Source organism: Lemur catta, chromosome 1 (assembly GCF_020740605.2).
Source record: "Lemur catta isolate mLemCat1 chromosome 1, mLemCat1.pri, whole genome shotgun sequence".
Classification (NCBI taxonomy): domain Eukaryota; kingdom Metazoa; phylum Chordata; class Mammalia; order Primates; family Lemuridae; genus Lemur; species Lemur catta.
In genome coordinates, this window is record NC_059128.1 from 75,021,432 (window position 1) to 75,086,350 (window position 64,919).

The window sequence follows — 64,919 nt, forward strand, 5'->3', positions numbered from 1 at the left end:
TTCTTAACATGGATTCCTAGAAGTACATTTGCTGGATAAAGTGTATGCACATTTTGAAATTTTGATCAAGACTGTAAAATTACTCTCCAAGTAGGTTGTACCAATTCACTCATACCTGCCATGTTTTTCCCCCTATGATGGTATATCCCTTGCATTTCCTGGATCATTAGAGAGATAGAGTAAAAGTGGATTATTTATAACTACTAAGTTTACTCATAAAATATATTGAGATACAGAAAGAAGAAAAATACAGAGTTCCTTTCCAAAAGGAACTGATAACCTAGTAGTTAAAATATTGGATCAGGCACGATGGATCATACATGTAATCCTAACACTCGGGGAGGCCGAGGTGGGAGGATTGCTTGAGGCCAGGAGTTCGCCAGGAGTTCGAGACCATCCTGAGCAAGAGTGAGACCTCATCTCCACAAAAAAAAAAAAAAAAAGAAAAAATTAGCTGGGCATAATGGTGTGCACCCGTAGTCCCAGCTACTTGGGAGGCTGAGGCAAGAGACTTGCTTGAGCCTAGGAGTTTAAGGTTCCAGTGAGCTATGATGACACCACTGCACTCTAGCCCTGGTGACAGAGTGAGATCTTGTTTCAAAAAAAAAGAAAAGAAAAATATTTCATATTGAGCACTAATTGAAGTTTTTATGTTTAATACCATGATATCCAATACTATGCAGTTCAATCAAAATGTCTATGTATGCAGCTTGAGACCTTTGCACACGAGGTGACTGGGTCATGGTTTTTGGAAGATGAACTCACCACCAGTTGATGGGTAGAAAAAAATGAGCAACAAATAACAGTCATGCCAGCAGAGAAGAAAATTAATGTTTACTGAGCTCACAATGAGCAGTCCCTGTGGCCATGGGCTTTATTCGCTTAATTCCCACCCACAACTGGGGAGGCAGGTGAAATCATTCCCGTTTTATGGATGAGGTGCAGTTGGTTAAAAACATGCCGAAGGTCACTCAACTGATGCTCGCTGGAGCTGGGATGTGAAAACTCAGAGCCTAGGTTTTTAACCAAACACTACATAGCTTTCACTATGGAAGAAATTTAAGAAGGAGCAGAAAGAGTTTTCAAAAATAATATATAGAGCCTCGTGCCATGTTGGATGTAAGGGGCTGGGGGTGGGGGGAGTCAAGAACTCCCAGGTTTCCCTCTGGCTGTCAGCAGCGGCGGCCCTGGGAGCGGAGCTGGCCCTAAGGGGGCACCTGCACTGGGGCAGACACCAAGTGCGTTCTGGAGCGAGCCCTGGCCTGGTTGGTCAAAGCCAAAGGGAAGGGGTGTTTCAACAGGAGCAGGAGGCCAAGACTCGGGTGCCCAAGACCCACAGTCGGACGCTGGGAGAAGAAAAGGAGCCAGTGAAGGAGCCGCAAGGCTAGAGACGGGGCGGGCAGTGCGAAGGCAGGTGGGCACCCCGCTCAAGCTGCCCCACCACGAGTGCCTGTCTCTGACCAGGGGCCTGCGGAGTGACTGGCTTCCGGTCGCTGCCAACCCAGGAAGCCAGCACCCACCCTGCCGCGCACCCGTGTGCCACCCTCCGCCCTTCACAGCAGAGCCAGCTGCAGCGGCGGAAGCGGGGGTCGGCCCCGCTGGGTCTGAACCCGCAGCTCCGGGACCTGGGGGGCGGGGGAGCCAGGTCCGGCTTCCCGGCGAGGTTAGGGCGGAGCGCAGGGAGGGAGGCTCGCCCCGAGCCCGGCAGGCAGCCCTTCTCCCTCCGCCTCGGCAAAGAAAGGCAGAGGAAAACGTGTTTTTATAAATAGCTCCAGCCCCAGCTGATTTGTAAATTCAGTGGGTTTTTTGTGTCAATGACATCACCCTCCTCCCCATGGCAACCCCCGACGATATCAAAATTGCCAAGCAACGTTGGAGCAGCTCGGCGCCCCAAACGAGCAGGTCGCTGCCTGAGGATTTAATGGCGAGATCCCGAAGTGAGCCGGGGCGCGCGGTGGAGGAGGGGCGCGCGGCCGCCGGGCCCTGATCGCCGAGCGGCGGGAGTGGCCGCCGCCTGCCGGGCAGCGGGGCGCGGGCTCCGCGGCCGCGCTCCTTCGGGCAGCCACAGCGCTCCGCGGCAGGGGGCAGGGCGCTGCTCCTGTCCTGCTGTGCCGGGAGCCGCCAGCAGCCATCCAGGTGACTAAGCCGGCCCACTGGCACTGAGTCACCGCCCGCCCAGAGCTTTTCTTCTTCCCCTTTGCATTTGATTATTTTGGGAGCTGGAAACTTGGAGCTGCACCTGAGTCCCGCCCCTTCTAGCTCTCCCCTCCCTACCTTGGGCTCCAGGAAGATGGGACTTGCTGTGAGTCCGCCGGCACCCCCTAAGGACATGGAAGGCACCGTGGGGGCCAGCAGTGCCTGGGGGGCCACGGCAGCAGGCAGAGTGCCACAGCAGATATGGTGATCAGGCTGCCCATGTGTCCTCTGGGGCCGACTGGAGTCCTCCCGGGCTGGCTTTGAACTCACCTCCCAGGGGATGTTTCTGTAAAGGAGTGGCTTCTAGGGTCGGAGCAGCATTCGGAAAGCAAGGCTGGATTGGCTTAGGCTGGCCTGGGCAGGTAGGTGGCCCTGTGCTGGGCGTGGACCCACGTGTGTGTGTGTGAGTGTGAGAGCATGTGAGGTGGTGTGTGCTGTCCCCCAGCTGGGTCCAGCAGAGCGCTGGGTGGGGACTTGACAGCAGTTCGTCCCAATTGATGCTGGGTGGGCCTGGCCTGAGATGGGTGCTGGGGAGAGGGGATGCCAGGCATGTGGCCTGAGCAGGGTGAGGAGCAGCTGCCAGTCCGGGCAGGGCCAGGCCCTCTCTGGATTCACAGGACAGAGACATGGTAAGATGCCAAGGTCTAGAGTGGTCCAGAGGGCTGGCCGAGGGTGGGAAGCACCTGCCCGGGGCTGGACAGTGCCTCAGCCACCCCCTCTTCCTGGTAGGCCTGGACACCAAGGAAACAGCTTCCTACCAAGAATCCTGCTCTACTAGGGCCTGTCAGCATCCATGTGTGTCCTCTGCTGAGCTCACGGGCACGTTCAGTGAGAAGGGTGCTGGCCGGGGTGCAGCTTCCCCATAGTCAGCGCCCCCCCCAGCACCTTGGCCCCGGTGTGTGCCAGGCGGAGAGGGGCGGTGGTCCCCTGCCTCCCCCACACAGCTGGCAGCCTTGCTGGCACACCGGTGAGTAAGCTGTGGGGGGGAGGAGGCCATGTGCCCACAGAGGCAGGACGACACCAACCAGGAGCCTCCAGGAGAAGAGGCTGGGTGGGAAAAGCACTAAGGTTTTCTTTTTCTTTTCCTTTTTTTATTTTTTGCCTGAAGGGCGCGCCGCTTCCTGGGCTAGAGACAAGCACCAGCCTGCAGTGGAAGAGCGTGAGGCCCAGCTGCCTGGAAGGAGTGGCCAAGGTAAGGTCCCCACTGCCGCTGTAGGCTCTGGCTTCCCAGGGATGCCAAGGTGCTGAGGCCACCCCTTACCTGGGACAGGGAGGCCAATTCCATGCTCAATCACAGCTGTGGGTTCCTGGGCTAAGGAACCCCACGCCCTGCGCCACCTGCCACCCCCTTTCCAAATTGAGCTGGCCTCTGGCTCCCTACCTGGAGGGAGAGATGCTTGTTTCTGCTGTTCCTGCATTTACTTCCTGCTCCTGCTGGGCCAAGCCAGTGCCACCAGAACACCCATACATAAGGCTCCTCTCACCTCTGGGACATTCCTCTCATGTAGTCATTCCACAAATATTTATGGAGCACTGCTGGATCCCAGGCTCTAGGTCACACCCTTTTGCTGAGTTTGGCCTGGCACAGATTCTGACTCTGAAACTCAGCACCAGGCCGGTTTCAGGGGGCTGCTTGGCTGAGCACAGTCACTCCTCACAGGCCCAGGCTGCCCGCCTCTGCTGCAGAGTGGATGACCTGGTCAGCTCCAGGGACATCAAGCCCAGTGAGCTCAGGTTCACATGGTACCAGGCCCCACTGAGAAGCAAGGTAAATGCAGTGTAATCTCCCAGTTGCTCTCTCCCTGGCACCATACGCCAAGGGCAGAGGTTTCTGCATTGCTGCTTGGGGCCCTTCCTTAAGCTGACTGTGGTGGGAACCAAGATCCAGGAGTAGAGGATGAGTCAGGGCTGTGTGGCCCCAGGGCTGGTGGGCCTGAGACTCAGCCCCATGGGAGCACATCTAGCTGGGATTGAGGCCTTTTGGCCAAGCCAGGAGTCCCCTCTGCAGGCAGGCTTCCCTGGCAGTGGCCTGGTGCCAGGCTCAGGAGTGGCACCTGGGAACCCTAGTGACAAGGGTGCCTGGGCAGGAGAGGGTTGGCACCAGGAGCAAGCCCTTCTAGGAGCACCTGATTTGGGTGCAAGCTTCATGACCCTGGGAGTGGGCATGAAGGTGGGAGTGTGGGGACTGCACAGTGCCCCAGGACAGACTGATTCTTCATGAGCTCTCCCGGATGTGCCAGGCACAGGGAGGGTGTGTGTGGGGGGGTCTCTGGCCAAGGCAAAAAGCCCACTCTGTGCACCATTCCTAAGGATGACTCCCTGTCCTGAAGGAACATATGAGATCACAGTCAGGAGCCCATAAGTGTCTCTCATTCAAATTAATTCCCACACCTGGCTCCAGGATGAGGAAAATGACCCAGCTGTAGGGGTATTTCCTGCTTCCTCTCAAAAGGTGACTAAGCCTGGGAGTCCTCAGTGTATGCAGAGCTGAGCAGGGGCTGGTGCCCGCCCGGGGGCAGAGTGGCAGAGTGGCAGAGGCTACTGAGCACCAGGCAAACAGCAGGCCAGCAGGGAGCAGACAATAGAGGCCAGGGCAGAGTGGGCAGGAGAGGAAAAGGCTGCCTGGGGTTTTAAGAGGGCTCAGGGAAGACTCTGGAAGGTTGGCTTTCTTAGGCCCGCCCACCTCTGTGGGAGCGCCCCTGTGTCCCAGGTGCTGGGTAGGGCCGGGCAGAGAAGAGGCTAAGATGCTGAAAGACTGCATTCCTCATCCAGATAGCCCAGAGACGCCCCCAACACACTGTGTCCTGGGTGCAGAGGCAGGAAGGACTCCTGGGAGGCTGTCCTGTGGCCTCAAGCCCCCGCGCCATGAGTGGGAGGCCTAGAAATCAGGAGCAATTGCTAAGATTTGAGCAGTAGGAAGGACGCCAGCAAACCTCATAGGCAGGCATTTTGCAGCCTGCCCCTAGGGGCCTTCAAGAAGAGAGCGTATTTCTGTGAGCCTACTTGGTAGAAAGGAGTGAGCTAGCCAATAGGTTGCGGTAGGGCACAGAAAATGGAAGCTTCTGAGGCAGAAAGAGCTCTCAACTTCTGGAAGCCAAGGCTGGCCCTCCTGCCCAGGGAAGCAGCTCCTGGGAAGCTGCCCCCTTCTGAGGAGACGCCCTCCACCCCACACAGCTCAGCCCCAGGGCCCCGGTGTGGGGTGTGAGATAAAGGGGATCTTGCCTCTTCCTGGCAGGCTGTGCAGGCAGTACCTTGTTCTGCCTCATTGGCTTCCAAGCAGGTGACAGCGATTGCCTGACTACTAAGTACAAACCCCTGGTGGCCCAAAGAGGGTAAGGGAAAGTGCTGAGCTAGGGGCCAACCCCACCAGGAACGAGCGGAGCCACAGAGCCGCCATCAGCAGTCAGGTAGCTTCGTCCTTTTGGCCACTCTGGGCCCCAGACTCATCACTGAAATTGTCAGCCGTGACCCATCCAGTCCACATAATTTATAAATTTAAACCAATTCTGGCGGGTGGTTCTTAACATAGAATGTTATGAAGATGGATTAAAAAAAGATTAGTCGAGAATGAAAACAAAGGAAGAAGCAGCTTCTATCTTCAGTTACAGGCAGAAGGTGCGTGTTGCGGGAGATATGTAAGTGCAGGAAGAGTGGATGGAGGCTGGTTAGCAGTGCGGAGTCGGCAGGGCGAGCCTCAGGCCCACTGCTGCCTCCTCCTGATGACTCGGGTTAGTTACTTCGTGTTGTTATGTCTCAGTTTGCTCTCCTGTCCAAGAGACACGACTATAGTACCTACGAGACAGGGTTGTCGAGAGGATTGAATAAGACAACATGTGAATGCTCTTAGCTGCACGTACGTGTTCAGCAAAAGATAACTGTGATCGTTGTGATTACTAGTGCTGGAGGAACAAAGCGCAGGAGGGAGAGACCACAGCTTGTTTAAGGGAATCAGGAAAGGCTTCATGGAGGAGGTGGCTTCTCAATGGTGGAAGAACCCTCTCTTGAAGAGAAACTAAAGCTCTCAGAATGTTGATAGATCCGTGGGAAGAAATGTGGTACCAGATCAATTTTTTCCCAAATAGCAAATTGTTTGCTGAGGTTCTTTAAGAAATTACTTGAGACTAAGCAAAGTTCCTTCGCCTTCTGGGATCTAGAGTCTAAGGTCTTGAGGACTTGATGTGGCTACACTAGTGAAGGAATCAAGAGGCCAGTGTGGCCCTGGCCCCATTCCTCTTTGGGCCTGGAATCTTTTGTCACATGGTGACCCTGATTCCTTGAGGGACTGTGTTCTAATGAGCCCCATCTAACGCACACACGTGGAGGTACTGCATGTGGAGGGGCCAGACTGGGGGCCACGGTGGGCTCCTTGACCACTCTGGCAAGTGACTTGGAAATGCCTGGTAACCATAAGGCTCGGTCTCAGAGATTTTTATTTTTCCTACCAAAGGGTTATCTGTTCTATGAATTTAGAAGAAGCAATCCCCAATTCTATTCACCTAAGAAAAACAAGGCACACCTAGGACGTGATAGGCTTTCACGTGCTGGATGAATTAGCATGTGAGAAAATGGGTTCCCTCATAACACGAGAGGCCAAATCCGCCTCGGCCCCAGCGAAGGAACACGGTGCTGGCTGGCATTGTCTGTAAAACTTCAGTATGACACATCAGGCAGTGCAGAGACCCTAGTATTCACAGAGGGACCACGATGACCTTTTTTGTACACCTGTGAGTTCTCTGTGGCAACCTGTTCCCCTGAAGTGCTGCTTCAGGAAGCAAATCCTGCCATCGCAGCCCAGGCACAGCCCGAGTGTGCCCTGGTTTGCCCACAGCCCTGCACACTCGGCCCCCCGGGCCTCTGGCTAAGCGGGTGGAAGCAGAGCTGTGTCCTTCATACACACTCAAGCTGTCCAGGACCTGGTGAGGGGTCCTCTACGTGCTCAGGGACGCAGGCCCAGAAAGCTCAGGTCAGCTGTCACATTGTTCTGGTCTCTGATCACAGTACAGCTGGACTGGCCCGTTCACCTCGGGGCAAATAACAACAAGTCACCCCACTCAAGGCCTCCTGCTGCCTGCTTGTGTGGCTGGTGACCGGGATGCCTGACGGTTGCAGCAGCCGCAGAGTTAAAACCAGGAGGACTGGTTCTGTAGTTAAGCTTCCTGGCCTGGAGCGTCTCCAGCCTCCATTTTCTTTGCTTCAGCTTCAAATGAGGTTCCAGATGGAACTGTGCAAGAAAGCACAGGATGGAGGGAGCCAGGGGGCCAGTTATACCACCTCCGGGCATGGCCAGAGCACAGGCCCATGTCAGCGGGGAGGAGCTCAGAGGAGGAAGAGGCTCCCCAGGAAAGAACCGGTCACCTTAGATTGCTGTGGCACATTCAAGCCCAAGGCAGTCCTCTAAGAATGTCTCATCTAACCCCTGTAATTTTATAGAGGGAAACAGAGGCCCAGAGAAGGAAAGTGAGTCCTGAGATCACACAGCTAACTAGTGGCAGAGAGAGTTTCCCGCCCAGGGGTCCCCGAGTCCCTGTCCAGTACTCTTTTGCCCCCAGGCTGCCCTTCTGTCAGCAACATCAGAGGGCCCGGTGCAGAGCAGACAGGAACCGCTGGGTAACCTGACGGCTGGACGGAGCGCCTGGCCTGACACATTGGGAGGCTGGACAGGTCCCCGTTGCTCCTGTGTGCCTCCTGCCCTAGCAGGCCTGGGCCCTGCCATCCCCCCTGCACCCTGCTCGACAGGGAGCCCCAGCCCAGCCCACACTTGTTAGCCAAGTGTCCCCCAAGGGCAAATTTTGCAAACTGCACCCAAGGCCACTCCTGGGAGGAGTCACTCTGGTAAACAGATCTAACTGATGTGGAAATGGGTTGGCTGACATTCCGTTTGTCTCAGGTAGCATCTTATAGTTTAACCTTAAAGCTGCTCACGTCTTAAGCCAAAGAAGGGAGTAATGATGAGCCTGTCCAGCGAGAGGGGGATTCTGAGGCAGAGGGGAGGCACACAGAGACCTTTACCTCAGGTGCTCTTTTCATCCATACGGACTTTTGACCCCAGGCAGACATTTACACGTCCAGTGGCCACCATCAGAGGTCAGTTCCAGGAGGAGTTCTATTAGCTGTCACCAGGCCCACGCTGGACAGGAAGACTTTTATGTTCCACTAGAGTGGATCCTGCTGGAAGCTGATGTGCCTGGGATGCAGAAAGCTGGAGAGAGGTGGAGGTCTCAGACCCTAGGTGGGGTGGAGCCAGGCCCAGGGGCACGGGGGCAAGGCCAGGAGTAAGCAGGAGCCGGGGGCTCCTGTGAAGGAGAGGACAGTTGGGACAGGAAGAGCTGCCTACACGTGGCCCATCATCCCAGCAGGGGCTGTGGTACCAGCCACCAGCACAGGTGTGGCAGTGGTGTGACCAGGATCTTGCTGTGTCAATGTTCACATGAACGTCCCAGCAGGCCAGCCACCCCTGCAGCAGTCAAGGGGCTCTGTCAGGTGTGTCCCAGAGAGCTCGGGAAGGAAGGACCCACAGAAGGGATGGTGGCATAGCACAGACCAGCTGAGTGGCAGTTAGGCAGGCCATGCCTTCGAACACTGACCCAGGGCAGGCACGGAAGTCTGCGTGCTCTAGGACTAGGAGGCCACACAGCCCAGAGCCTGCAACATTGTGCATTCAGAGCTAAAATGTTCTGCCTAAAATGTTTGGGATGGGACTTGAGCAACCAACATTATCCTTCCTCAGACTCATGGGCCCTTCCCTTGTGAGGCACAGTCCTCCAACTGCCCCCAAACTCACCTGTCCTTCCTGAAAGTCGGGCCCCAGGCTCTGTGGCAGGGTGCCACAGTGACAGCCTTGCCCCAGCCGTGGCCCTGGAGCAGATGCCGGCGGCTCAGAAGAGAGAAGAAAGGACAATGAGGGCTTTCCAGTCAAGGAGGCTTCCAGCTGTTAGTTCTGCCAGCAAAAATGCCAGCCAGAGAGCTAAACTGCCAGGGAAAGATATTTGGATGGAATTGTGGAGGCCATTAGGAGCAAGAGCTGCAAAGCAATTGTAGTGAGAAGATATTAGATGAATTCATCACGTCTCTAAAATGAGTGTCCTCAGTGCAGAGGTGGCTCTTTCTACTCCCCAGCCTTCCCTGGGGCAGCTCAGCACACCCCCACCATGTACCTGGGGAGAGTGCCACAGCCCGCAGTGGTCCCTGCACCTGAGTGGCTCATCCCAGGTCACCAGGCCCCTTTGGGGCTATCGGGCAAGTTTAGCTCCCAGTGGGAGTCTGTGTTTGGGGAGGACAGTCCTGTGTATTGCTGTTGGCATAGGAAGCGAAGTACAGGTACAGAACTTGAGGGAAAGGCAGACAGAGAGAGGCCTGAGGTTCCGGGCATGGTGGTTTCCCTCTGTTGAGGCCCAGGCCATCTGTCCGGCAGCCAGGCAGGGGACCTATGGCTTTTTCCCAAACACCTGACTGGGCCCCAGACAGTGCTACTACCTGGGGCTGGGCTTCTCTTTCGGGGATCTGGAGTGGAGGGACCTGTCATGTTGATTTAGTAGCAAGTTGTAGCCTTATCTTCTGGAAGAATCCTGGGATTCTGCTCTGAGGTACACCAAGCAGGCTTGGTCGCTCCCTGTGGCAGGTGTGTGCGTACACGGGGTGGGGCAGGGGAGCTTGCACCTTGGTCCCTTCAGCAGCTGTGAGGGCTTAGAATCAAGAACCGCTCATCCTGTTTGGGGGTGCTGCTCCTCAGAACCCCTGTACCCCAGTGCTCTAGACCTCATCGTTCTACCATCTTCCTGAGGGAGAGGGGCACTCTCTCCCCCATGATCCACACCGAGAAACTGAGGCTGGGGACATGCTGAAAGTATAGAGAGGCAAAAGGGCTCCAATCCTCAAGCATCCATGGCCTCTGCAGCTAGACTCTGTCTCCCTCCTCCTGCCTGAGGCCCCTGGGCCTGGCAGTATCAGCTCCCTCAACTCACACTTCCAGACCCTTGGAGGTCTGCACCTGCCTCTCGGTCCCAAAGGCAAGGAGAGATGGGTGGTCCCATGAGGACCACAGGAAGAAGCATGTGCTGGGCAGCCTGGTGGAGAGGAGGAGGATCTTCCCCAAAGAGAGCCCCTCTGCTAAGGCTGGGGCTCCAGGGTGTGTGGGCAGCTACCCTGCCTGAAGCCCCGGCTCCACGGGGCTCCTCCTGCCAAGCATCCAGCAGAAATGCCAGCTCCCACCTCCCTGCATGCGGGCCTGATACGGTCGGGCCTGCCATGGGTCTGTGAAGGACAGATGACTTGATGCAGGGACTTCAGGCAGGGTACTAGCTCATGACTAGGGAAACCCAGCACCTGGTTCCTATCAGGGGACTCAGTGACATAGTGGGGGAAACTGAGGACCCCTGTACCTCTCACACCGAGTGCCATGTGGGGGTCTTCCTGCCCTACTCAGAAATGGGGGCAGGATATCCCTCCCCACCATGTCTCACGTGACTCACCCTTCCTGGGCAGTGAATTATTTTCTTTTAATACAAATGCCTTACATGAAGGTCTGAGTTGGCCCACCCACTTCTCAGACAGTCCTTGGAGCCAGAGACCTCTGAGCAGCACCAAGCCAAGAGAACAGACTTTGGGGTCAGATACACTTAGGTTCAAATTATGGTTCCTCCACTCAATAACTGGCTTAGTCCATTTGGGCTGCTGTAAAAAAATACCATAGACTGGGTGGCTTATAAACAACAGAAGTTCATTTTTCACAGTTCTGGAATCTGAGAAGTCTAAGATCAAGACACCAGCAGATCTGATATCTGTGGAGGGCCTGCTTCCTGGTTCATGGATGGCTGTCTTTTCACTATAACCTCACACGGCAGAAGGGGCCAGGAACCTCTCTGGGGCCTCTTTTATGAGGGCCTCATTCCTTTCATGAGGTCTCTGCCTGTATGACCTAGTCACCTCCCAAAAGCCCTACCTCCTAATACCTCCACATTGGTGAGTAGAGTTCAACATATGGATTTTGAGGGGATACAAACATTCAATGTATAGCAGTAATCATGAGACCTTAAGCTACTTCCTTAATCACTCTGAGCCTCAGTTTCCTCATATATAAAAGGAGAATAATAAATTTACAGTACTTACACCCCAGGGTTGTGAAGACTGAGACACTATGTATAAATAGCTTAACGTGGGGCCTGGCCCATCGGAAGCACTCAATAATTGGCAGGTGTCATTATTACTATTATTAGAGGAGGGCAGAGTCATCCAGAGAAAGGCGCCCTGGAAGGAGTAAGTGAGCTTGTTAGTAGCATTCCTGATCCCCAGGAAGCTTTTCAAGTCACGGAGCAGAAAGGCACAGGGAAAGGATAATGTGTTTGTATTTCTAAACCACAAGCTGATCCGTATCTTTCCTCTTTGGCCCTAACCTGGGCTCTCAGCCCTGGCTGTTGGTGCTCAGATGTTACAACAGGTCTGGACAGCCACAGGCTGAGAGATAACTGGGAAGTGACTGCCCCGCCCCACGAACCTGCCTTGATGCCCTCCCAGACCATACTGGTCAGCCAATGCCTCAGAGCTGGCCGGGTTCCTAGAGCCATTTCCCGTGGTGAGATGTCTGTTCTCGGTGCCTTTGTGCAGAGCTCCCGCCCAGTTCGTAGAATGGCAGCGCCTGGGCCACTCCCTCCACCAGAAGGTCTGTGCCAGCAGCCAAGGCTCTTCAAAGGAAGGTGTGCCTGGTGCCCCCCTGTGCTCAGCAGGGCAACCTCAGAACAGGGCCAGAGGGACACTGGAGGTGACACTGGCCTGCAGACTGCTCCTGATACTTCTTATGCTGCCTTTCTGCCCTCTCCTCCTGCACAGAGCTAAGCTGGGCATGGATCAGAGGAGAACAGAGCAGGGGGAGAGTCACACACAGCAATTGATCACTCAGGACACACCCTGCATCCCCCAGCCCTCCCAACGTGTGGGAGGTCATCTACCCGGTGCAGCTGAACCATGTGTAGAAGGGACCGAAGTGCGGAAACCTGGCACTGTGGTGGGCCCGAGAGGTCCTGGTCTACCCTTGTACCCAGTATGGGAACTTTTCCTCTGGCCTATCTGACTGATAGTTATTTTTTAATACGTCAAGTGATAAGGGATTCAATACCTCCTTGTCAGTTTTATTTGGAGCCTCTGCGTCTCTCGAGGCCTGAAGGCCCACTGCGGCTCCCAAAGGTGGGAGGAACCCAGGGTTTTCTACACTGACTGCCTACAGGGTGAGGAGGGGACTTTGGCGAGTAGCCATTCTGGGATACCCAAGCCTGATTCAAAACAAATTAAATACCAGTTCGTTCCAGATAATATTCTAATATTCACACCTTATTGTAGTGCAGTTCAAAAGTACAGCTTGGAGTTGTGGTTTTGGTATATAAGGCATTTGCAGTAAAATAAAAAATTCAATGTGCATTTGTGAGTCAGTAAAAATAATTTAAGGTGTTGATTCTAGGTTCAACAACATCATGCATTTCATTCTAGCTTTGGGTCGTGGTGCATTTCAAATCCTCAGCAACCATTCCCCCCACCCCTGCCACATAGCACAATCCGCTTGCCAGCATTCAGCCAGCGCACCTATGTCCCTGGATAACCAATCTGTGGGGAAAGCCATACTTGTATTACTTCCCCCCTCTCCCCCACATGGCCCCTCATCCCAGGCTCAGCAGTCAGCTTCCTGGGTGGCCACAGGAGGTCAGGGTTTGTCTAGGAGGGTCAGAGGAAAGAGAAGGAATCCACTTGGGAAAGACACAGAGATGAGGAGGGGACTAAATGTAAGTATGGGGGTAAGGGGTAGCAGCAAGGAGCTGTGGTTAGCTGCCCCAGCTTCCATGACACTCTCCCATGGCACAGAGGGCCAGTGTCTCCACCTGGCACCTAGGGAAGCTAAGGGCATCGGCCTGTGGTGCAGCTAGACAGGGTGCAGACCTGTTTTGGGCTGGCGGGTTCCCACGGGTTGCCTTAGCTCTATTTGGTGGGAGCCCAAGAGTAAACTGAGCATAAGCAATAGAGCCCATAATGCAAACGATTTATCCGTAAATACCATTGATATGTCTAAAGAATTGGTGAACAAAATGATATATGGCAATAGTGACCTCAATTAATAACTGAAGTTTGAAGTGCCCAACAATGATTTTAAAAAATCCCTGCACTGTCCTGGGTCCCTATGCTGTGACACTGGCAGTCTCCCAGCCACCACTTGAAGGCAGCCATTTGGGGTCCAGATGTACTGAATTTCCAAGCCAAGAATCCGCTCAGCACTCAGTCAGCACACAGCCCTCTCTGGGGGCCCAAGGCAAGAACAGCAAGGGTCTTCTCACTTCCTTGTTTGGAGAAGAGACAGATAAGTGACCTCTGCCCCTCGTCTCAACATAGAAAACACCCTCTACCCGCAAAGGGCAGTCAGGAGTGAGCCACTCGGAATGGCCATCCTGATCTTAGGCCAGGGCACTGCTGGGGACAACCAAGGGATGCCAACTCTGGAACAAAATCGCAGGTAGCGATCTCCTGAATGGACCCCTTCCTCTCTTTGGGGCTGTGGCACTCCTGGAAACTTTCTCTCCGCCAGGGTCTCCTACCCTCGAACCCTGAAGCCAGAGGGTTCTCAGGACTGAGCAAGGTCTGACAAGGGAATTGGAATCCCATTAAATCCCGCTTTCCTGCCTGCACAAGGGGGCTAGCCCAGGACAGTCTTAGGGGCCTGTCCAGATGGGACAGAGAGGCCAAGGTGCCAAGTTTTAGGACTCCAGCTTGTGCTTTAGGACCCAGGCCCTGTGGGTGGGCGCACGCAGCACCTCTCGGGTCCGGGAGAGTCGGCGCCGCCCAGAGCGTGCACCTGCAAGCAAGTTAACGAGTTAATTACACACGGCCACGCTCAGCGGATAATCCAGGTCCAGTCTCTGCGCCGTGGCTGAGGGGCGGGGGGGCCTCTGGCCGCAGGCAGGTCGCCCCGGGTGCGCCAGGTCAGGGTCGGAAGGCGAAGGGCGGGCGGGAGCTGGAGCCAAGTGGCTGGAGGGAAAGAGGCAGGGTGGCCCCCCTCGGGCACAGAGGCTCCTCGCAGTGGCCCCTGCGCCCCTCGGCGACTTTTCCCGGGCTCTGGGTTCGCCATGCCCTACCCGAGGCCACACCCTGAAATCAGACTCGCGGCCAGGTGAAGCAGGCGCCGCACAAACATGTGAGCGCGGCCCCTCCTCGTCGTTGCCCGCGCCGAGGTCCCTCCCGCGGAGGGCGGGTCGCTCCCACGGCCTCTCCGAGCGTTCCCGGGCTTCCCGCTCGGCAGGTGGGTGCCCCGGCCGCCCTGGAGGCCGGAGAACCCTCCCCGGGCCGGGGCTGCGACGAGGGGCCAGGCCTCCCCGCGCGCCCGGCCTTCCGTACCCGCGTTTTCATTTCCCGAAGTTCGGGACATGCCGGCGCCAAGCGGAGGGGCCTTGAGCGCAGGCACGGAGAGAGCGGCGTCCCCGGAGCGCGGGGACTCGCACCCCCAGGGGGCGCCGCGCTCCGGCCTGCGAGCACGGGCCGGTGGCCGCGCTGGGTCGGGTGCGCCTGGGAGAGGGGCCGGCCCCGGAAGCGGCGCTGCGCTCAATGTCCCCTCCTCGCGGGGAACCCGCCGCCGCCTCTAGCACCTGAGACAGGTCGCTCTGTGCGGAGGCCGGCGTGGGGCGATTCCCAACGCCCGGGACTCCAGCCAGTCGCAAAATCCATGGGGACACTTGCTACATTTGTCACAATGTATTTCTGATATGTTTCTTCTCAGGCCTGCGGAGGACTGGCCCAGGAAGGTCCTTGGTCTTCCCTCTCCTCAGCGCCTAAGAAAGTCGCCCACTGAAGGGTGAGAAGTCCCAAAGAAGAAGAGGCGGAGGGAGGAAGGCGCCGGGAGGCGGTGAGTGAGGGCCCTCCAGCCCGAGAACCTTCTCCAGACTTCGTGAAGGACAGGCTAGGAGGAACACAGTGGGCAGGCAGGTGGTCCTTCTGGGCTGGCTCCTTCCTAGTACTGTTAGGCAGTGGCCGCGGTCCCTTCTAGGTGCCACCTCTCAATCCTCAGTGGGTACATGTTAAGTCACTTCTACCACCTCAGCACGGTGGTAAGCTGGTGGCCCCGCAGGGCTTCAGATGGCCCTCCCCGGCCCCGCCCTCTGATTGTCCTCAGGCCTGATGCCTGTCTGGGGCGCAGCCGTGTCACCAAGGCAGGGTACATTGAATTCTTGCTTGGGGAAAAGGCTCCCAAACAGGAAGGGTGGCAGCAGGGGCAGCGGCTGTGCTGAGCAAGGCGCAGGCAGCCACAACTGGCTCCTCCGGAGTTGGAGTTGCAGGCAGAGGTGCCTGCTCAGCACATCCCAGCCTGCCTGCCCATTCCCCAGACCTCCAGACCTGCTGAAGTCACTCCAGCTCCTCCTACACGGAGGGAGTGGCGTCCGATCTGCAATCTTTGGTGTAAGCGCTAGGAATACCACCAGCTAAGACAGAGAGAGTTCCCAGGGTGTAGGCTGCATTTCTGCATCTTGCCCTATTCTCCGTGTGTGTGTGTGTGTGTGTGTGTGTGTGTGTGTGTGTGTGTGTGTGTGTGTGTGTGTGTGTGTGTGTTTTCAGGCTTCTCCGATTTGTTTTTCTAGACATGTGGGGGGGGGTCAGGTCTGTGCTCATTTTTGTGGCTGGTGCAGCATATATTGCAATGCTGTGGATTCTCCTCCAGTCACAGTATACAGGACAGTGGCTGGGAACGCAACATTTGGAACCAGAAAGAGCTCGGTTCAAATCCTGACTTTGACTCCTTAGGCAAGCTGCTTTACTTGTCTGCAAATTTTCAATGTCCTCATCTGTAAAATGGTGATGAGAATGCCTTCCTCATGGCATCGTTGTGAGGAGTAAGTGTAATGATAAATGCCGAACTGCCCTGGCAGTTGGCCACCTCACCAGCCTCCAGTTGTTAGTATTGGAAAATACTAATCCTGAGCCCTTGTCTCCTGAAGAACTTGAGAATGGTCTGGCTATTTGGCAGGGTACTGTTGGAGGGTGTTAGAAATAAAGTAAAGGCAGAGAGTCCATGAAAGACGAGTAGCGGGAGATGCTAATTCAGTGACCTTGTTGTCACTTGGGGAAGGGGCCATTTTGGGAAGGGGATCTGGCTTGGGCAGCAGAAACAGGAGCACCCTCTGTGCTGTTATCATGGGTGCTGCCTGGGGCAGTGGGAGCCTCTGGCTTGAAGCTTCCAGTTCTGTCTCTGCTCTGCACAGCTGTGCGATCCAGGGCAGGTCATCTGACTTCCGTGGGTCCTGAGCATGGTGGGCGAGCTGAGAGTTTGGAGTTGGAGAGATCTGACTTTGAGTCCCAGCTTCACACTTACTATCTTGGACACTATCTTCTTTCTGAGCCTCAGTTTCTTCATCCGTAAAACAGAGCTCATAATATCTATCATTAGCCATGAGATGCACCAGTAAAAAGCACCCGGCACAGTATCAACATGTGTTAGGCCCTTTATATGTGTGTATTTCCTTTCCCTCCTTTCCTCTCCCCAGCTGCCTGCTGTCTTTAAAATGGGCCCAGTAAAACATGTTCAGCCCATCTCACAGTGGTATTCTGAGCATACAGTAAGGAGGTGAACAAAATAGAGACCTGGAAAGTTAAGGGCTATAAAAGCAAGGTGGTCTTGTGATTAGAGACTCCAGAGGTTCCTTCTGGTTGGGCATTGAGGACTCCATGCTGAGGACTCAGGCCTCCATGTGCAGAGGCTTTTGAAAATCTGGGGTAGTGAGAAGGTCCCTGGCCTGCAGCCCTCCCAGGATGGAGATAACCCCATGCCCAGGAAGGCTCTGTGCACTGGAGGGGGATGGGCAGAGGTTGGGGTTCTAGGTGCAGTAACAAAGGTCAGAGGGCTGGTCTGGCTTGGGCTGCTGCTGGGCCAGAGCACTGTCCGTGCAGCTGGAGCTGGGCCTGAGAGGAGGGCCTGAGTCAATATTGACCTTCCTCTGCCTGCCAGCCTGTCTCTGTGGCCTCTCATTCAGCTGGAGTGTTGACATAAGCGACTGAATGAGCTTTATCTTTGAATTCTTTTAAACAACAGCCCATTATCTTACCCCTGGGGTTCACTGGGGCCTGTGGTGTGGGAATGGTGACCAAGGCAGGGAGCCCAGACATTCTGGCTTGTTACATGCAGTGCCCTCTGCCCTGGCACATGCCATGTCTCTCTGGGTCCTTTGAGTGGAGCAGCAGAACCTCACAGTTCTGCTCAGCCTCCTCGGGACTCTCCACACTTCAGTACAGTGGCCCTGGGCAGGTCTTACAAAGCCTGCAAGCAATGGGGATGAGGACCTCAACCTTGGGTCTAGAACCTTCCTAGCCTAGAGGTGAAAACTGGGCAGAAAAGCAGATGAAATTTCCTTCCCCCAGTGTATTTTTGGGGGCCAGTACAGGGTGCTGGGGTGCTGCCTGTCTTGCCTCTCATGTCACATGAAGAAGAGCAGGTAGCAAGCCCAGTCCCCTGGTGGAGGTTGAGGTGAGACAGAGTTCAGCTCCACACAAAGGATGAACAGGGAGGGGCAGAGGGGCAGAAGGCAGGGGCCTTGAGGCTGGGCACGGTGGCTCGTGCCTATAATCCCAACACTTTGGGAGGCTGATGCAGGAGGATCACTTGAGCCCAGGAGTTCGAGGTTACAGCGAGCTATGATTGCACCACTGCACTCCAGCCTGGGCAGCAGAGCAAGAAAGAAAGAAAGAAAGCAGGGGCCTTGGGAGAGGGAGGAGCCCCCATGGCTTATACATGAGAGCAGAGTGCAGGCAGCCTCCTGTTGGGAATGCCGCAGAGGGACTGAAATTAGGGCAGGGGCAGAGGCAAGGTCAGATGCCATCAGGAGTGCCACAGAGCGTGCATCACCATCTCTTCTGGGGGGGCAGAAGGTTGGCTACAGCAGCGTCTATACATGCAGCTCTGTACTGAGCCCACCCCATATTCAGCTGCCTCCTCTCTCCCTAGTGAAGTGGAAATGGCAGGGAATCCCACCAGCCTCATTCCTAACAGAGGATTTTCCCACATCCCAGGACTTTGAAAGAAGCAAACTAAACTGCATAAGAGCTGGGGTTTTGTTTGGTTTACCCTGGTCCTCAGAGCCTGGATTAGAGTAGGTGCATGATAGATACTTTTTGAATAATGGAATGAATGATACAATTTTATATTTAAACAAACGCCAGAAAGTAAAGTTTGAGAAAAATCTTCCTGGCCAATGAGAATATTCCAATGAAAGGTCATCTGCTCACAGTAACTTTCAACCAGGGGGCCAGGAGAGGCCCATCACTCTGTGTAGAATGTGTGTGGGATGGCAGTGCCCAAAGGGGACAAAGAGCTCAAGCAACTCTGCAGATCTTACAGTGCCAGGGTCCTCTGTAGGCCCCTCTCAGACTGGATGGTGGGGTGCCAGGGGTACTTTTCAAAGTTCTGTAGAACTCAGGGTGCTTACCTCTTTCTTGGGGCTGTGCTTTAAGGATAAGCCCTTCTCCAGAGTATCTCTAATGGGCCTTAGAATGACACAGGGTGGGTGGTGGGAGCTGATGACCAACTGCAGCCAAGTTCATATCAGGGTCTGGGTCAGACTCGGGTCTGCCCCTTCTTTGCTGCTCAACTTGGGCAAATCACTTTGTATCTCTGAATATCGGTTTCATCTGCATAATGGAGACAGTACTAGTGCTACTCACAGGCTTGTGGTGAGGAGATCACATGTGAAGTGCTTAGCCCAGGGCCCCGTACTTACACTAGGCTCTCCCTGAGTGATGATTATTCAAAATACCCAAAACTCCTCCCTAAGCAAAACCAGTTGCTGTTCCTCCCCCTCACTGTGCCTGGAGAAGCTGGCAGAGGTGAATGAGTCCATTCCCTGTCACCAATGGAAATGCTGGGGCCTAGAGAAGGAAAATAAGCCAAGGTCACAAGCCAGGACTCAGGAACACTGAGCCCCAAAGTCCGCGCTGAGCCAGGGCACAGCCCTGTACCCTGGATGTGAGCTCTGATAAGTAGGCCTGAGTGTCCCTTTGAGGAAGCCTGGAGGCGCCTCCCCAGCTCCGGCTCTCCCGCACCCCACATACGGTTACCTCCTCTCCTCCCAGCCACCCAAAAGGGGCAGGAAATCCCACCAGCCTCATTCCTAATGGTTTACCAACACCCCAGAACTTCCACAACCAACCAAATCCTGCCCCCTCAGAGTGGCTGCAATCCCCTTTAGACTCACTTTCTGAAAGCCACCTACCGAGGCTGTGGCACATTTTTATGAATCCCTTCAGTGGGCCACGTGTCCTGTCCTTAAAAGGGACTCAATATGTAGAAGCAGCCCAGACTCACTCAAAGCCAGGTCTGGAGGGTCAAGTGGGCAACCACATTGGACACTCTCACTTCTGGTGAAAAGCAGGGTGACAAGTGAGGAGAACAACTGACGTTGACTCACGAGGGCCCAAAGGTGGTTCCGGAAGAGGAGTTCTGGAAATATCAGAGCGTGTTTGGAATAGGCAGATAGATTCCCAAGAGGTGTGCCTCAGACGGCAACATCCGAGCTCTGGTTTGAGGTTTAAACGCAGACTGTGGCGCTGCCTGCCGGGCGTTGTGGGGGCGTGTGGGGCCCTGACAGCTCTGGTGGTCCTGGCATCCCAGGCCCCAGCACATGGATATCTCTTCTCCCCAAAGGAGAAGCAGTGTGAGAGGGTGGCCCACCCATACTGCAGCTGCTTTTCTGATCCCTGTTGTGAACACTAGACCAACCAAGCCACAGTGCCAGAGTCCCATTTGGTCACTGTGGAACAGTAGCCTCCACCACAAAACCTTACCCAGTACTCCTTGAGCCAAGCCTGCGGGTTGCCAGGCTTCAGGCCAAGACCCTACAGAGAGGCTCTGGCTGCCTCCCGTGCCAGAGAGCGTAAACTCCTGCAGTTTCTGTAGCTTTTCATCTGTGCCAGGCCTGACCATCACAGCCCCCAACATGACCTCTTTGAAACATTTTACTTACCCCTTCTTGTGCAAAGAAAACACCTGGTTCCATACAAGCTAAGGGTCAGCCTGCAAGTTAGGACAGTCCAATCTCCCCTGGCCCAGGAGAGAACTTAGCTGTCTTGGTGGGTTGAGGGTTGAGGGAGCTCGCCCTGGTCCCCTGCCGCCTCCCTTCACACACACCCTAGGAGCCTACATCAGCTGCCCAGGCCCCATTCCTGTCCATAAAGCCCTCCAGGGAAGGAAAGTGACAGCAACCCCACTCCCTCCAGGGTGGGCACAGTGGATGGAGCAGGGGCTTGGGAAGCAGATCTGAGTCTAAACCCCAGCTCAGTCATTTCTGGGGTCTGTGTCCTTAGGCAAGTTATTTAGCTTCTTTGAGCCTCATCTGGATTTGTGGGTAATAATTCCTACTTCTCAGGGTTGCTGTGGGGATTAAATGAGCTAATCCTTGGAAAGAGCCTAGCATATAACAGATGCTCAAGAAAAGATACTCCCTTTCTGTCTCTGAGGCTTCTGTTTCTCCAACACTGTGGTCCCCTCTCTAGTGACCCCAGGCCCATGGCTCCCTGAACTCCCCCACCGGCTCTGCCCTCAGATTTACTGGGGATGGCAGCATTTCCTCTGCCAGGAACTGTCCGGCCCCCACCTGCCAGGCTCTGTGCCAGGGGAGTTTCCCTCTTAAACTGGTTCAGGCTGGACCCTTCCCTCCCAGCACGGGGCACCCTCCTGATCCAGCTGGCCAGCCCAAAGGAGAAGTGTGCAGATGTTCAGAAGAGGAAAGCTCACAGCATTCCGCAAACACAACAGTGCATTTCCAGCCTGGGGAAGAACCCGCAGGGCAGCCTGTTGTGGTGAGGTGTCAGCCAGGAGGGGCTGGGGCTGTGAGGGCCACCTGAGCCACCGCCCTGCCTCTGCCCATTTCTACTTCAGGGCCTGAGGCCAACATCATTTCCTCCAGGCTAGGCAGAAGGAAAGGCAGGGACTGGCTCTCTGGGGGAAAATCATCTTCCTTCCGTCCTCCTCAGGGGTATCATCTAGCAGAGGGAAAGCTCCTCTGCTAGGTGAATGGAGTGTGGATGCAGAGGTGGAACACTAGGGATGGCAGCGTCAAGGGCCGCCATGGCCCGTTTGATTTAACATAACGGCCTCATGGCTGATGCAGTAACCACGCCCCCTCAGCCCCGGGACCCTTGGAAGCTGGGGTGGAAAAGAGAGCCCTAGAAATGGCAAATGGAGGGCCCTGGCTGCGCAGGTGGGTGTGACGTGAGAGAGTCAGGGGATGTTTGTGTCCTGGGTGATTCACTCCCGGTGACTGGGAATCACTAGGTAGTGGGAGGGTTAACGTCTCTTAGGCACTTGGTCTCCATGGATCACTCTTCTCTTTATTTAAAAATATTTTATTTTCTTTAGAAAAGCAACCCATTTTCTTTAAGGATAATTTAGCTGAGCAGAAAGATTGGGTAGAAGGAAATCACCTGTAGCCCCACCAGTCAAACACAACAATTAATATTTTGATGTATTTCCTTCAAGTAATCACTGCATTCACACTGCACTGACAAATTAGTATAGGTGGGATCTTTAGAAATAACCCCCTACTCCTAACCTATACATCAAGAATTCTGCTCTGGGCAAAGAAAACCTTGATAGTTTAATTGTCTCTGGGATTCATAGGGTGTGGTTTTGGCCCCAGCAGGCTGGGCTCCAGGACAGCCCACCAAACTCAGGCCTGTGAAGTCCCTCACGATGCACCTGGGGAAGGGGACGGCCAGGCTATGGGACCCCACCCCACCCCACCCCTGTCTCCCCCACCAGCTTTATTCTATTACCTTTTACATTTAGGTCTATGATCTATCTCCAATTAATTTTGGGGTATAACGTAAACTCATTTTTCAGGGCTCATTTTTTCCTGTACGTATATCTAATTGCTTCAGCCGAATTTATTAGAAAGATCACCCATTCCCCAGCCACACTGCTAATGCCACCTTTGTCATAAATCAAGTGATCTCATATGGGTGGGTCTATTTCTGGATTCTCTCTTCTGTGGAAGATTTCTTGGTCTATTTGTCAATCCTTGTGCCAATTCCACACTATATTAATTTTTGTAGCTTTATAATAAATTTTGACATCTACATCTTACAGTCTTCCAACTTTGTTCTTTAAGATTATCTTGGCCATTCCTGGTTCTTTATGTTTCTCTATACATTTTAGAATCAACTTGTCAATTTCTACCAAAAGAAATATGCTGGGATTTTAATTGACATTGAAACAAATCTTTAGGCTAATTTGGGAATAATTGACATCTTTACAGTATTGAATCTTCCAGTCTATGAATATTCTTTAATATCTTTAATAATGTTTTGTGTTTTTCATGTAAAGACCTTGTACATCATTTATTAGATTTATTCTTAGGTATCTGATATTTTTTTTTTGTCCATGCTAGTTCATCCAATTATTTGGTATTTTTAATATAAAATGATAAATGGCATCTTTATAAAAATTTCATTTTTTTATTTGTTACTGATATGTAGAAATTCAGTTGATTTTTTAAATATTGATCTTGAATCAGGGACCTTCTAAATTCACTTACATAATCCCAACAGTTTGTATGTAGATTCTTCTGGACATTCTACTTACACAATCACGTTGTCCCAGGCAGTGTTGGCCTTACCACATTACAGATGAGTCCTAGAGCCTCCTTTTATTTTTTAAATTTTTTATTGTTATTTTTTAGAGACAGGGTCTCGCCGTGTTGCCCAGGCTAGAGCACAGTGGCTATTCACAGGCGCCATCTCACTGGGCTGGGTCACCCCTCCTTAGACAGCCTCCCTTTGTGTTGCTGATTCCCCGCTGGCTAACGACTGCGTCTGGTTTCCGCACCACTGCTGCCCCCACCTCCAAAGCCTGAGTTCAGCCCATTGCTTCCGCCCGCTTCCCACCCTCACCACCACACGCCCTGGACCCTAGGACTCCGGGCTGTCCATCCTGGAATCACTGTTAGGGTGGACTCAGGAGAGGGATCCTGTAGTCATTTAGACCATCTGCTAAAGACGCCCTCCTCATGTGTTCCTGCAGCAAAAGCTGAGCACTTGGGTTGGGGGGCGGGGAGTGGGGGAGAGGGATGTTCTGGGGGAAAACAGTATTAGCAGCTCTTCTCCAGCTCTAGGGTGTGTCCCTGCCCTCCCAGAAGACCTCATGGAGCTAGGGAGGAGGGTGAAACAGTCAGCTAAACTAACCCAGGGATAGAGGGCCTGTCTAAGAGGCTGGGAGGACAGACCTGCTGAATGAAAACTCTGCTGTAGCAAAAGACAAAGGCTGAGAGGGAGGAGGTCAAATTTTACCAAACCATGAAGAGTCTACATAATGGAGATATGGTGAGATCACCAGATCCCAGAACCCTGATATCAAGCATGACTCCTTGACAGGTAAATCTGAGAGGAAAGGAGTTTGGCATTACTCCCAGACTTGTATCTGCCCAAGTGCCAGTGTCTGGAGGGCCCTGAGCTTCGAGACAGGGATGCAAAGAGAGGTATCACTGCGAGAGAAGCAGCCTCCGTTTACTCGGACTCTGCTTACCTCCTCCTCCCTGAGCCCTGTGAGCTGCCTTTCATTAACCCAATGGCTCAAATGGTTTCAGTACTTGTTCAAAGTCTCTCCAAATTAATGGGAGACTCCCTACAACTCACCTGCAGCTCAGACAGGTGTGTCATTTCAAAGTGCTTGGTCTGTAGGGGTCTTGCATGTGTGGCTCGCTTTAGGGTGTTTGACAGACTCCTGACCCTTGAAATCCAGCAAAGTGGCTGACATTCTAGGAGGCATGGTGTGGATTCAGGTGGACTCACACGTGGTGACTTCCTAGTGGGGAAGCGGTGGCTGTTCAGGGGACCCTGCCTTTCTGAGTGTGCACCAGCTGCCTCCCAGATCTGTGACCTCCTCCAGAACCTACTGAAATGACCAGGAAAATGCTGTTTCCCGAGCAGAAGCCAAAAGAAAATGTGCCAGTCCTGCTTTCCAGATCTTTGGATAAATGAGTAATCCAAGCATTCAGTTCAAGAAACATGTTTCAGTTTGTTTCTTGAAACCTGGAATTGACCTTTCCAGGTGACCTAAGAACCCACTGAGCTGTTTTGAGCCTCCTCAGATCCAAAAGCATCCAAGCAGGCACCCCTGACCTATCTTCCATCAGCATGTGGTTCCAGGCCCTGGGCTGCCCTGAAGGAGAGAGTAGAGTGGCCCTTTGGAAGAGTCACTTTCCCTCCCAGGACTCAGTTTCCCTCTTAGTTCTAGTCAAGCCCGTGTCACTCCTAACTGTTGATGGAGCTCAGCAGGACCTCAGGCAAAGCCACAATCAGCAAGGTGAGGGATGCGTGCGTGACTGCAAGTGAAGCTTTGTACAATCAGGGTGCCAAGACCAGAGAGAAGGGTCCCAAGGCCGGGGTGCTGGGGGCTCTCTGCCTTCTCTGGAGAGTTTTGCCCCTAAGATAGCTGCCCCTCACCCACCTCAGGGTGTCCCCTTGGCTCAGGACTTTTCTGAATTGAGGCAAAGCACCTGGTGACCATGAGGACCCTTTGAGGGTTCCTGGTCCTATGATACACGGTCTCAGCCTGGGCAACATGTCTGTGAATCAGCTGGTTGGTTTTTTATTAATGTCGTGTGTCACTTTAACAGGTTTTCTGTTGTTGAACCATCCTGGGACAAACCTGAGTTGATTGTGATAAAAAACAAAAAACTTTAACATACTGTTGGATTCAATTTGCTAGTTTTGTCTAGGATTTTCACATGTATGTTCATAAGTGAGATCGGTTAAAATTTTCCTTTTGTTGTACTCTTCTTATCTGGTTTAAGAATCAGGGTCATATTCACTTCATAAAACAAGTTTGCGAGCTTCCTTCCTCTTTCCCTCGTTTTAATTCTTTGACAGTGGAATGATATTTGTAATGGGCTTTGGATTTTATAAAAACACACCCCCAGAGTCTGCCTGCTCAGCAGGGGACTTGGCACAGACAAGCAGACAGACACCTCTTTTCCGTGTTTATAGTCTGCGTTGGCTTATTTATGGCACTTTTTTGTTTCTGGGACTGTTCTGCCGGGAGCCAGCCATTTCCCTGAGGAAGGAGGGATGGGGTGAAGAGACACCCCAGGTGGGGGACAGGGGAGCTGTTCTGGGGGACCCTGAGCCTGGCACCCCAGTACCTCCTACAGCCACCCTGGGGTTCCTGGGCCAGAGCCCAGCTCAACCCTCCCCTTCCCCCGCAGGCACCATGTTTCGTAAGAAAAAGAAGAAACGCCCTGAGATCTCAGCCCCACAGAACTTCCAGCACCGTGTCCACACCTCCTTTGACCCCAAAGAAGGCAAGTTTGTGGGCCTCCCCCCACAATGGCAGAACATCCTGGACACACTGCGGCGCCCCAAGCCCGTGGTGGACCCTTCGCGCATCACGCGGGTGCAGCTCCAGCCCATGAAGGTAAGAGGGGCGGGCGGGGATGGCGGGCCAAGTGCAGCCTCTCCTGCTCCACAGAAAACGTGCCTGGCCAGACCCCAAAGGCCCCTGTCGGAACCGACCAGTTATCAGCTATCACTTAGCTGCTGTTTTAATTCCCTGCTAATCATGCTGCCATGTTCTCCCTGGGTGGTCCAGGGAGGAGGAGCTTGGGGAGACCCTCTCTGCAGGGTAGTAGGGTTGCCAGATTTAGCAAATCAAAATATAAAATGCCCAATTAGAGTTGAGTTTCAGATAACAACGAACAGTCTTTTAGTACGTGTCCCATGCAACATTTAGACCTATAGCCCCAGAGGGGCTAGGGCTCTGCCAGACCAGGGGAATTGAGTTGTGTGCGTCAAGGCAGGTAGACCCAAGAGCCTGGTAGGAGTGAGGGTCAAGGGCCCTGTCAGGGTTTGGAGGCCACAAAGCCAGTGTACATGGAGGAGACCCCTGGCCTGGTCTCTGCCTCCTCAGACATCTCTCCGAAGGCCGCAGGCAGAGCTGGAGGATGGAGCCCTGCCCACACCGCTGGCCATGCGGGATTGTACCCCATGGTACTCAGCCGTCTGCCCTGCTGGCAGGCAGCCCCCTCCCTGCATCCCTGTACCTGCACCAGCACAGGCTTGACTGACCACGGGCCCTTGGAAATGACTCAAGAATTAACGAGTGGGTACAAGGGAGTCTTTCTCCCCAAGGCCCCCGGCGGTGCTCTCTGGCTCTGGTCCCTGGGCCACCCCTCCCTGCCATGACCAGGCTACTCACCCACACTCTTTCCTCTCCCCCCTACAGACAGTGGTGAGGGGCAGCTCAGTGCCCGTGGATGGCTACATCTCGGGGCTGCTCAATGACATCCAGAAGTTGTCGGTCATCAGCTCCAACACCCTGCGTGGCCGCAGCCCCACCAGCCGGCGGCGGGCACAGTCGCTGGGGCTGCTGGGGGATGAGCAGTGGGCCACCGACCCAGACATGTACCTCCAGAGCCCCCAGTCTGAGCGCACTGACCCCCACAGTCTCTACCTCAGCTGCAGCGGGGGCACACCAGCAGGTCACAAGCAGGTGCCCTGGCCAGAGCCACAGAGCCCACGGGTCCTTCCCAATGGGCTGGCCACGAAGGCACAGTCCCTGGGCCCTGCCGAGTTCCAGGACACCTCGCAGCGCTGCCTACAGCTGGGTGCCTGCCTGCAGAGTTCCCCACCAGGCACGTCACCGCCCATGGCCACGGGCAGGCGTGGGATGAAGGCTGCCAAGCATGGCTCAGAGGAGGCCCGGCCGCAGTCCTGCCTGGTGGGCTCAGCCACAGGCAGGCCGGGTGGGGAGGGCAGCCCGAGTCCCAAGACCCAGGAGAGCAGCCTTAAGCGCAGGCTATTCCGAAGCATGTTCGTGTCCACTCCTGCCACGGCCCCTCCGAGCAGCAGCAAGCCAGGCCCTCCACTGCAGAGCAAGGTAAGTCGGGCTGGGGCTTCCCTCTGGGGCCACTCTCAGGAGGGCAGGGACCCTGGCCTGACAGGCATCCACTGGGGAACGGGTGTCAGGGACGCAGGCCCTGCCTGGCCTTCCCCACTTACAGCTCAGGGCTGGGGAGAAGGTGAAGGACCAAAGTGATCAAGCCTCGCCTGAGGGATCGACACTGAACCAGCTCAGCCCGTGTCCTCCAAAGGGGGGGTGCTGTACCCCTCCCTCTCCCCAGCACCCCCTGGGCACAGCGGATCCCTGACTACTGCTCCCTAAGGCGACAGAAATGTGCATGGGAACCCTTTTCCCAGTGAGGCTGGCTCCTCCTGCCCTCCCTCCCTCTCTCTCTCTCTCTCTCTCTCTCTCTCTCTCTCTCTCTCTCTCTTTCTTTCTTTCTTTCTTTCTTTCCTTTTCGTCATGGTAGTCGTTTTCTTTCACATTTCTGTCATTTGTTCCCGAGTGTGTGAATTTGCCTGGGAGCAGCAGGAGAGCCAACTTTTGGCATGTGTGACAGCCTCAAATGCACGTTTTTCTTGCGAGAAAGGAAAGTGAAGGGAGCCCCAATGGTGACATTTCTTGGCAGGCAGATTGGAGCACGTTTCTGCCTCTTATAGGCCCTATAACATCCTGTCCACAGTGACGTAACTTCCTTTCCCATTTGGCAGATGAGAAGACTGACTCAGAAAGGCTGAGACAGCCCTAGGCCTTGCGAGTCAGACAGAGAAGGAAGGTGGGAGAGGGCGCTCGCTCAGCGCTGCCTGTCCGTCCCGGGCCCTCTCGCTCTTGCTTACAAAGGCTTTACAACCAGGCAGCCAGTTCTCCAGCTCCTTCCTGAGGGGGTTTAAGGCAGACTAAGAAACAGCTGCTGACGGTGGCATGAGTATTGGAGCCGCCACCCGCTCCTGGGAGGGCTTTAAGAGCAAGCCTGGGTCTTACCTGTCAGCGATGGGGTGAATGTGGTCCAGCCCGAACAGGGTTAGGGGGTTTGGGGGATGGCCTGGACCTACAACCTTTCTGGGTCACTGCCAGCTGAGGTACCCAGGAAAAGTTCTGGGCTTTGTACACTCCAGCCCCCAACTGGGACAAAGGACAGTGGGCTGGGATCCCCCATGGAGTATGGCTTGATGTGTCTGTGCAAGGAACATGAGTATCTGTGAACTGAGGGGCCTCAAAAGCTGTGTCCCTGGGGAGACATCCCCCAGAAAACTAAGGTGGGAGTAGGGCAGGCACTAGGGGGTGAGAATCGGAGCTTGGTCCCTCTGCCTCTGGAGTCCTGCTGGGCAGGCTTCAGGGATTTGGGCTGGGCACTGGCACGCATCTTTCTGGGCTCCTGCCAGCACCCCACAGCAGGGCACAGGCCTGTCCACCCTGCACACTTTACTGAGTACCTACCTACTCAGACACCCCACCTACCTGGGGTGTCCCCCACACCTATGGAAGCAGGTGGTGGTTGTCTTGGGCTTGGAGATACCACAGTTCCAAATCCAGGGGAGAAATTTCCTTCTAGGCACCTTGGATGTACCTTTCTAGATACATGCTCTCAAACTAGGCCTCTAAAAGGCAGGGCTGAGACTTCCTCTGAGCTGCTCTAGCCCGGGACTTCTCAACCTCTGTGCTATTGACATTTGGAGCAGACAGTCCTTTGCTGTGGGGGCTCTCCTGTGCATGGCAGTAGCACCCCTGGCCTCTACCTACCAAACGCTAGTAGTACCCCTAGTCAGGACAACCAGAAATGCCTCCAGACATTGCCAAATATCCCCTGAGCACCCCCATTGAACCACTGCTTTGAACAAATCCCAGCACAGATGGGGAGCATCAGGCTTCCTCCTCCTCCTCCTCCTCCTCCTCCTTCTTCTCCAGCTCCCCCAGGCCCAAAACTAAGCCAGCAGCCCTCTGCACTGGGCACATCCCAGGGGTTGACTCCGGACACTTGCAGCAGCTTCCATAGCAGCAGCCCATGCACTGGCACCCCGGGAAGTCAGGCCACCAAGGCCGTGGTTGCAGGAGGGTCTGAGTACAGGCCCCAGGGCTCCTGTACCCAGCCCCATGCAGCATGGCCTGGGGTCACTCACTTTGGCCGAAGAGTGCAGGAAGACCAGGAGTAGGGGCAGGCAGGCCAAAGAGGCCGGACAGTTTGTTAGGAGCTTGGGGGCTTAGAAGTGTTCCACCTAGAGCCAGAAGGGCACACTTGGTTAAGCACCTACTGTCTGCCACATACTCCATTAATGCTGAGGATACACAGCACCAGTAGGACCACAGCACTGGGGGCAGCTGTCATAGGCGTCTCATGGGTTCTAGTACCTATGGGATAATAAAATAACCCACAGGGTCATGAGAATTAAATGACATAGTGCATTTAAGGCACTTGTCAGACTGGTAAGCCCCCAATAAATGGCTTTATTTTTAAAAAATATTATGACATGGCCTCTCCCTTTAGGACACTTACGATGCAGCCCCCGAGCCCACAGCTGGAGAGCCACGGCCCAAAGGAGGGAAACGTGGCATCACTAACTGTATGCACGACTCTTCTAGTGGCTTCCTTCCCAAGAGGTCTCAGTCACACTAGTAACTCCAGAATTAACCAGAGCCTGTGACAATTAATTCCATCATTGCACCCCCATTTCCCTTTCTTGGCGTGGCTTAACAAGTTTCATCTGGTCCTCGCTGTGGCTGCATTGAGTAAAACTCCCTCCTTGTGGAGCCAGGCAGCAAGGCCAATGGAAGGCCACCCGGCCAGGGTGAAGACCAAGCCGGCTCTCCCCCCACGTCACAGACCACGCTGGTGCTGGACTCCTGGCCAGACCACCCTTCCGCCAGCCCCCAGATACAGGCTCTGTCCCTGAGCTCGGCCAGCATGGACAGCAGCATCACCACAGGGACCGTGACCATGGAGAGGGGGAGGGAACCCCCACCTCAGCCCCTATGCGTGGCTCACACCCCCTGCCCCCACCATGCCCGCACATGCACAGAGCAGAGACAGCCCATGCAGAAGTCCCGGAGGCCAGGAGAAGGAAGTCATTTTACAGACTTCCTTAGGAACTTCAGGGTGGAGAGAGGTCAAGGTTGCTATTAGAGCAACCTCAGGAGGAGCTCTAGGTGGTCCCCAAACTCTGCCCCAGCCCACATGGATGCAGGTTTTCTGAGTAAAGTTCAACCTCACAGGCCAGCAGGCAGCCTCCTCAGGGCCCTGAGCCTTTCTATAGGGCTTTGGGGGCTGCTTGGGTGATTGATGCAGTGAGCCTGGCCTCCCTTCCCTCCAATCCCTACCTAGTGACCTCTTGTGGAACCTCTGCTCCCAGGACATGTATCGCAGATTCAGTAGTGGCCATGCTGCCCCCACCCCCAGCCCAGCCCTCCCAGAGGCTCCCGGAGGCCATGGAGTCACAGAGCCCACTCATCCAGAGCTTCTCAAAGTGTGTTCCGGGACCTCCTACCTGAACGTCCAGGAACCTTGATAAAATGCAGCCTCGTCTCTAGGGACCCACTGAATCGGTCTCTGAGACCCAAAAGTCTACAGTTTATCTAGCTCTCCAGGTCACTGTCCACTCTCACCCTGCATTTGTAGAGGGGACTGGGGCTCAGAGAGGGTGACATGCCTAAGGCTCATCGCAGGGCAGAACAGACCAGGGCAGACCCCAGGTCCTGACGCCCCAGGCCAGAGGTCCTGCTGCTCCACTACACAGAGGGGAGATGGTGGGTGACTCAGGTGCTAGCCAAGACATGGGGGGACCTATTTACTGTCCGAGTTCTCCCAGCAGGGACGGAGTGAGTCCACGCAGTCCTAGGAGGTTTTCTGGCTCCTTTCTTGTGCGGGTCAAGCCTGAGGCAGGCACAGCCTCCAGAGGCTGCACGCATGGGTGGGCAGGTGGGGGTGGGGGCAGCAGGAGTCTGCGACAGCCACGCACGTGCACATGCTCCACCCTCAGCAGGCCAAGGCCAGGGCTAGGAAGTGGGCGCCCTGAAGCCAGGTGTGGGCTGGAGTGGAGGGAAGGTGCTAAAGAGGTTGAAAAGACTCTGACTGAACCTGGTAGGGCCCTAGGCCTGGCTTTGGGGTCCTCCATCAAGCAGCCCAGTCAAAGCTGGCTGCCTGAGATTTCCTGTAAGTCAGCTCAGCTCTGGGATCAGGACCAGGACCCCCCAGGCACCTAGACAACCGACTATGTGATGAGTTTGGAGAAGTTCCAAGAAGGCCTCCCTACAGCCCCTGAAGTGTCCCTGTCCAGGTGCCTTTAGAAACAAATAATCCCCAGGAGGGGTCATGTTGCATGTCAACAACTCCTTGGAAAGAACTGAAGGATCTGCTCCTTTCCTGCCCTTTCCTGCCGGGCAGGCAGGAGGGGGGCAGGCAGGAGGGGGGGAGGCAGGAGGGCTTGAGCCTGCAAAGGCAGGAAGACTCGCAGGCTCCCAGGGCTGGGCCTGAGCAGGGCTGCTGGAGGCCCAGGCTGCCCTTGGCTCCTCCTTCCCTCCCTCCCCACAGAAGCCACGAAGATAGGCTTCCTGCCTTCTCTCCCTTGCTGCGGGGGTCCTTAGCCAGGACTTACATGCCTGGGAGGAAGTGGAAGGACACTTCCCATCCCTGGTCTCAAGGCCTGGGTGTGGCTGGGCCTACGCCCCTGCTTCTAGATCTCTCTGGGACCAGATCCCAGCCCAAGGGGGAACACCTGAGAACTCCCAAGACGGTAACATAGCTCTGTGGTCCTCTCCATAACCTCCCAGCAGAGACACGCAGACTCCCTGTCAGCCCCCAGCTGTGGCTTTCCTGCCCTGGTCCTGGGAGCTGAGCCACAGCTGCTCACAGCCCCCACCCCACTGCCCGGGCCTCTTCCCCACGTGCGCCCTCGGGTGGGAGCCTTGGGAGTGAAGAACGCCTCTGACCCAGATTCTCCGAGCAGCCCCTCAGCACAGAGGGAAGACTCTGCCCCACAGTGGCCTCCCTGGGGCCCAGCTGTCAATCACCCAGGAAGAAATACCCAGCGCAAGACCTCCACAGGGCCTCGGCGTCTTTGTCTTCCCAGGCCAGCAGAGTGCTGGAAAGAGCTGCTGTTTGGCCTGCTCACCTTGGAGCCACGGGGGCTTCCCAAGCAGCGCTGTGGTTGGGCTTCAGCTGTTTGAAAGTGTTTGCTCACAGCACCTCCCCAATTTGGTCTGATGCCCTGCCTGACCCTGCCAGCGTCCAGAGGTCACAGCAGCAACCTCCTGCCTCGGGGATGCTTATTCCAAACGCTCCCACAGCCATGCCCCTTCCTGTTTCTTTCTCTGTCCCTGCAGCCCAACTCCTCTTTCCGACCGCCACAGAAAGACTCCCCTCCAAGCCTGGTGGCCAAGGCCCAGTCTTTGCCCTCGGATCAGCCAGTGGGGACCTTCAGCCCTCTGACCACCTCGGATACCAGCAGCCCCCAGAAGTCCCTTCGTACAGGCCTGGCTGCCGGCCCGCTTCCAGGCCGGTCTTCCCCCGCAGGCTCCCCCCGCACCTGGCACGCCCAGATCAGCACCAGCAACCTATACCTGCCCCAGGACCCCATGGTGACCAAGGGTGCCCTGGCTGGTGAGGACACGGGTGTCGTGACACACGAGCAGTTCAAGGCTGCACTCAGGATGGTGGTGGACCAGGGTGACCCCCGGCTGATGCTGGACAGCTACGTGAAGATTGGCGAGGGCTCCACAGGCATCGTCTGCCTGGCCCGAGAGAAGCACTCGGGCCGCCAGGTGGCCGTCAAGATGATGGACCTCAGGAAGCAGCAGCGCAGGGAGCTGCTTTTTAACGAGGTGGGAGGACAGGGTGGGACATGGGCCGGGGCGTTTGGGATGGGCAGTGAGCACACAACTAGGCTGGGCATCTGCGAGCAGGAGCAGCGGATGGCCAAGCCCCTCGGGCACCGTGCCCAGCACTCAGGCCCCCTGCCTTCCCCCAGGTGGTGATCATGCGGGACTACCAGCACGTCAACGTGGTAGAGATGTACAAGAGCTACCTGGTGGGCGAGGAGCTGTGGGTGCTGATGGAGTTCCTGCAGGGCGGGGCCCTCACAGACATCATCTCCCAAGTCAGGTGGGCAGCTGGGAGGGCTGGGCCCCGAGTGTGGCCTGCCCTCACCATCACCCTGGCAGGGGAGTGGGGTAGCACTTGGGGTGCCTGTCAGATCATCCTGGGCCCCCCTGCCTGTTTGGGGGAATTGAGAACCAGGGGTCTTGGGAATGGGGAAGTGAAGGGTGGTCTCCAGCCTAGACTCAGGCCCCAGCTTTCACCGGTACTATGGCCTGACTGGGCTGCCAAACGCATTGCCTGGGAGCCGTGGGGCCGGGTATCAGGGGCTGCTACTCCATCCAGCCCAGCCACCCTGCAGCCCTGCCAAAGCCAACATTCTCTTCCGTTGGGATGCCCTGCCTTCCCTGTCCAGGCTGAACGAGGAGCAGATTGCCACTGTGTGCGAGGCTGTGCTGCAGGCCCTGGCGTACCTGCATGCCCAGGGTGTCATCCACCGGGACATCAAGAGTGACTCCATCCTGCTGACCCTCGATGGCAGGGTAGGCAGCTCCCCGTCCCTGGCACAGCCACGCCCCCGCTTCCCTGCTCCCAGCACCCCTCCTCCTCCTACTCCACCACTCACTCCCCTTTCGCCCCAGGTAAAGCTCTCGGACTTTGGATTCTGTGCTCAGATCAGCAAAGATGTCCCTAAGAGGAAGTCCCTCGTGGGGACTCCCTACTGGATGGCTCCTGAAGTGATCTCCAGGTCTTTGTATGCCACTGAGGTAACTGTTCCCTCCATCCCCCAGGCCTCCCAAAAGAGGCTTGGGAACACGCAGCTCTTCCACCTGTGGTCCTCTCCGGAGCCCTCACCAGACAGCCCTGTTCTCAGATTCCCACTTAATCAGCACTTTCCCTCTTTTTGCTGGGGCTGCTCCCACCTGTGACTTTGCCACCAGGGACGGATCCTTTAAGTGCTGCCCCAGTTCAAGGGCACAGTGGGGTGTGGCCAGCCTTCCCACATATGACAGCCTTTCTCAGAGAGAGGCTGACAGCTGTGTCCCTATAGGCAGTGGTCATTTATGGCCACAGGGCAGGTGACGAGGGAGGAAGGAGACAGGCTTACTAAGGAGAGCTGGAACCAGCTGCTCCCCTACCTCTCCAGCTCCCCTACCCTCCGGCTGCTACCAAGGGGCCAGACTGTGGCATTGTGGTCAGGGACGTTCTCCTCCTGCAGGTGGACATCTGGTCTCTGGGCATCATGGTGATTGAGATGGTGGATGGGGAGCCCCCTTACTTCAGCGACTCCCCAGTGCAAGCCATGAAGAGGCTCCGGGACAACCCCCCACCCAAGCTGAAAAACTCTCACAAGGTCAGTGGGTACACAAGAGGTGACCCCACAGACCCCAATTCCCCCAAGGCGACAGGACCAGAGCCTGGGCGCCCAGCCAGGCCCAGCCTCCCCTTTCCACAGAAGCTGGAGGGTCTGGGCTCCCAGGAAAGGCTCCTCTTTCTCCACACAAAACCTGAACCTGAGTGTGGGGCCACATCCACACACAAACGCCCATGTTCACTCCAACAAGTTCACAGCCACAGTAGAGTCACTTCTCGGCAGGCACTTGACAGGGGCCCAGAGACACCTATGGGCAGGGAAAGCAGGGACACCAGCAATGCCTGCTGCCGGGGAGGAATCCAGGGAGGTTTAATTGAGCACGAACTCCACCCCATTTGTCAGGAGAGCCACACCATGACCACAGCAATTGGTTTGTCCCCTGTTATTGACATCCTGACTTCAGCTGAGCCTCAGCTTTCCCCTTAAAACCAGTATGTATGTGTATATGTGCAGGCAGCTAACCCTTTTCTGCCAAATCCACACCAGACCTGCAGGCCTTACCTGTGGACACCCCCTGCTGGCAGGTCGGCACTGAGCTGCTAGGTGGCACTGCCATCTGGTGGCCAGAGCAAGAAATGTCCCAGAGGGTCGAAGCCCAGGCTCTAAATAGCAATTCTGTGGCGGCAACACAGCTGGGTGGAAGGACCAACAGGAAATATCTTCCAGGACAACTGGTCCTTGGAGCCTGCACTACTAACCCCAAGATTAGCAGACAGTGGAGATCTCCAATTGGCTAATTCCCCAGAGAATGTAGCCTCCTGCCCAAGACAGCCTTATTCAAAAATAATGGCTCAAAATGAACGAAGATAAGCCCTTGCCTTAGACTCTAAGGCTCAGAGCAACAAAGAAATCTTCCTTTTCCAGTCCCACCTTAGTTTTTTGTTGTGTTTTGGTTTGGTTTGGTTTTTGGTTTTTTGAGACAGAGTGTCACTCTGTCACCTGGGCTAGAGTACAGTGGCATCATCATAGCTCACTGCAACCTCAAACTTCTGGGCTCAAGCAACCCTCCTGCCTCAGCCTCCTAAGTAGCTGGGACTACAGGTGCATGCCACCATGCCCAGCTTATTTTTTCTATTTTTAGTAGAGACAGGGTCTTGCTCTTGCTCAGGCTGGTCTCAAACTCCTAACCTCAAGCAATCCTTCCAGAGTGCTAGGATTACAGGAGTGAACCCTGCACCCAGCCCCACCTTGTTGTTTTTTTTTTTTACTTTTCAAAACACTTCCTTATCTCTGACCTCTTTTTAAATCTCCACTAAAGCCCTATGTGGCAGACAGGGAAAGCATACTTTATCATTAGGCTATTTGCAGATGAGAAAACTGAGGCCTAGAGAAAATTGCAACTTGCCCCAGGTCAGGGATAGACCCAGGCTGGACATCTTGATGTCAGTTTCATGCCCTGTGCACAGACCTGCAGAGCCTGAATGCTGAGAGCCTTGAGAATTGGGGGCTAGGGGGCACCAGGAAGTACGAAACCAGAGAATTCAAGATGTTCAAACAATGGCAGGGCCAGGCAGTGACTGCACATCGTGGCTTCCTCTTGCTGCCCTGTCTCCACAGGTCTCCCCAGTGCTGCGAGACTTCCTGGAACGGATGCTGGTGCGGGACCCCCAAAACAGAGCCACAGCTCAGGAGCTCCTGGACCACCCCTTCCTGCTGCAGACGGGACTGCCTGAGTGCCTGGTGCCCCTGATCCAGCTCTACCGCAAGCAGACCTCCACCTGCTGAGCCCATCCTGAGTGCACCTGCCACCTGTGCCCATAGGCAGGGGACACTGGGCAGCCAGCCTGCCGGCAGGGCCTCCCTGCCTCATTCTCTCAGTATTCTCTCCAAAGATTGAATGTGAAGCCCCACTCCCACCCTCCTGCCCCTCAGCCCACTGGGCCAGGCCGGACCTGCCCCCTTGGTCCCTCTCCCTCCCCAGAGTCCCCAGTTGCCTTTGGGATGATGGAGACCCCTTCTACAGGATGACCCTTTGTTATTTGCACAGGGATATTTCTAAGAAATGCAGAGACTGGTACTCCTGGCCACTGTGGCCAACACAGCAGAAAAGGCTGCTGTGGGTTCTTAAAGGTAGTTGTACACTGGCATCCCAGGCCATCATAGAGGGTGGACTGCCTGTCTTCACACGAATACTTGCTGTTCTCAGCTCCAGCTTCAAACCTTGGGGTCTCAAGAGGCCCACAGGGAAGGTTTTTATTACCTGGGTCCCTCTTTCCCCCTTGCGTCTGACCTCCTGAAGGCACAGTCCCACTGCACTGCTTCCTGACCACCCGCACTGCCTCTCCCCACACGGCCTGCTCAGAGGCCATGGCAGGGGTCGGGGCATCTGCCAAGTGAAAGAGAAAGAATGGGGTTGCTGGTAAAAGTGGTCTCACTTTACAGGATGGAGAGAACATCGTGTGTGTGTGTGTGAGACAGACAGAGAGAGAGAGAGAGAAACAGTGTAAGGGGGGGAAGGAGAGAGAGTGTGTGTGTGTGTGTGTGTGTGTGTGTGTGAGGGGAGGAAGGCCACCCTGACAGCCCAGGTCCCTTCAGGTCACCCAAAGCCAGCTTCAAGAAGGCTGCCCCGCCGTCTCTAAGTTCCAGCCTAAAGGGACCTGCTCTTTTGGCCTGGCTTCCCACCTCTCAAGTCTCCTGTCTCTACCTGACCAGTGAAGAGGTCCGTGTTGAGTCTAATATCCTGGGGGTGCAGGTTTCTGAGTTTCTCCTGCACTGTGGAGTGTGAGGAGACACAGGAATGGTAAGGAAATAAACTGTTTTACCTTTCAACTTCGTCTATAACCAGGTCATCAGGGACCCGTTCTCCTCCTCAGAACCCTATCTGGGGGAGAAGGTGAACCACCTCCTGGGGTTCCATCATGTCAAGGGAATGGGCACCCCATCTGTGCCCACCATCTGCCCCTGGCGGCCTCCACAGACACCTGAATCCTTGGTCTCCTTCCTCCCCCCTTCAGGGCTGCTGTGAGACAGGGAACTCCAGGGAAGAACTTCAGGTGTCTGGATCCTATCTAGATAATATTTTTTAGATTTCCTCTGCTCCCTAGTGGCCTGCTTTGGGGCAAAGAAATTGCAAGGACTTTTTTTTAAGGGTCAGTGTTTTAAAAACAAAACCATCTTCCCTAGACATTTTTGTGAATTGTTTGCACTTGTGCCTGTTTTAAATTAAACTGAGTGTTCAGAACCTCTGGGCTTCCTGTCATCTCTGGGAGTCGAGCCAGGCCATCTTCGAGCTGCACACCTGTAGCCTGTAGTGGCCCTTCCTCCTCCCCCTCGTGAGCTCCAGGCCATCTTCAAGCTGCACACCTGTAGCCTGTAGTGGCCCTTCCTCCTCCCCCTCGTGAGCTCCAGGCCATCTTCAAGCTGCACACCTGTAGCCTGTAGTGGCCCTTCCTCCTCCCCCTCGTGAGCTCCAGGCCATCTGCAAGCTGCACACCTGTAACCTGTAGTGGCCCTTCCTCCTCCCCCTCGTGAGCTCCAGGCCATCTGCGAACTGCACACCTGTAGCCTGTAGTGGCCCTTCCTCCTCCCCCTCGTGAGCTCCAGGCCATCTGCAAACTGCACACCTGTAACCTGTAGTGGCTCTTCCTCCTCCCCCTCGTGAGCTCCAGGCCATCTGCGAACTGCACACCTGTAGCCTGTAGTGGCCCTTCCTCCTCCCCCTCGTGAGCTCCAGGCCATCTGCAAACTGCACACCTGTAACCTGTAGTGGCTCTTCCTCCTCCCCCTCGTGAGCTCCAGGCCATCTTCAAGCTGCACACCTGTAGCCTGTAGTGGCCCTTCCTCATCCCCCTCGTGAGCTCCAGGCCATCTGCAAACTGCACACCTGTAACCTGTAGTGGCCCTTCCTCCTCCCCCTCGTGAGCTCCAGGCCATCTGCAAGCTGCACACCTGTAACCTGTAGGGGCCCTTCCTCCTCCCCCTCGTGAGCTCCCCAGCTCTAGTCCGCAGAACACCCAATCACCATGGTGGTGTGTTGGCCCAAAAGGAGGGCAGAGAAGGAGGGAAACAGGAAGTGAAAGACCCTTGGGACTGAAAGAGATAAGAAATAGGACTCCTTCCCAGGGGGAAGTGCTGTGTTTTATGGGGGTGGCCTCAGGGGCTGATGACCACTTTCTGCAAAGGCTTCTCCCTTCCCCTTTTGCTTCTCACTCCCTGGACCTCAAGCTTCCCCAGGAAGGGGTCTGAAACTGCTTCTAGTGGGAAAACAGTCTCTGCTGCATTTCCCAGAACTGAGGGAAAGGTGTAGAGTTGAGAAGGAGCAGAATAGTGCCTAGAAACCAAGAAACCTGGGTTCTGGTCTTGGGGGTGGGGAGGAGGATGAAATTATCTTTCAGTTTCTAGCTCCAGCACTAATTCTAGTACTTCCTTCCTGAGATCTACCCCAACCCTGAGTTCACTGAAACCTCTTAGCTAGAAGCAAGGAGTCACACAGACCTCCCGCTCCTCCCAGCGCTGGCACCCAGGAAAGGTGCCCTGCTCCTATGGCCCCAGCTCTCTCAGCTCAGTTGGACGCAGCACCTGTGACTTACCTTCCATGTGGAGCCAGCCACACTAGGGTAGGTGGGGACAGAGGCTCACTAAAGCAGAAACCTCCACAGGAAGCAAGGGCATCCTTTCATCGCTCCAAAGGGAGCCAAGAGTCAGGAGTGGTTGGTAAGGCAAAGAGAGGTCAGTTCTCACAATGGAATAATACTGGATTTATTAACTATTCTTTTGAGTTCTAGTAGTCCTTCTACCACACAGTCTCACTCCGAAAGGGTGTGCGTACGTCCTTTAGCCTCACACACTGATCAGTACCGAGATCCAGTGGCCTGCGTGACTCTTCACAATGACGAAAGCAACAAGAATTAGGAAAGCAGAATACTCAGAAAAGTCTCTAAGGTGGGGAGAGAGCTAGAGGGGACTCCAGCCTCAACACCCCAGTGCTGACAGAGAGAGGAAGTTCAGCGGAGTGAAATGTGGTGAAACATGGAAGTTCTGCCCAGAGCTGGGCCTGGCAAGGAGTATGAAAGGACAGCAAGGCAGTCAGACACACAATTCAGTTCAGACAGGAGCAGTCTTCTGTGGGTTTTCAGAAACATCACTTTCCACCACCAAGCTCTGGGCAACTCCACAGAGAGAAGCCCTCATGGTCATTTACCCAGTAAAGAGAGCCCAAGGTGATGTTCAACCAGAAAGCCAACATGTCAAAGACGCTGGAAAGATTACAGCCTCTGATACAATGTGCAACCCAGACTTCATACTGTTTTTAAGCCAAAATACTTATATTCCTACACCATTAAAAACTTCATTGAAATTGAACACAGCCGAAAGGGGAGGAAGTGAGCAAGCAAAGATCAGAAAGAAGCAGTTTGCAGTGGGGATGTCCAGTGATCCCCGCAGACCCTCTCCCCACACTTTTCAGGCACTCTGGCATTGTGCACCCACTGCCCAGACAGGGGAACTGAGGAAAGGCAGATGTTTGGGGAGAAGAGGGGAGGGGAAGGGCGGAACACCTCAGAAATGAAGCAAACATCATCACAAGAAAAACTGCATAATTGGCGGGTCCCAAGGTTCAGAAAGCATGAAGGAAGGGCTGGCAGCTCCAGTTTTTCGGAAGAGAGCGGTCTCCCTCAGGTTGAGGAGCTTTACCTTGGGAGATTAACTTGGGGTCCTTAGTGAAGGGTCTGGGCTCCTGCTACTCCCAAAGCGAGTTTTTTGTTCATTGTCCCTCACTTCATTGCTGTGAAGTGATTTCAAGTATCCGGATTTAACATTCTGCGAGAAGCAGAGGACTCCATGGGTAAATGCACACGGAGGGAGAAGTACACAGCGGTGATCCCAGATAAAACCAGAAGTCTGAGCTCGGGACCACGCGCAGCAGGGAGAGCGCAGCGCTGCCGCCAGGGGGCACCAGAGATCACGTCCAGGGTGCCGGCCCGCGCGGCCTAAGCGGGTGGGGTGGGGTGGTGGAAGGACTGGGGAGGTGGTGTCTGGCACCTGCGCAAGGCCCACTCCCTGATCTCTCACCCTTCACCCCCAAGTCCAATTTCCCAGCACGGCCATCTCGCTCTGGGCAGTTCCCTCGGAGTTACTGGTGAGAAACCTTCCGTCCTGCAAAGACGAACAGACCGACGTATTGAGAAGACCCCACCGCAGGCAGACGAGGGGCTGCACGCTCAACCCTCGCGGTCCACAGAAAAAGCCACCTGCCGCCACACTGTGGGCTGGGCGCAAGTGACACAAGTGCTAGCGCTTCCGCAGGGTCCTAGCGCACGCGATCCGCCAGAACCCCTATCCTCAACCCCGCCCCCTCGCTAGGCGGGTACAAAGAGTAGGAGGGCAGGAACGGGGACAAAGGACCAGGCCGGTAAAGGGCCTTTAACCACCTCTCCGCGAGTGCCTGTGACTCACTAATCTGCCCCATAATAGAACAGGGACGGCCCCTTTTGGCCCACGCGGAGGGGCAGAGGCAGGAGCCCTGGGTCTCGACCTCTAGCATCCGTCATCTGCCCTGCCCTCCATTAGCGGCCCAGCAAGAAGCAGGAGCCGTTTAACAGGCCCCTCGCAGCTCTCAGCGGAGTTTGATGTAATTTAAACCTGGACCTGCGGCTCGTGTGGGCTCCCGACTCCCGCGCGCCGCCGATTAACGTCGCAAACACTTCAGTCAATTATCCCCCTCGCGGAGCTTCTATTTAAAGAGATATTGTCAGGTTCTTAAGCCTCGGATCAGACCCGCTGCTTTCTGCTTCATATACAAAGGCTCCAAACACGAGTTCTTTGAGGATTGGAAGAAATACAATTAAGCAAAGCCTTCGCAACCGTTCCACCCCGCGGGAGCACCCACGTGCGGGACCCGGGAGCTGGGAGGCGTGGGGGCGGGGAAGTGCTAAGTCCTTTCCATTTCAGGCATCTGACAGCGAGTGGAAACAAGGCTGGGACCCGAGGAGAGAGGCGCTGAACCTCAAAGATGGAATTCAAACGCGTCCGAGCTGAGAAGCAGGCTGACTTAGGAGCCGGAGTGGGGCTGGGTAGGGGTTATGCGGAGCAGTGACCCCACATTATCAATGAAGTCAAATCCTGCGTTTGAGAGCCAGAGCTAGCTCAAGCTACCCAGAAGCTGGCTCAAGGGACAACTGGCGTTGAACACCAGGGGCTCTGCCACCCCCAAAATATGCTTTCATTGTCTTGAGGCAGGAATTTCTACCCCAGAAAAACGGCCAGATTTCTTTCTAATCAGCCTTCCTGTCCAGAAAGGTTCTAGGGCCCCTCCTGGTCTTCTCCTTCTCCAACGCATAGGGGAAAAAGACTTTGGTAGTTTGTGGCACTATTGTCAGCATCACTAGGCAGAGGGAGGGAGCCTGAGCCTTTGTTCTCCAAGGTTGACTCTTCTGCCTGCCTGGCTGCCAGGGTGTTGGGAAACCCAGAAAGGGGAAGGCGGACTGGGCAGGAGCTGGCAGGAACCTAGGCAGACCCAGGACTGAGCCTAGGGCTGGGGAAGGGGGGATCCACCTTCCTGGCTGGTGTCAGCCTATGGAACCTGTCTTCCACACTTCGCCTTCCAGCGACGGGAAAGGCTGGGAATACCAACGAGCACAAAAAAAGACATAAGATGAGGGTCCCTTTCTCATTTCTGGTGGAGGTCTTGCTTTGGCAGCGGGACAGGTTCTGAGATGGGGGTAGGGCTACTGTCAGAAAGTGAAGGACCTAGAAGAAAGGGAGAAATTCCAGTAGAGCAGAGACAGGCGGGTGGGGGAACAGAGGCTCGGCCTGGCGCTGTTTACCGCTGAGCGTGCAGCACCACAGCATCCGTGCCCGCCTGCCAAGGCTTTGGCCCAGGCACCGAGAGAGGCAGGGCGTTGGCCTCTACCTCTGGGCCACTCTCGGGCCCTGGCGCCTCCCCGACCATGCTGGGGATGTCTGGGGCTGTGGAGCGTCGGCGTAAACCCAGGCGGCCAGAGCCAGGGCCGCCCTCTGGGTGGGGGCTAAGGCCAATGGGGGCTTGCACTAGGGTCGGAGGCGCTCCCTCCAGCACCTCCTGTGAGCGCCACCGCCCAGTCCCTGACTGGGGCGAGTTTGGTAGGGCCATCAGGGCCCCCGCCCGTAGACGAGCAGCCTCCTCCTCGGTCACCGCACCCAGGGCCAGGCTCATGCTCCGGCCCAACTCGGGCCGCTCGCTGCCCTGCGCCCGGTGCCGGCCCGAACTCTTGACCGTTGAGCCAGCCTCGCCGCCGTGGCCATGGCCGCCCGCCGCCCGCGCAAAGCGCGCCAGCAAAGGCCGCGGTAGGCGGCGGGGGCTGGGTCGTCGACGCTCGGGGCTGGGTGCGGGGGCCGGGCGTCCGGGGGGGCTGTCGGAGTTGGAGCCTCGGGCCGCGGCGGCGGCGGCGGCGCGGCCCCAGGGCCCAGTGAGGGCCTGCACACAAGTCCCATGGCCACGGGCAGCGGCCAGCTGCAACGCCGTAAGGCCCGCACGGTTGGTGCGGTCAAGGCGCAGGCCGAGGCGGCGGAAGGAGCGCACCAAGAACTCGAGCACCGCCCCGTGGCCGCACGCCGCTGCCCACATCACCGGGCTGTTGCCAGCCGAGTCGGTCGCCTCTGGGTCGCCGCTGAACTGCACCAGCAGCTGCACGGCGTCCAGGTGGCCTCGCTCGCACGCCAGGCTGAGTGCGGTGCGGCCGCGCTCGTCCCGCAGGTTCACGGCTGCACCCTGCTCGAGCAGCAACCGCACGAAGCGCGCGCGCAGCGCGGGGTCCGGCAGCCCCACGGCCACCATGAGCAGCGTGCGGCCCTGCTCAGCACGGCAGTCGATAATGCTGCGGTCCAGCGCGTCCAGCACGAAGCGGGCCAAGTGCACTTTGCCCGCCTGCATGGCCTCCAGGAAGGTGCGCGTACCCGCTCGGGGGCACAGGTCCTTGGGCTTGAGCATGGCCCCGGCCGCCACAGCCGGGCGGCCCGGCAGCTCCGCACGGGGGCGCCCCTGTTCTCGCGTCCCGGGGGGCTCCGGCCTCCGCCCGCGCTCTAGTGCCGCTCCCTGCGCGCGTGGGCGGCGGCCGAGGGTCCGGAGATTCCCACTCGAGTTGCACTCGCGGTTCCGGCTGCCCAGCCGCTCCTCGCTCGCACGCCTGGCGTCTCGCTGCGCCTTCCCCGGGCCTCCCGCCTGAAGGTGTTGATTGCTAGCTACTCTGGGCTCCGCTCCTGGCCCGCCACGAGATGACGGGAGCCGAAACTCGGCCCCCTTCTGAGTCTCCGGCTGCTTTCCCCGTGTCCGGCGCCCTCAGTCCCTCGTGGTTTGGAGCCGCGCCACTCACCCGCACCCGGGGCAGCCCCCGCTCCCCTGCTGAGACGGTGGCGCCCGCCGTGCACGCCTGCCTCCAGCCCTGGCGGGGCGCGCCGCTCCTCAAGCTACTGGCGCCGTTCCTCCGCCTCCTCTCTTCTCGCGGGGGCCGGGCCACGCCGGGGCGCTAGCTCCTCACTTGGGGGACTCAGCGGCGCGGGAGCCGCCGCCGCCTAGGTACCTGGCTTTATAGCCTCGGGGGTCTCCATGGCAGCGGCTGCCCTGGAAGCCGGTTGCGCCGTCAGGGCAGACACGGACAGGGCGGCGGAGAGCGCCCCTGACCCCCACTCCTTCGTGGGCCACGAAGTCGGGGAGCGGCTCCTCCTCCGCGCTCCCCTGGGAATGCGGCGGCGGCTGCGGGGCGGGGGCGGGGGCTGCTCGCCGGGGGCCACAAGCACCCAACCCGGCCAATCCCAAAGTCGCAGTCTACTCTCCCCGCCCTCCGCCCCCACTCGAGTCGGTGCCCTGGGCTCCTTAGAAACTGGCGGGATCTCGGGCCCGTCGGGGAAGACTAGGAACTGCCCGGTGTGGCCCAGAGTGAAAAGAAACAGGACGCCGCGAGGGCAGAACTGGACCATGCGACCTGGGGGTGGCGGCGAAAGACGGAAGAGGAGTAACTTGGGGGAAGCGGGCACATGTGCTGCGGGTTGTGGGGGGCGCTCAGTCTGGCTGGGAACTGCCACTCGAAGTGCAGCGAATCACGCACTCACACACGATTGTTCCTCCCGCACACGCTCGCTCCGAGCGGTGGGGGGCAGTGGGGGTGGGGAGCGCGCTCTGCATCTCAGACGTCTCCAACCCCGACCACGCGCCCGCGTCCCAGCCCCCGGCGGCTGCGTAGCGGGCGGAGCGTAGACTGCGCGGCCGCCCCAACTCGGAGCGGGCTGCTTAGCACCTGGGCGTGCTGCAGGCCCGTTAGCAGCTGCTCTGCGCCGGCTCCCGGCTACTCCAGGACTGGCCACCACCTAGGAGAGAGCGAGCGACCCACGCAAGACTCTCCCCCGCCCCGACCTGCGGTCCCTGTCGCTGTCTTGAGCACCAGCCCCCTAGGGCCACAGAGGTCTGGCTGTGGCTACTAGCTGATCTGTAAAGAGAGAAGAGCACAGATTCCATTTTCCACTAGGTGCGTGGAAAAGCCACCGCATCTCCTCTCCCTTCCACCAGCACCCACCCCGGTCCTGGGAAAGGGGGGGATACAGAGACCTAGGATGAGGGGAGTTAGGGCACCTCAGAACTTGGGGAGTGGGGAAAGATGAGTAGAGTTGGAATGGATATTTGTAACGTAAGGCGTGAACCAGGTATCAACTACATAATTTACTGAGACTTTTCATGAGCTGGGCATTGTGTTCCTGGCAGTGGGAAATACAGCGGCAGAAGCTTGGTTCCGGTTAGAGGAGACTTTATCTTTTAATGGAGAAGATCAGACTGAGACATAAAAAGTGGAGGATGTCACCTGAGGGTTGACTACATCTGCTAAATATGAAGCCAAGACAGTCCTTGGAGGAAAAGAGTTGTGCAGCGGAGAAGGCTCTGGGGTCTTCTGAAAACAGGACTTCTGAGTTGGTCCTTCAAGGACGTGTGGGATCTGGCTGCTAAGAAATGAGGAAGACAATTCCATACAGAGAGTTATGGAGGCAAAGGCATGGAAGCAGGAAAAACAGCTTTAGGGGACAGTGTTGAGGGCTGCTTTAAGGGGTCCTTTCCTAGAAAAGACAGGAAATTAAGGGAAGAATGAAGATGTCCTTGGCCTGGGCAGGGCAATCCTTTGCAGTAGGAGATGCTGGGGCAAGGTATGGGGCGAGGAGAGCATTTGCTGCTGGGAGGCAAATAGTGGGCTCAGATGGGTGTGACAAAGTGGGCTAATGGCCTCTTTGAGCCTCTCACCTCTCTCTAGCTCCCAGCTCCAGGGATGCCCACCTTGGATTGGGCACCCAGGTCATAGAGCAGGGACTCCCACTCCCATCTGTCATGTGGGGAGCATGGAATGTATACCTGCACACACTGTGAAGCCCCCCTTTTTGCGTTTTTTAAGCTCTTGGTCAGGGCTCTGCCACTTTTCTTTCATGGTGTCATAGAAAGGGCACAGTATTTGACATCAGAGGTTAAGTCCCAGCTTGAAGGCATTTACTAGCAGTGTGGCTCCAAGCCTGCGTATTCTCATCTGCAAAATGGGGCTGATACATACCAGCCCTGCCTGCTTCACTCCTGATGGAGTGAGTGTCAGGGAAAGAGCTACATAGTTATTTAGAGTGCAGCCCTCACTGCTCCGCCCCCAGACGGGGCCCCTCCTGGGGTGGCCCCCAGGAGTGGGTAGAGCCTCACTACCCCCAGTGAGAAGGCAGGAGTGCTCTCCCTCTTTATTCAGATAGCAGAAGAAAAACTTCCCTTCCTTTTATGACTCAATTTCCCTTTTCTGCAGCACAAGGAAAATTGCTTTCTTCCCTTCTCTCTGTTGCCAGGGTCAGGGGAGGGAGTACCCCTGGAATCTATGTGTGGCAGGTGCACCCCCAGGTGGCGAGCAGCAGCAGAAACCCAGAATGGCCACCCCCTTGGTCCTGAAGAGCCATGCCTCCTCCTCCTCAAGCATCCCTGAGACAACTCCACCTCATTTATGTCCCTGTTCCCTGTGGTGGATTGAGACAGTTCAGGGAAGAGGACGAGTCAGGGCAGAGAGTGCTGTACTGGGTGCAGCTGGCTCCATTCACCCCAGCCGGCATCACCAACCTAGCCAGGGCTGTGGCAGGATGGGGGTGGGGGTGCCAGATCTCAGGTCCTGGAGCCTGTGCTCTGACTTCCCTATGGGCTCAGTATGTTATGAACAGAAAAGAAACAGCAAAGCTGAGACTTTGCTGCAGAGCACAGAGGCACCAACAGCCGGAATTAGAAGCTGTCGCTTAGGGAGCTGAAGGCTGACAGGAGATGAAACCGAGGCAGGCAGGGGGCAGGCAGGCTCTCCACACTCCTCCTCCCCTCCCACCTGCTGAGCCTGTCCCCCAGCAGGCCCCAGGCTGGCAAAAGGGCTTCCTCCTGGAGGCACTTCAGTGTGGTCTGTCACTCTGTCTGCCACTGCCTCCCCCCCCTGGGGCTCCCTTCCTCAAGTGTCACCAGCCCCCTCACCATGTCACGTTGCAGTAGCTCGGCAGGGTTGGGCCTGGTGGCACGTGTCTGGGAGATCCAGAGGGCTGCTGGGGGGTGCAGGGGGGCGGGGTGAGTCAGCAGGGGACTCGTGTCTGAGTCAGCAATAGGATTGGGAAAGGGTTAGGGACCCTTCTCCTTGTGCAAAAGATGAAGCTGAGGCATGATGAGTGGAATGGGAACCTTGCCCCAGTCCCACAGATACACAGCAGGGACGGGACCCAGGTGCCCTTCACCTGCCCCAGTGCCCCGAGGGAAGGCATCAACTCTTCCTCTGCACATCCCCTGCAGCCCGAGATTAATTCCTCTCCAGGGCCCAGGGATGGCAATTGCCCAGGAGACACTTTGTCCTTTTTTTCAGAGAACAGAAAGCAGGGATGAGTATTCAGGCCTGGCCACATGGGAGGCCCCCAACCTGCTGTGCTGGGGCCTCTCCAGGGGCAGCATTGCATCACCTTCCCCATTTCTGGGCTGTCCGGCTCCAGACGAGGGGCACAGAGTCTGTCCAGCCTGGCCCAGAGGCCAGGAAAAGGCAGCTCCCCCTCGAGAGCTGGGGGCTGTCCAGTGGGCTCCATTAGGTCTGGCCCTGGCTTATGCCCACTGCCTGGGCCAGTCAGTTCCTCTAGGCATGGATCTTCATCCTTTCACAGCTCTACCCCTGGAGGTGGAAGGACAGGTAAAGGAGGAGTGGCTGAGTGCCTGCCTGGAAGGTCGAAGACAGGTCAGTGCCCGGGGTGTTGGTGTCTCCCCCGGCTGTATCCAGTCTGCAGTGGGGTAAGGGGCAGGCTGGTCAGTGCCGGGCCGCAGTCTTGTGAATGAGCAGGCCCCCTTGCCTCACCCTGCAGCCAAGACCCGGTAGGATCCCAAACGGCAGACCCCGCCAAGGGATGGGGACATGTTTATTTTCCAAAGGCACAGGTGCTCACAGCTAATGGTATTTGCTATAACTCCAAAAGGAAAACAACCTCTTCCCAGAATCAACCCCCACTCTGCCTCTCCCAAGCCAGTGACTGTGCCCACCTGGGATTTGGGATTATGCCATAGGTACAGTGAGTGGTGGCTTCCCACAAGCGCCCCTACAGCAAGTTTTGGGGCCGACCATAGCTGCCACAGGGGCCCAAGCATCTGATTGCTGTAAGTCTTCCCTAAGAAGGGGTCCACATGGCCTAGAGGTTTGGGACTCCCCAAGAGGGTGAAGGGCACCTTTGCCCTAAGCTCTTCTGTTCCAGCCTTGAGGGTGGAGATAAGGAAAGGCCACATATGTGTGGGGGTAAAGAGGAGGTGACATCATTTTCCAGTGGTTGTGGCATCAGGGCCAGCAGAAGGAGTAAATCCTCTTCAAGCCCAGAGGCAGGGCCATTTCACGGAGCTTTGGAAGGGACCTCACCCTGGGGTCAGCTCCCAAGGGTTTTTTTTTTCCCTAGCCCATTTTAGTTCAGGGGCACTCCACTGCCCTGCCCACCCCCATTTCCTAGTTGTAGAACAGAGGCCAGACTTAGGCAGGAAATACTGGAATAGGGTTCTTTAATAGGAATAGGAAGGAGAAAAATAAATAAACCTCACAAATTCAGGAGAGAAAACAATGCTGACCTTGTCAGGCAGCCTGAGTGGGGTGCATGTTAGGAAGTGCCCGCCGCCAGGCCGAGGGGTGATGCCAGGTTCAGGGTGGGAGAGTGTCTGAGAGGCCACCACCCCACATGACTCAGCAGCCCAGGGCCAGTCAGCTGAGGCAGCTTTTCCACATCAACCTCCCATCCCCAACAGGCAGAAGGTGAGGGAAGGGACCTCAGCCAGGGACCCTGGGAGAGGCCATCCCAGGGAGCTTCGAGGTAGTGCCAGACTCTGCCTCAAGGAGCTGACAGCGAGGCCTAAGGTGGGGACTGCAAGCCCAGTTGAGCTGCCCACACTGGGGCAAGAGGGTTTGGGGTTTGGATTTGGTCCCACTTGAACCACAAGTACTAGAATGAAGGTTCCAGGTGGGTAGGTCCAAACCTCCAGGTGAGGAAACTGAGCTCAGTAGGGTAGCACTAGTTGCACACTAGGAAAGGTAGAGTAGGGCCAGGATCCCATTTCCAGCTTCCCAATCCATATTCTTTTGCCCTCAACAAATATATGACACTTATCCAGAGATCAGGGAGAAGGATGGGAGGCAGAAAGTCAGCTTGGAGAAGACTTCTAGGCCCAGATAGGTCCTTGCCCTAATGGTACCTGCCTCTTGCCTCCTCCTCTGTGCTGGCTGTTGAGGAGGGGGCTGCAGCATCCATGGGAGTCCCGGGCTCCCACAGTCTCAGAGTGATGGGGCTCTGTTCTCCTGGGGGGATAGAGTCACATCCCAGAGAAGGGTCTGAACATCCTTGTTAAATGTCCCAGTGGGATGGTGGCATCAGAGGCGGCTGTCCTGGACGTTGGCCTTTGCTGTGAGTGGCTGCTGCTCACACAGCTCCCCAGAGGCCTCGCAGGTCTTCTCAGGCTTGTCCTCGGCCTCGCAGGGGAAGCAGGTCCTGAGGCAGGCCCTCACCGACTCCTTCACCTCGGCCTCCAGACCCTTCATCCTGGCCTCGTACTCTGCCAGCGCCTCCTGCTGGAACTGCGGGGACAGCAAGGACCATGCTGAGGAGGAGCCCCCTGCCTCTCTCCCTCCCTGGGCAGTGGGACAAAGAGCAGCCCAGGCTCCTTGTTCAGAGCTTCCAGGAGACTGGGGTGGGAGGGAGGGGGTGGTGGAGCCCATCAGGGAGTCTCACAGGAGAGGAGACGCCACCCAAGCAGAGAGATCTGCACAGCTGCCTCACTGCAGGGCGCCTTGGGACCCACTGGGGAGGGATGATGTCCTCCTTCCCCTGACCTCCTGACTGGCAGCTCCCTGGAGCAGGGCCCCTTCACAGCCTGGAGCCTGTCCAGCTCTGCTGGGGGCTAGGGCAGTGGGCTGTTACCTGCTTTTCCATCTCCCGGATCTGTTCCAAGCAGGCCACCTGCTTCTCCTCCAGCTTCTCCTGGTGCCGCTCCAGGTTCTCTGTCATCTGGGCGGGAGCGAGAGGCAGGGAGTCAGGATGGCAGGACAGGCAGCCTGTGCTGGAATCCAGCTGGAATCCTGGCTAACCCCTTGTGAGATTTTGGACAAATTCCTTAACCTTTGGGCAGTCTTTTTAATTTGTAAAATGAGGACAGCATTCTCTGTCTGTCTGGATTGTAAAGGATTATATGAGACGATTTGTGTGAAGCTTCTGGCATAGTGCCTAGCACAAGGGCAGGCCTCAGTAGATTGCAGCCCTGTTACTGTGGTTAGTAACCCCAGGGGAGCTTTGGGTCCATTCTCAGCAGGGCCTTCCTTCCTCTTGCAACTCCTTGGCACCTCAGGAAGCCCTTCTCACTCGCTCTTCACTCACCCACTCCAGCCCCATCCTGCCCTAGCCAGCTAGCCCGCATTGTTCCCATGCAGGGGAGCTGGCCCGAGAAAGACCTTCAGGCTAGTACCTCAGCCTCCACACCCAGGCCAGAACCCGGGGATGCCCCCTCCCACCCCTAGCTGCATGGACAGCCCTGGACAATACATCTCCTAACAGCAAAGTAAGTGCCTGGGGCCACCCCTTTCCACCACTGGACAGAAAGAGACGGGAGGAAGAGAGAGCGAGAGAATATGAATGTGTGTGTGAAGGACACAGCCCTTACACACCTGCTTGATGACCTGCACCACTTCCTGGATGTGGGAGTTATTAATCTCTCTCTTCAACCTGTTGGTGTAATTGGAGTTTTAGAAAGGGCAAGAGGCCCCTGGGGGGAGTTGAGTGAGGCGAAGTCTCCTCAGGGTGTAGGCAAATGAGAAATCCATCATAGGGACAGGAACCAGCCAGAAGGGAAAGTACGGGGACCCAAGGAGGGTGTAGGAGGCCACTGGCAGCCCTGGGGCCTTCTGCGGGAACAGCTTCCTCAGTGAAACACACTGTCCTTCAAGGCTTCCTTGGGAAGCACAGGCGGGAAGCAGAGCCACCTGAGTGGCCAGGCTGTCATCCCAGGGCTTCAGCTCCCTCTTTGCTGGCTTGATTTCCCTCCAGTGCGCCCCTCTGTCTAAGCAGTGTTGGCATCTGTGTTCTGCCTAAGGAGGATACTCTCCGATCAGAGGGGACAGAGGTGGGATCAACTTTTTCAAGAGCCAGGGACCAGGCACGTCTTTGGGAAGCAAGTCAGGACACACTTGCAGGGAGACCCCTTTCCACCTGGGGTGGGTCTGCCCAGCACTGGGCCTCTCCTCCTGGGCTCACCTCTCCTGGGCCATCTTGTCTGTGGTGACTTTGGTCATAGCCTGGATCCGCTCCAGCCTCTTGGCCTCCAGCTTTTTCTTCATCTCCTTGGTGTCCCTGCAGAGTGACAGACAAGAGGCTGATGTTTTGTGGGGCCCAAGCCCTTGCTGGGAGGCGAGAGTCAGGTGTGAGAAGGAGGCATTCGTACATCTCCGAGGCCTCCTTGAGGGACTTCAGCTCTGCGGCCTGTTTCTCGGTGGCCAGCGCCATCATCTTGGCCATTTGCTGCGGGGAGAGGAAGGAGGGACTTGGGGAGAAGCCCCATGTGGCGCAGAGCAGGTGGGCTTGGTTGGGTCGTCGCCCCACTCGGCACCTCAGCCGCGTGCTGCTCCTTGCGCTTCAGGACGCTCTCGTACTGCTCCTCGCCCTGCCGCAGCAGCTCCAGCTCCAGCCTGTCCCTCAGCTCCCGCACGCGCGCGTCCGCGCCCTCGGGGCCCTCTGCCGGCGGCGCTGCCCCTGCGCTCTCCTCCCCGGGCAGGATTCTGCGGAGGCCACGTGGCGACAGGCCCTGAGCCCAGGGCGCCCGCCGCCCGCGCGCCGCGAAGGGCAGGCTGCCGCCGTGGCCTTTACCTCTTCTTGCGGGAGCCCTTGCCGGGGCCGAGCCTGCGGTATCCGCCGCAGCCACCGCCCCCGGGGCCCAGCGGCCCGAGCTCCGCCAGCTGCGCCGCGCCCCGCTGCAGCAGCTCCTCCCAGCGCCGCGCGCCGCGCCGCTCCAGCTCCCGCAGCTCCTTCTCGTGCCGCCGCTGCAGCTTCACGACGCCCTTCTGCTCCCGGAGCTCCTCCAGGCTGGCGGTCCTCGGCTCTGCGGACGCCTGGGTGAGGCGCCTCGCCGCCCGGGCCGCCTAGCCCGCCTAGCCCGCCAGGAGCCCCAGGACCTCCCCAGGCTCGTCCCCAAGATCCCTGGGGTTCAGCAGGCCTTACCCGCGACTTCTTTCGTGGCCTCCTCCCTGGCTCTGGCCCCGGCAGCGGGGGCTGCAAAAGCCACAGGATGGGCTGGCAGGTGCCTGGGGGCCCCTTGACTCAGTTCGCTCCTCTTCCCCCTCCCGCCGCCCCACCCCTGCCCTGTCCGCTGGGAGTCGCAGTACAGCCCCCTGCAGCCCTTTCCCAGCACCCAGGTTTCAGACACAGCCCTTTCCTGTGCCTGTGGGTGCAGCCGAGAACGTGGAGGCCCTTCCAGTAGGCGGGGGACCACGGAGTGCATACCTGCTGACCCGTTGCTCCTTGGGGCCGATGCCGCATTGGCCTGGCTGGCGAGTGGACTCCCGAGTGGGAAGGGCTTCTGTGTAGGGAGAGCAGGTTAGGAAGTAGGTCCGAGGACCCCTCTCTCCCTGAGCCCTGGGACTCTGTTCCTGCCCCCTCCTCCCACAGAGAGGGCAAAGCTCCTGGAAGCCCCTGGCAGTGGCCCAGGAAACACAGACCTCAGGCGGACCTCCCATGGCCTCCTTGAGCTTCACAGACTTCTTGTCATGGGCACTGAAGAACTTGATGGGGTTGGTGAGGGCCACGGTGAGATCTGGGTGCACAGGGCATTACCCGCCTGGTACGTATGGAGATGTACCTGGAAGTCTCCCCTGTCCTCACCCACTCCAGGATACCCTGCCCTGCCCTGCCCCACTCTGGAGGCGGCTTGATGAGGGGGGATGGGGGAATGGACAGCCATGGGCTCCTACCTGCCCAGGTGTCAGGTACATAGTCCTTCATCTCCAGGAAGACGAAGAGCGCAGGCATAGTGAGGGGCATGTTGCTCTCGCTGTGCAGGCACAGATGGTGGTACCCTGTTGGGCATGGTGGGGCAGACAGTGAGCCGGAGCCCACTGCCATCCAGCACTGCACACAAACAGCCCACGGCTCAAGGACCTGAGTCTGGCACTGCCCTATCCTGGCTCTGTGACTTTGGGCAGGTTACTTTAACTCTCTGAGACTTTCCTCCTTTATGAAGTGGGGATAAGAGTGTCTACCTCATGTGAGGATTAAGTGAGAATGTTACAAACTCTCAGCACGTTTTAAGTGCCCATAAGCATAAGCTACTTGGGAAACTGCCCCAGTAGTTTCAGAAAATTACAGACATTCTGTTAGGTGGGCAGAGTTCCCACCTCTGTTAGGTTCCTGGAGAGGTATTATTCCTTCCCCACTCCCTAGGGCTGAGGACATGAGTGTTTTAGGTAAGATCTCAGTGCCCTCCTGAAGGCTGCCCTCCCCCCCACTTTGGGCAGGCTCCTGATGCTGGCTTTGGTTTTTCAATGCCTAGGAATGGCAAAGATGGACCCCTCTCCTTACCAGAATTTAGGGCATTAATGGGGATGATGCGATGTCCTAGAAACTTGTTGCCTTCCTCCATCACAGCCACCCTGAGGGAGGCCAGCTCAGGCATCAAGATCTGGGGAGAGTTTGGAACAGGACAGGCTGGGGAGGGGCAAGGGAGCCAAGCTGCCCCCCTCCCTGGCTCCAGAAGTCTTAGCATCAGTATGAGAACATGGCGGGTGTTACCAGATTTGGTGAGGACAGACAGAGGGCACTCTCTAGGCCACACACATAGACATCCTCACAGCTCATGCCATGGCTGGTCTCACACTGGGGAGAAGGGCTGGATATGCAGCCCAGGGCTGTGGGGACTTAGTGCAGGCTGCCTTTGGCAGCCTTGCCAACAGCTATCCGATGGAGACAAAAAAACCCCATGATCCCATAAGACCCTCAACCCAGGGCTGGCAGTTCACATTTGTGCCTCTAATCCTAACATATACATGCATGCCCACACACACGCACACACACACACACACACACATGCACAAAACCAAGTGAACATCTATAAACTTGGGTTTTGGACTCTTGAAACTCAGGAAGGCACAGGATGAGGAGTGGGGAGAGGAGAAGGAAGGTCAATAAGCTACCTTTATTTACTTCCTCTTATCTGTAAGTAGAGGCCAAGAACTAGGGATAGACCCCAGCCCATGCCCTGCCCTAGCCCCCACCTTCTCGAAGACAAAGGGCTCCTCCTTCCAGACAGGATTGATAGAGTTGGTACTGGGTGACAGCTTGGTACGATAGCGCCTCTTGGGGTCCCCAGGAAGGCCAAACAGCTCCACTTCCACGTAGGTGCGCACACTGCGTTCTGACAGGAACTGCCCAGAGATCACCTGGGGTGGAGCATGGGAGGCCAGCATCAGATCCCCACCCAGGCTCTTCCCTAAGCACCAGGCGCCACTGGCTCCCTACAGCTGAAGCATCCATTATTGGCTGTTGTGAAGAAGCCTATTCTGCTCTGGCCACCGAGTAGGGTCTGTGTGGCTCAAGGATTACAGCCAAGCTCTGAGGACCAAGTGCTTCCAGCGTGAAGGCGAGACATGGGCCTCCCACCTCCATCCCCAGCAAGGAGAGAACAATGCCCTCCCCCGGGCTGGGGCTCCTGCTGCCCACTCTGCCCACTCTTCCCCCTCCCCCACCCCAGCCTCAACCCTTCCCGTTGGTTTCCATGGGGACCAAGTGGCAGCCTCCAGTGCTGAGGAGGAGGCAGTTTCCAAGGCAACTTGCTACTGCACAAACTGGCTGGGGCTGAAGTTTTCGGGATATTAGAGGAAGGGTTGGGAGTGGAAGGGTGGGCTCTCATGCCATTAAGACCCCAGCCCTCCTGGCCACCTCTCTGCCCCAGGGCCTTGCCGTGATGGAAAGGGTGGTGGCTACCACCACGTCGATGCGGTCCACTGAGAAGGGATTGAACTGCTTGTCCGGCCGGCGCATGAACTCATGCTTGAGGAGGTAGCCACTCTGCCCATTGAACTCAAACAGCGCCATGTTCTGCTGCATGGGCAGGTCTGGAGGGACAAGGGTGCTAAGTGAGGAAGGCCTGGCCCTGGGTCTGTGATCAGTTTCTGTTTCCTACATATCCCAGCCTTTCTTGTCTGGCGAATGGGGAAGTGGGGCAGACTGTGAAGGTCAGGGTTTCTCCTGCCCCAGCCTGGCTCCTTGGGCTGTCTCATCTTTCAGGAAGGGTCTGCAACCTGGAGTCAGTAAGGAGCAAAGCCACACCAGGCTGAAAGCTTGCAGTGGGAGTTGGGGCAGGTGGAGCAGGTGTTCCCACAGACACACTCAGGCTGAGCGGCCAGGACCTATGCCAGCACCTAGGCATCTTCACACACGTGTTCTCTATGTGCAGTTATATAGGCATGAGCTAACGCATTTATAGCTGGGCATGCTCCCAGAGCCTAAACAAACATCAGGACACCCCCATCTGTTCTAAAGACCCCCCCAGGGGTGGTGTAAAGGTAGGAGGGGCAGGGGCCAGGGGAAGATTCTTAGGGTCCTGGGAGTGCCCTCACCCATCGTCTGGAAGTTGAGGGCAACCATCTGGCATCCAGCATTCCAGAACATCTGGGGCATATAGTTGGAGGAGTCCATGCGGGTTCCCTTGGGGTAAATGCGGCTCATCTGGCGCTTGTTGTAGCTGCCCCCTGAGTATAGGAGCCCAGCCGGAGGCTGCCTGCACCAGGAGGACCCAACCGCCTACCCTGGGAGCCCTATCCCTGGCCTCCCCCCATCCCTCACCCCAGCCAGGGATCCTGGCTACTGAAGCCTCAAGGATACTCCACAAACTGCACTGAGGACTTGGAGAGCAGGTCATAAGCCTTGAGCTCCGTGAAGGAGGAGATGACGTAACTCCGATTCTTCTCTGTATAGGGGAGAAAGCAGGGAGTGTCCCTGTCAGGCTGCCCTCTCCCTCAGCCCTGGCCTCCCCTGGGGGGCAGCTCCTGCCAGCATGGAGCTGCCTCCAACCCAGCATTTCCATGGAGGCCGGAGGGCTTAGGGGCCAAGGTCTGGAGGAAACATGAGGGGAACAGTGCCTGATGGGGGTGAAGGGTACTCACAGTGGTTCTGGACAGTGAGGGCCACGTGCCATGGATGGGCACAGAGGGTGTGGGGAACATGCTGGCCTGAGCCCAGGGGGTCAGCAATTGCTGTGCACACACACAGAGTATGAGCACGTGCTGCAGTGTGTGCAGCGAGTGAATCGTGCAAGCTATGGCTGAACACATGTAGGGGCAGGGGCACACTAAGGGTAGTACTGCCATGGTTGTGCCCAGGCAGGGGTGCAGGCTGTGGGTTCAGGGGTGAGGAGTCAAGGTTGCAAAGGTCCAGCTGTGCACAGGAGTGTACAGAAAAAGGGACATGCACAGAGAGTGAGAGGAATGCACCATGCTTGTGTCCAGGGAAGATAAAAGTAAATAGAAGGGTGTGCACAAAAGTGGAAGGGCACGAGGGGCATTGTGCAGAGGTGGCTTTCTCTGCCTTCTACCTGCTCCCAGGAAGTCTCATCTCCCAGGGCCCGGGCTTCTGGGCGTGGGCCTGCCCAAGGTGCAGTTCACCCCTGGGAGCCACAAAACCTACAGGAGGCTACAGAAGACCTTGGGCCATTCTGGCTGAGGTGGCCTGTCAGTCACTGACATATTCCAGAGCATTCTGTTTGGTGCCAAGTTCCTTACTACAGTGCTGGGAAACTGGGAGCCACTGCCACTTAAACAAGGCTTTTGCCTGACTCCTTGGCTGGGTATTTATAGGGAGGGCCCCAGGTCCAAGGAAGGGGGAGATTCCCCTTCCTCTGGTCTCAGGACAACCTTCTGAATCTAACCTCAATTCGCCACCAGCAGCAGCAGCACTCGTGTCAACTTACGGGCAGAGAACTCGAAGGAGATGAATTTCGTGGGCTGGATGTAATTGACCAGGCTGGACATCTCCTCGTAAGCCGTCGCCTCCAGGCCTGCGGTGCCCTAGAGAGGAGAGAGGAGGGAAGAAGTGGAGGGCAGCCCGGAGCCCAGGAATGCAGCCCCAGGCCCCCTACCCCGAGGGCCCTGCAGAGGAGGATGGCACAAGGGCCTGGGGACTATCCCCACACACCTCATCTGACTGCATCTTCTTTATCTCCTCTTCATCCAGGCTTCCTGACTCCTCCTCCTCCTCTTCCACCTCCTTCTCCTCCAGCTCAGGCCCTTCCTCACCAGCCCACACTGTCACACACAGCTCTGTTACACAGGCTCCCCGGCGGGGTCCTCGGGCCTGCCCCTCTGCTCTTCCACCCAGTCCTCTCCTGACTCACCGGTGTCCTCGCCAGCAGCGGTGTTGGGAGCGCAGCTGCCCTCAGCCTCCCCGCCAGGCTCCTTGCTGGGGGATTCAGGGCCAGAAAACTGATTCTTCTTGTTCTTGATGAGGATCTTGCCCCTGAGATCCTGGGGGCTGGGCAGGGGGAGGCCTGGTTCCAGCTGCAGAGAGGGGAGAGGGTCGGCACCGTCTCCTCACCATCTCCCCGCCTTCAAGGTGTAGCCCAAACTCCTTAATACCAAGCGTGCTCCCTCTGCCCTCCACCTACTCTTCTCAGCTCGCCTCTCACTACTCTCCTCAGCCCCATTCTTGCCAAGATAAACCAGTTTATCCCTCAGGTTTCAGCTTAGTCATCACTTCCTCCAGGAAGCCTTCCCTGACGCCCCAAGACCAGATCAGAACTCCCCACGTACTCCCATAACAACCACTAGGTTGTAATGGCCTGGTCACTTGTCTGTCTCCTCACTGGAGGGTAACAAACCTGAGGTGGGCACTACGTCTTTGTCACTAACATGCCCCAAAGCCCAACACAGTGCCTGACACATGGTAGGTGACAGGATCCCATCCCTGCAATCCAACCAAGTGAATCCCAGCATCCTCTGGGGACATCCCCTTCCCTAACCTGGCCCCCACCTGCCCCAGGCCCCAGGCCCAAATGTCCCACAGTGAAGTCCACTCACTGGGAACTTTTCCAGGGGCTCTGTGAGCAGCATATCCCCAAAGATCGTCCGGCAGTACTCGGCCATCTTAGCCTGTTGGCGGGGTCTGCAGGGAGCAAAGGTGGGTGTGGTTCAGCAGCTCAGCCCCAACCTTCTTGTCCATCATTTCATGCCCTCGATGACTCCTATCAGGGGCCCAGGAGGTCAGGGAGGCAGGGACATAGGGAGGAGAATGTGGGGTCCCACAGAAATTGTGTTGAGAACTGGAGGGATGGGCTAGAGGCTGGGGGCATTGGGAGCAGGGCAGTAGCAGGCAGGAGACTGGGGGCTGGGTGCGATTGCAGCTGAATGGGCCTGGATACGCACGAGTCCACATGGTTTTCAAATGACAGGATGACAGGATAGGGGGAGGTCTTAAAGGCACTTTCTGCAATCGCCTCAATTGCTTCCTGGAGGAAAAAGGCACCCAGTGGGCAGAAGGTCAGTGCTTCGGCTGCCCCCGCCATGGCACCTTCCCCACTCATATAACTGGATCGCCACTGTTGGTCCCTGTGCCCTCTAGTCCCCACACTGGTCCAAGGCCTTCCAGCCATTCCTTCCCTCTAGCTTAAGTCCCCTCAACCCCAAAAGGCTTCTGGCCAAAGGCCCTTCCCTGCTGCCACTGCCACCAGCCTGCACACCCCAAGTCTCACCTTGAAGAAGATGTCTGTGGTCATAGTGAAGCCGTGGGTGATAATGGGCTCCTCGTCCGGGGGCTTCCCCTTCCAGCAGTCTAGCTCCACACATCGGCAGCCAGACAGCAGCACCTGGCGGTACATCTCGGCCGAGGAAAGGCCTGAGAACTGGCCGGCTGGGCCAGAGGGTGGCAAGGGGCAGCGTGTCACCCAGGGCAGTCCAGCTCCCCCACCCTACCCCACTCCATCATGGTCTGTGCTACAGCTAGGATCAGCAGCATGTGCGCAACCCCTGCGGAGGACTCGGGGGACAGGAGCTGCCCCCATGGAAGCAGAGGTCAGCAATGAGCTTGCCAGGGCCCACCTGTCAGGTAGGTGTTGTGCGAGGAGTTGATGTAGTAATGGTTGAGTGGCTGTGTCATGTCGTGGTGGAGCAGCAGCTTGTCCTGGGCCAGTACGCTGTTCTCTGGCCCACAGAGAAACCAGACCATGCCCTCAGGTGACAGCTGGCCTGGGGACAGGGGATAGCTGTCAGGGCTGCAGCCCAGCTGCTGGGGCACAACAGGACAGCGGCAGGTGAGGCGCTCTCTTGGTCCTCACCCCTCTGCACGTTGATGCCACTGGGCTCATACTTGTCGATGAGGCCCTGCACCTGGTCAGGACGTGCTGGCGGGAACAGCAGGGAGTTAAGCCGTGAGTCCCGCTGTTTCTGGTTGATGAATTTGGTCAGGTGCTCCTTAGTCATGTAGGGTTTGGCCTTAGCATGGCTGTAGGCCAGAGAGAGGAGCACAGGTCCATGTCCCTTGGGCCTGGAGGCTCAGACAACCCCCTTCTCCATGGGACCTCCAGATTCCCAGCATGGCATGGGAGAGGAGGGGACTGCTGGCCACCACCCCTTCCCCATGCCCAGCCCAGCCCAGGAAGCTCACTAGGAGGTGAAGATCTCATCTATTTCTGGCCGAGGACAGAGGCTCATGAGGAAGCTCTTGTAGACAGGTTCTGGGAAGTCCTCAGGATTGATGGCGTCATTCTGGGGGGATAGTCACCTTGTCACCCCTGCCCTTCCCTTCTCAGAGCACAAACTAGGCCCAGACCTGAGCAAGGAGACCTGGTCAGAAGAGGGGCTCAAGGCAGACAGAGGAGCATCAGAGACACTCCAAGCACCCGCTTCTCCAGGCCCTGCTTGCTGAGCAAAGAGCATGCTGAGCTGGTTTGCCTTGACCCTGAAACTGGACAGTGGCTAGTCGCTTGGCTGAGGAAAGATCAGAAATAAGAATGACCAGAATGAGGCGGAAATGGGAACGGAAGTAAGTGGTGCTGCTTCCCAGGGCAGCGGGCAACCTTTCCCCCCCCCCAAAGTGGAGGACAAGTTTTTAAAAAGAAGTAATTTGTATATAAACATACACGCACCTGACAAGAGTCCCAAAATACAAGAAGCAAACACTGACAGAATTAAAGGGAGAAATAGACAATTCAACAATAATAATTGGAGACACCAAAAGCACAGGAGACAAAAAAAATTAGACATCATCAAAATTAAAAACTTTTGTGCCGCTGGGCGTGGTGGTTCACACCTGTAATCCTAGCACTCTGGCAGGCCGTGGCAGGAGGACTGCTCAAGGTCAGGAGTTCAAGACTAGCCTGAATTGAGAGTGAGACCCTGTCTCTACTAAAAATAGAAAGAAATTAGCTGGACAACTAAAAATATATAGAAAAAATTAGCCGGGCATGATGGCGCATGCCTGTAGTCCCAGCTACTTGGGAGGCTGATGTAGAAGGTTGCTTGAGCCCAGGAGTTTGAGGTTGCTGTGAGCTAGCCAAATGCCACGACACTCTAGCCCAGGCAACAGAGCAAGACTCTGTCTCAAAAAAAAAAAAAAAAAAAAACTTTTGTGAAGGCCAGGCTCAGTGGCACAAAATCATGTACGTGAATGTTGACAGCCAAACGTGTGGAAAACCCAAATGTCCATCACCTGATGAATAGATAAACAAAATGTGGTCTATCCACACTGGAAATGGAATATTATTTGGCAATAAAGAGGAATGAAACACCAATTCATGCTACAACATGGATGAACCTTGAAAACATGGTAAGTAAATAAAGCCTAACATCAAAGACCACATATTGTATGATTCCATTTACACAAAATGTCCAGAATAGGCAAGTCTATAGGAACAGAAGCAGAGATTAGTGGTATTCAGGGGTTCTGTGCTCTTGAATTTCTTCCCCCAAAACCCACTAAATGTCTTCAGGGTCATGCTGGCAGACCAGCGTCACTCTTGGTTGGGAGCAGGGGATCTGAGCAGGAGACCCTGACTGGGTCTCCCCAAACCCACCCCTGCCTCCGGAGCTGCAGCTCCAAGCCAAGCTCTGGCAGTAGCCTCTACTGGGATGCAAGGAAAGCAGATATATAAGGAGGATTTAGCCAGGGTGGGAGCCCGGGAAGCAGGAGAAGGAGGGCAGATATGTACTGACAACAGGCAGGCAGCGCTGGCCGCAGGGACTGCAGCAGGAGCCCATTCCTGTCCTCTCCCCAACCCCATGCTTGGATCACCCGCGACTGACTCTGCATGGAGTCACCAGCTCTGCAGAGCTGGGACTGTGGGGGAAATGTTTCTCCTGGGATTCATGTGAGCAAGTGATCAACAAGGGTCTTAGTTTTATTTATTTATAACTTCCAAATTCTTACCAGGAGAAAATACTCTATGGGGGTGCAGGTTGAGACCTAAACAAAGGCACTGGCTAAAGGGGCACGGGGTACAGGGCGCTGAGGTCCACCCCCTTGGCCAAATTTGAACCCTGAAGTCTCCTTTCTGTAATTCATATAAGGCACCTCATGTGGTGATCTTGCTTACAACTTGTAATTAAAGATTAATTATTTACCTAAAAAGAAAGGAAAAATCCTTTTCTGTATTGAGCTGAAGTCTGCATCCTGGCACCTTCCACCCTTGGTTCCGTTCCTCTCCCCCATGCCCTGCAGAGCTAGTCCCTCCTGCAGCTTTCAGGTCCCTGCAGACTGCCTCCTGCCGCTGCTGACCTTGTCTTGCTCCTCCAGGCTGAAAACACTCTCGCCCAGCTTCCATGGCCAAGGTAGAATGGGACTGCACACCACATCGCTGCTTGCCCTGAGTGCCCGGCCCCATCGCCACCCAGGGGTAGGGCATGCAGATGACCTGCCCTGAACCTAGCATCTCACCCCTGTGCCCTGGTGCCATCTCTGTGCCTAGTATCCTAAGCAGTGGCTCTAGGGTTAGTTGGTTCTTCAGGCTGTTGACTGGGACAATGATGTCATCTCTGCTCCTGCCCCCCCTTCCTGGCCAAGTTGCTTTCTGGTGGGAGTGAGAATACTAGGGGTGGCCCGCAGGTGGGGAACCACTCACCTTGCCTTTTGGGAGGTGGCAGGCACTGAGAGCAGCTTCCACCCTCTTGCGGTCAGCAGGAAACATCTGGAAAAAACTGAAGGGGCAAAGAAAGGCAGCAGGCAAAGAGAGGAGCCAGGCCTGGAAAGGGAAGGCTTTGGGGGGCTGGGCGGCCCGTGGGCAGGGCGCTAGGGAGACTCACTTCTTCACGGGAATCTTGCCTTCAGGGCTGAGCTGCATCTTGAGCTTCACTAGGCTGAGGGGCAGAGAGCAGCCTGTCAGGGCCCGGGGCGGGCGCTGAGCCCCCGGGGCTGAGGCCAGACAGGAAGGCGCTTACATCTTGTCCAGGAAGGTGCTGCGGGGCGCGTTGGCCGTCAGCGGGTGCTTGGCCAGGGCCAGTACATCCTCAGCCCAGAACTGCAGGCCCACAGAGCACAGCGGTCAGGCCCTCGAACACGAGGGTGCCCCTGACCACCCCACGGCCCAGGCCCGTGTCTCTCAGGAGGTCCTGGCTCTCCGAGGTGCCAAGACCCAGGCCAGGTGACCCCTGGTGCACCTTGCCCACGTTCTCCTTGTAGGAGACGAAGTTGTGGAAGGTGAGGTCCACCATGTCGGGGCCGGACACCACTGTGAGTGTCTTCAGCAGGAAGGTGTTTTCAGGAAAGTCCATGTCGAAGACACCCCGGAGCTTCTGGCTCTGCAGCAAGTAGTGACGTGGTTAGAATGGGGGCTGTGCTCCATTCCCGCCCTGTGTGGCTCTCCCTGTCCCTCCCTCTCAGCCCTTGACCTATGGCCCATGGGGCCAGAATCCCATCTCCATCCTAGGAACCACAGGCCTCAGCATCCTCCTGCCCCTGACTCCACAGCTGGGTGGGAAGGAGAGGCCCATAGGAAGAGATGAACCAAGGCAGCAGGGCCTGGGAGTCCCATGTCTCTTATTTGCCGCTTTGGTTTGAAGATGGAGTCCTAGCTCCTAGTCTCAGGGAATCCTGCCTCCTGCCAGTCCCTTCCTGCAATTTTCCTACCAACATTAAGCAAATACAGGCAAACCAGTCGGAGGGTGGAGTAGTAAGCCGCATCTCCCAGATAGTCTGGGGTGCTGCAGGGGCAGGAGTTGGCCCCCCTCCCAGATCCTCACCTCTCTTCACTGTGCCCAGAGGCTCTGAAGCTGGGAGCCCAGCCAAGCCCAGGAGCAGCCACGCCCCTCCCTTGACTCAGGGCCACATCCCTGCTGCACAGCCCAGGAACCATTCCCCTTGCTCCAGAGATCGGGCATCCCACCCCGCAGGGACCCTTGCCCTTGCCCCATGGAGATGGTGGCTGCGCTGAGTCTGGGCTGCTCCCGGGCCCACCTACCTTGGGTATCTTGGCAAATTTTCCAAAGCGGGTGTCCCGGATGCTGGTGATGTCCAGAAACTCCATCTCCTAGAGGGGCTCCCGGTGAGAGCGAAGAAGACACGCAAGACAAAAAGGCCAGGTCAGAATGAAGAACAGGGAGAAGGGAGCTTCCACACTTGTTCAAATCTTAGCCCGCTGCCCTCTCTCCATGCCAAGACTACCTGGGACCACCTGGACCCCGACCCTCCCACAGACCAGCTGGGGGCCTCCTCCTTCCCCTCTGTCTGTTCCTGGCACAGGAGCTGTGGCCGACAGTCTCTCCTCCACCACTCTGGACCCTTGCCAGGTCCCCTTCCCCTCCTCTGCCTGGCTGCTGCGGCTTTTCCCTCCGCTCTCGGAGCCCTCACGTTAGCCCAGGGCCACAGGCTGAGCATCAGCCATCAGTGGCAGCTCTTTTTCCTTTCTCTCTCTGTCTCCCAAAGGGACGCTAAGGCTGGAGCATCTGGGCCCGAGGCAGATGTGGTCTGGAGAGACCGCATCCTCCCTCCTAGAGCAAACAGCCCTCCCTGCCCACGGGAGAGCCCCCAAGGCCACCCTTCCAGGTCATTCTCTACTCTCCAGCATCCCTGCCTCCACCCTGTGCCTCCAGGAGGCTGCCTGGCCTCACTGCATAGTGGGAGCTCAGTCAGGGCTACGGCAGGTAGGGCCTCCTCACCTTGCTCTGATACGTCCAGTATAAGTAATAGCCCTTAGGATCCACACGGAGAATAACGGGGGAGGCGACTGTCGTTTCCTGCAGAGAGAAGGAGTCCCTGTTCTGAGACCTCAGGCCAAGCTCCTGGCCCAGGTCAGGGGTTTCAGAGCCCATCATCTTCCTAAATAGTGTCCTTCTCAGGAATCTGAGGGCATTTCCCTTTGTTCTCTAGAGCTAAGCGCCGGGAGGCACAGTGGATTGGGACTGCCATTTCTGGGAGAGAAGAGGTTTCCCTCTAAGGCCCAAAGAGAGGTTCTCCTTGTAGACCCCAAACAAGGTCTTGGCCCCTACTTTACCGTGGTCTCAAGGGTCATGGCTCAGCGAAAGGGACAGAATGTCTTTCCCCAATAAATCTCTCTGCTACCATCCAGGACAGCCCAAACTCCTGCACCTACATCCAAGGCCCCACAAAATCCAGCTGCAACCTAACTGCCTGCATGCCCCAGCCTCCCCTCCACGAACGCCCTCCCCTCCATGAACACCTTCCACCCATGCAACCGTCCCATAAAAACACCAAGTGTCTTCCCACCTCCCACCTCCAAACCTGAGCACCCAAACCTCCTCTGCCTGTAACACTTTCAAGAACTAGCGTGAGCCTCACCCCACCCCTTCTGAAAAGGCTTCCCTGAAATGTGCTGTAATAATCTGAGGTTGGGGGCTGGTTCACAGACCTAGAAGCCCACCTAGGAAATCCCCAGGGGCTCATGGACTCCCAGGCAGCAAGTTGTGCTAGACCATGAGCCTGGTGTTTGCTGAATGAGCAAATGAATGGATGAATGAATGAACTCACCTTCTAAATTCCTGTTCCACTCACTCACAGAGCACATAGGCTACTTTTTATATTAATTGTCTTTGTATGTATAT

At 56.5% G+C, this 64,919-nt stretch overlaps 3 protein-coding genes across 6 annotated transcripts in view; 1 reads left to right on the forward strand and 2 right to left on the reverse strand.

Annotated features, from left to right (window-relative positions):
* Positions 1-2,018: 2,018 nt before the first annotated feature.
* LOC123624155 (serine/threonine-protein kinase PAK 6) lies at positions 2,019-37,623 on the forward strand. 2 transcript variants are annotated; one of them, XM_045531820.1, is made up of 11 exons: positions 2,019-2,558; positions 3,305-3,388; positions 14,942-15,067; positions 25,407-25,615; positions 26,423-27,076; positions 32,354-32,851; positions 32,998-33,131; positions 33,481-33,607; positions 33,707-33,832; positions 34,285-34,419; positions 35,998-37,623. In XM_045531820.1, the coding sequence occupies exons 4-11, from the start codon at positions 25,412-25,414 to the stop codon at positions 36,163-36,165; spliced, it is 2,046 nt and encodes a 681-aa protein (XP_045387776.1). In that variant the 5' UTR covers positions 2,019-2,558; positions 3,305-3,388; positions 14,942-15,067; positions 25,407-25,411; the 3' UTR covers positions 36,166-37,623. The 2 variants fall into 2 exon arrangements, with proteins under 2 accessions (XP_045387776.1, XP_045387839.1); XM_045531883.1 differs by lacking the exons at positions 2,019-2,558; positions 3,305-3,388 and adding an exon at positions 14,329-14,467.
* A 4,303-nt stretch (positions 37,624-41,926) lies between these two features.
* Positions 41,927-43,345, reverse strand: ANKRD63 (ankyrin repeat domain 63). The gene has a single exon (XM_045532001.1). The coding sequence runs from the start codon at positions 43,343-43,345 to the stop codon at positions 42,200-42,202; it is 1,146 nt and encodes a 381-aa protein (XP_045387957.1). The 3' UTR covers positions 41,927-42,199.
* A 5,050-nt stretch (positions 43,346-48,395) lies between these two features.
* The window catches only part of PLCB2 (phospholipase C beta 2), a 19,295-nt gene continuing 2,771 nt past the window's right edge, over positions 48,396-64,919 (reverse strand). For 2 of the 3 annotated variants that reach the window (XM_045532214.1, XM_045532128.1), the window contains 31 exons: positions 64,017-64,094; positions 63,320-63,388; positions 62,520-62,660; positions 62,301-62,380; positions 62,166-62,219; positions 61,985-62,060; positions 59,533-59,633; positions 59,204-59,370; positions 58,968-59,114; positions 58,622-58,779; positions 58,296-58,378; positions 57,951-58,035; positions 57,269-57,431; positions 57,070-57,179; positions 56,846-56,942; positions 55,762-55,846; positions 55,497-55,621; positions 54,838-54,992; positions 54,153-54,317; positions 53,461-53,560; positions 52,854-52,958; positions 52,602-52,696; positions 52,387-52,462; positions 52,105-52,155; positions 51,754-51,985; positions 51,497-51,665; positions 51,332-51,408; positions 51,145-51,240; positions 50,559-50,616; positions 49,819-49,905; positions 48,396-49,475 (listed from right to left, as the gene is read on the reverse strand). In XM_045532214.1, the coding sequence (XP_045388170.1) occupies positions 49,272-49,475; positions 49,819-49,905; positions 50,559-50,616; positions 51,145-51,240; positions 51,332-51,408; positions 51,497-51,665; positions 51,754-51,985; positions 52,105-52,155; positions 52,387-52,462; positions 52,602-52,696; positions 52,854-52,958; positions 53,461-53,560; positions 54,153-54,317; positions 54,838-54,992; positions 55,497-55,621; positions 55,762-55,846; positions 56,846-56,942; positions 57,070-57,179; positions 57,269-57,431; positions 57,951-58,035; positions 58,296-58,378; positions 58,622-58,779; positions 58,968-59,114; positions 59,204-59,370; positions 59,533-59,633; positions 61,985-62,060; positions 62,166-62,219; positions 62,301-62,380; positions 62,520-62,660; positions 63,320-63,385 (3,408 nt within the window). In that variant the 5' untranslated portion in view covers positions 63,386-63,388; positions 64,017-64,094 and the 3' untranslated portion in view covers positions 48,396-49,271. Of the gene's footprint in view, positions 49,476-49,818; positions 49,906-50,558; positions 50,617-51,144; positions 51,241-51,331; positions 51,409-51,496; positions 51,666-51,753; positions 51,986-52,104; positions 52,156-52,386; positions 52,463-52,601; positions 52,697-52,853; positions 52,959-53,460; positions 53,561-54,152; positions 54,318-54,837; positions 54,993-55,496; positions 55,622-55,761; positions 55,847-56,845; positions 56,943-57,069; positions 57,180-57,268; positions 57,432-57,950; positions 58,036-58,295; positions 58,379-58,621; positions 58,780-58,967; positions 59,115-59,203; positions 59,371-59,532; positions 59,634-61,984; positions 62,061-62,165; positions 62,220-62,300; positions 62,381-62,519; positions 62,661-63,319; positions 63,389-64,016; positions 64,095-64,919 lie in introns of those variants that run through there. The other variant, XM_045532303.1, reaches the window with a different exon arrangement.

Excerpts from the sequence above, each read along its gene's own strand:
- ANKRD63 (XM_045532001.1), bottom strand. The coding sequence starts at position 43,345 with ATGCTCAAGCCCAAGGACCTGTGCCCCCGAGCGGGTACGCGCACCTTC.
- LOC123624155 (XM_045531820.1), top strand. The coding sequence starts at position 25,412 with ATGTTTCGTAAGAAAAAGAAGAAACGCCCTGAGATCTCAGCCCCACAG. Across the intron at positions 27,077-32,353 it reads GCCCTCCACTGCAGAGCAAG|CCCAACTCCTCTTTCCGACC; the intron begins GTAAGTCGGGCT and ends CTGTCCCTGCAG. Across the intron at positions 33,833-34,284 it reads GGTCTTTGTATGCCACTGAG|GTGGACATCTGGTCTCTGGG; the intron begins GTAACTGTTCCC and ends CTCCTCCTGCAG.